Source organism: Pinus tabuliformis, chromosome 6 (assembly GCF_031772625.1).
Source record: "Pinus tabuliformis cultivar Carrire ecotype Pingquan chromosome 6, CPIR1, whole genome shotgun sequence".
Classification (NCBI taxonomy): Eukaryota; Viridiplantae; Streptophyta; class Pinopsida; order Pinales; family Pinaceae; genus Pinus; species Pinus tabuliformis.
The window spans coordinates 965,640,220-965,712,308 of NC_142292.1; the positions used below are offsets into that span (position 1 = coordinate 965,640,220).

Sequence of the window (72,089 nt, forward strand, 5' to 3'; positions counted from 1 at the left end):
AAATACATGTTGCAAACTAAAGCAAGAATTTGGCTTTTACTTCAACATGAAATATTTTATGGTTTCACAAAAGTTGATGAAAATCGATATTCCATGAAAGTCTTCTTTGAGATTAGGAAGTAGAAATATCGATAATCCATGAAAGTCTTCTTTGAGATTGGGAAGTAGAAATATCTTGAAGCTTTGGACAAGTGAGTCATGTCCTCCTCTAGAACAACTGTAAGGAATTAGTGTTTTGTTGGTTGTCATGTAAAGGTTGTTGGATAGGCTAGTTCTAATTGTTGTTTGGTTATATTGTCCAGGCGAGATTGAGAAAGAGTTGTGGAAATAACGATGAAGGATTTTAAAGTATTCTCTTCTTTCAATGAGGAACTTTACAAGGAGAACATACAACTTCTTACTCTGGACGACTTTAGGTCCATGCAACTAGTGTCTTCTCCTCTTTCATTTTATCTATTTATTTCGACTGAAAAGCATTCTTTTATTGTACATGGATCCACCTGGCAACCGATCTTCCATCAATTTTTTCTTCCTAAAACACGAGTAAAGAGGGATTTTTTGCTTCACATGTGAAAAGTCAATGCCTTGCCTTATTCCTTGTGGTGTTTTAGTTTGCATGAATTCCTGAAACCTTGATTGGTTGCACTTGAAGAGAAAATGATAGCTTTTTAAATATGGAGATACAAAGCCGGCTCAAAATATTATGTTGCTGGAACTCAAAACGTTGATTGAAGCTAGCCCTACTTTTCGAGAAAAGTTGGCATTTCCCGGTCTTAAAGCTTCACGGCTCAGAACGTTAATAAATAAAAGGTATATCCACCCCTTACAACTCCTGCCTGGAACCTTGACGATCACATCAAAGTTCTGGTCAGAATTTCTGAGGGGTAGATAATTTTCATCATCTTGTCTTGTGTGTTGCAGCATTCTCGTTTCTAACTGTATCTTCTCAGTTTCTATTTGGGGTTTTTTACTTACTTTGGATGACTTTAACTTGGATGTATAAGGTTTAAATTTTAAACTCATATGGAAGCCAAAGGCTACCATTACAGTAAAGTGAAATGAAGTCCAAATGTTATATTTTTTAAACGAACATTGATCATATCTGATACAAACTGTAAAATATTTTCTGAATTTTTTTCAGCCTCAATTGGCAGCACCAGCTTTGCAAAAACCCTCGCCCAATCCTGATATCAAGATTGTATTTGTTGACCATGCATGTGTTCCTTTGAATGAAGCTGAAACTCCTCCTGCAAATAGTTCTCTTGTTGGTGTACTTTCAAAAGGGGTTGCACTTCATGTTGTTGGTGCACATATTGTAAGTCATGACTTCATTAGTTCACAAATTAATTCCTTTAACTTGAAGGATAATTTCCTCGGTAGATAAATTTCTTTGTCGTGGAACTAACCATCAGTATGGCATGCATTTAGATTGTAGAGTTACTATGAATCTAACATGATTTATAAAAAAATTACTACAACCATTCTAACCTACAGCCACTCATCCAAGTGTCTTTGCATGATTGTCTTAGATAAACTTGACCTTATGGGGGAGTTGAGGTTATGTCAACAGTTATGGTTAACAGTTGTAGTTTTGGGCACCTAGTATTGGTGACTCATGGTATTACATGTAGTTGAAGCCCTTAAAAGGCTTGTGTATTCTCCAATGTAGGAAGCCATGGTTGAGCGGTGAAAGCTGAGGTTGTTGGCTGGCTGTGTTTTAGCCAAGGACAATAATAGATCTATTGTTGGTTGGTTTTTCCCCAATTGAGGTTTTCCAGACAATCATAGTGTATATGGTTTGAATGTGTGTTTCTTGATTGTTATATTTATTTCTCTTGAACCCTAACAAGTGGTATGAGAGCTCTGGTTGGCAAGGGCCTTGGATAGCTGTTCGAAATGTTACCATCGACGAAGTGGTGGCGCTGGTTGAAGCAATAGCTCGTTGCACAAACTAGCAATGTCTTGTTGAGTGATGGTTCCATGAGGAGCAAGAAGAAAATGAAGCCTCGAGTCTTTGCCAAGCCTTGGGGATATTTTTTTGGAAATTTAAATTAAATTTTGAAAGTTTAAATTAGATTGAGTTGAGTTAGTTTGAGTATGTGATGACCAAAGCCGCATGCTATCTGTTGCGTGTATTCTCTGCAATCCCGTGAAGAACAGAGCCGCGTGCCACCTACGTGTATACTCTGAGGTCCGGTTTGGTTTGTAAACCGTGAAGAGTGGAGGCTAGAGAAAAACCTTCTGCCCGGCGTGAAGAGGAGGCACCGGCCTGCGTAAAGAGAAAGGAGGATGCATGAACCTGCATACTCTGCGTCCAGACCATTGTTGTGTACCCATCAGAGGCGCATTGGAGAATGCTACCCTGCGTGTGAAGTATTGCCCCGGAGGGTGAAACGGAGGCACCAGCCTGCGTAAAGAGAAAGGAGGACGTAGGAACCTACATACTCTGCGTCCCTACCACTATTGCGTGCCCATCAGAGGCGCATTGGAGAATGTTGCCCTGCGTGTGAAGTGTTGCCCCTGAGGGTGAAACCCCTCCATCGTTGACCACGCTGCTACTATCGAAGAGAAAGGAGGACGTAGAGGATTACCAGAAAGCCTGTCTGATCTGCTGAAGCCAAGAGTTCAAAACAAAAGAACAGAGCATTGTTTTCAGAAAATCAAGAAAGTCTGGTAATTCTTTTTTTTTCCAGAGAAATTTGTTGAAGGGCTTTTATGGTTAAAGAAAAAATTCTATTCTGAAATAGTAACAAAAATTTTAAATAAAAATTCAGTTACAAGAGAAGGGTTAAATAGTGGGATAGGAGTCTTACAAGGTGAAATGCATGGTTAAACTTGCAACAGTTCAAGTTTTGTGTGGGTCAAGATAGAAACAAAATAAAAATAAAATGAAAATTTTCATGTAAATGGGTATACGACTATAAGACCTGGTAAGGCAAGCGTACCCCAGTAAATCATTGGTAAAGTCTGAATGTCCACTTGGGTGATATGGGGATGCATGTGGTGGTATGATGAAGCATGCTAAACTAGGATAGCTTGTGAGATTATCAAATACCCTAACATTGACTGGGTAGGGCCTGGAGGTGAGTGTTCGCTGGCTCACCTGGCAGATTTGGCTAGATTTGGCCAAGAAAAACCCAAAGTCAAGTTTAAAGGGGGGATTGTTAGATAAACTTGACCTTATGGTGGAGTTGAGGTTATGTCAACAGTTACGGTTAACAGTTGTAATTTTGGGCACCTAGTATTGGTGACTCATGGTATTGAGCTCATGGTATTACATGTAGTTTAAGCCCTTAAAAGTCTTGTGTATTCTCCAATGTAGGCAACCATGGTTGAGCGGTGAAAGCTTAGGTTGTTGGCTAGCTTGGCTATGTTTTTAGCCAAAGACAATAATAGATCTATTGTTGGTTGGTTTTTTCCCAAATTGAGGTTTTCTAGACCATCATGGTGTACATGATTTGAATGTGTGTTTCTTGATTGTTATATTTATTTTTCTTCAACCCTAACAGATGGATAGTGAATTATTTTCCTCTAACCCCACATGTTTTAGTGGCTGCTACACCATCTTCTCTGGTTTCACAACCACATCCAGGTCAATTGAGATGACTACATTTTGTGTATTAGATTAAGTTCCACATTTTGGTTTGCAAACATGTGGCAACATGCTTGATTGTAGGTTTTTCCCAGGAAGAGAACGAGAAAAGATAGCGTCTTTCTCAAAGTTGATGAGCATACCAATATTTAAATAGGATGTAAAATTTTTATTGGTTTTTTGTCAAATGAATTCAACTACTTTGCTAAAATACCCAAGGACTCCACCCAACAATAGTAATCCCGGATTGGATTATCAATCTGCAGATTCTAATACACCAAAGCTGACTGTTTTTCAACATTTCTTTAATTAACTGCCATCATGAGGTTCTTTTGCACTAAGTAGCACTAATGATAGTAGTGCACCATTTCCGACCTCTTCTTGCAGAGGAATTCCTGAATAAATATTGTCCTTGTAGATTGTAGCAGAAGTGGCCATACCTTCTAATTTGAGTCTTTCAGAATGGCCACTGTAAGGGGAAGGATTTGCACTGCATCAATTGCAATTGCCTTTGTGTGCACGCTACATTTCCTGGTGTTTGGCCACAAAGAAGCTTGATAGAGTATTGCTTGCAAACTAGTTAAGAAGGAAGAGGATTAACTTACCAGATCTTAATGGTGGAGCGGGTTGGGGAAGTAGGTTGATGTCGTCCCTGCGCAGGCAGTTTGTGTTACTAATCTTGCAGTTTCTGGATGAGGAGAAGTTCAAAGAAACAGTCCATAAGTAAGGAATCAATCATTTACCAACTCTTTGCTCTTTTCTAACAAAATTTATATGGGTTTCACAGCTTTTCTCATTTTTTTTACCATGTACCTACAATTATATGGTAAAAGAATGCAAAAATGCATGGTTTTGAAGCTAATGTCAATTAACTGAATATAAATCCATGCTTTTCTATGCTATTATCTATTTAAAAGCAGATTGAATTGATAAAGAGATATTTGCTTGCTATTACTTTGAATCCTTGGCATAAGATTAATGTCTCCAAAGTTTTGAAGGTCATACTTGTAAGATGTTGGATAGAGACATTTTTCATACCAAGTTCTAAATACATGCTGCAAACTAGAGCAAGAATTTGGCTTTTACTTCACCAGGAAATATTTTATGGTTTCACAAAAATTGATGAAAATCGATATTCCATGAAAGTCTTCTTTGAGATTAGGAAGTAGAAATATCTTGAAGCTTTGCACAAGTGAGTCATGTCCTCCTCTAGAACAACTGTAGGAATTAGTGTTTTGTTGGTTGTCATGTAAATGTTGTTGGATAGGTCAGCTCTAATTGTTGTTTGGTTATATTGTCCAGGCGAGATTCAGAAAAAGCTGTGGACATACCGATGAAGGATCGTAAAGTATTCTCTTCTTTCAATGAGGAACTTTACAAGGAGAACACACAACTTCTTACTCTGGGCGACTTTACGTCCATGCAACTAGTTTCTTCTCCTCTTTTATTTTATCTATTTATTTTGACTGAAAAGTATTCTTTTATTGTACAAGGATCCACCTGGCAACCGATCTTCCATCAATTTTTTCTTCCTAAAACACGGGTAAAGAGGGATTTTTTGCTTCACATGTGAAAAGTCAATGCGTTGCCTTATTCCTTGTGGTGTTTTAGTTTGCATGAATTCTTGAAACCTTGATTGGTTACACTTGAAGAGAAAATGATAGCTTTTTAAATATGGAGATACAAAGCCGGCTCAAAATATTATGTTGCTGGAACTCAAAACGTTGATTGAAGCTAATCCTAATTTTCGAGAAAAGTTGGCATTTCCCAGTCTTAAAGCTTCACGGCTCAGAACGTTAATAAATAAAAAGTATATCCACCCGTTACAACTTCTGCCTCGAACCTTGAAGATCACAGGAAAGTTCTGGTCAGAATTTCTGAGAGGTAGATAATTTTCATCATCTTGTCTTGTGTGTTGCAGCATTCTCGTTTCTAACTGTATCTTCTCAGTTTATATTTGGGGTTTTTTACTTACTTTGGATGACTTTAACTTGGATGTATAAGGTTTAAATTTTAAACTCATATGGAAACCAAAGGCTACCATTTCAGTAAAGTGAAATGAAGTCAAAATGTTATATTTTTAAACGAACATTGATCATATCTGATACAAAGCCTCAATTGGCAGCACCAGCTTTGCAAAAATGCTCGACCCAATCCTGATATCAAGATTGTATTTGTTGACCATGCGTGTGTTCCTTTGAATGAAGCTGAAAATCCTCCTGCAAATAGTTCTCTTGTTGGTGTACTTTCAAAAGGGGTTTTATTTCATGTTGTTGGTGCACATATTGTAAGTCATGACTTCATTAGTTCACAAATTAATCCCTATAACTTGAAAGATAATTTTCTCGGTAGATAATTTTCTTTGTCCTGGAACTAACCATCAGTTTAACATGCATTTAGATTGCAGAGTTACTGTGAATCTAGCATGCTTTATAAAAAAAAAAAATACAACCATTCTAACCTGCAGCCACTCGTCGAAGTGCCCTTGCATGATGGATAGTGAATTATTTTCCTCTAACCCCACATGTTGTAGTGGCTGCTACACCATGTTCTCTGGTTTCACAACCACAGCCAGGTTAACTGACATGACTATATTTCGTGTATTAGATTAAGTTTTTCATTTTGGTTTGCAAACATGTGGTAACATGCTTGATTGTAGGTTTTTCCCAGGAAGAGAATGAGAAAAGATAGCGTCTTTCTCAAAACTGATGAGCATACCAATATTTAAATAGGATGTAAAATTTTAATTGGTGTTTTGTTAAATGACTTCAACCACTTTGCTAAAATACCCGAGGACTCCACCCAACAATGGTAATCCTGGATTGGATTATCTATCTGCAGATTCTGAACATCTTGTGAAATGGATTCGTCCTGGTCAAAATGACGAGGTATAGACACAGGACGCAACAATTTAAGCTTTGATATAATATCCTTTCTCAAGTTTTTCAATGGGTAACGGAGGTGTTCAACAAGTATTGAAATGTTGCATAAATTGTTTTCTTTTGTAGCTTCCTTAGCTCCGGTTGTGTCTTGGCTAACATTCTAGCCTTATAAAGGCGTTCGTTTGTTACATTTTTATTGGCACCCAGTTGGCAGCCATGAAGGCCCAGGCAATCCACATCCTGGATGTCCGATGCCATTTTAATATGGTTGTTACAACTATATGTTCCACACATAATTGAAAACAAATGAAACAGACAACCACAGTATTTGACCCCGATTCACGCCGGACCAAATACGGGCCACTTGCCAATGGAAAGAGCCATTTAAGAATTGGCCTGATTTAATGGGTATATATAGCTATGTATATAAAGCTCCATAAACGATAAGCAGTATGTGTTTGTTTTAAGCATGTCTTTTATGTGGTATAGTGGTAAAGAACATTTTATGTTGTATACAGGCAAAGAATACTAAGGATGGTGTCCCCAAGGGGAGGGGTGTGTGACAATCTTGTTATTTTTTTCATGGATTTTAAATAATGGAAGGATTGAAAAAAAAAAAAAAAGGAATTAGGTCATGGGACACCTATTCAAAGACTAAGGGGATTATTGCATGGAGGATTTGTGGTTGTCATGGATCAAAAGAGGCTCACAAATGGCATGCAAAGAGAAAAGAATAAAGTGGCAAAAGATCATTAGCCAGCGACTTTAAAAAACATGAAACAAAACATTAACGAGGTAGTATATGATTGGCTGAAAAATATCTTGGGGCAGCAAGGAAAAACAAACCAATGAGCCTCCTCATGATCTGGTAGGATGAAATTTACCTCCGCAAGGGCAAAGGATTCTGCAGGAGGAAGGAGCGGTTATGCTTGATTAACAAGGGTTGTAGCTGGTATTTTTATTTCCAGGGATTCGATAACACCTATACAATCTTAACGAAAGGAATGAAATTGGGGGCTCATCAAATCACCAAGCATAGAATGTTTGCACCCACGAGGTGTTTTATAACTCAATATTGAACCTAATGAACTAACTCCAAGAGTATCATGTTCTATGACTCTTAAAATAAGTGAGGAGTGTGGACCAAGTTGTTGAGGAATATCTCACAATGTAATTAGGTTTGAATCCTCGATTTCTAGAACTTATTCTCTCAAAGGCTTTAGTTACATATGAGGCAGGTATGGTAATAGAAAGAGAGGCACCTAAAAGACATGGAAGAAATATTGTGTACATGGATCGAAGTTTATTGATGGCATTGCCTGGCCTTTTCCACATACCAAATTGTATCGTTTGTGCTCTATAATTATTGCTCTGAAATCTCAAGTTCTATATTATCAACGAAATGCATATCTTTAGGGTTATGAATGGGTGCCATTTGAGTTTGGGGAGAGTCTTTCCCAACTTGAGACTGTAACATGAAGTTGTTGAGGAAAGAAAAACACCTATGTAGAAGAACATGCTATAAATCCACACATTGGGTGTTAAGTTACGACATTTGCATTTTTGGCTAACTAAATTGGGAAATCTTTTTCTAGGTTAAAGATTCTGGGAAAGCATTTTACTGTCAGCCTTGTAGTGACTTTTAATTATATTTATAAGTGTCAATGGAAGGAAGCTTCAAGTGTATATGATGAATAGTAGTATTGAGTAAGGGAACTCTGCACCTCCTAGCTATACTAAGGCAAATTATAATATTGATTGAGCACATGTGTGACTAGTGGAATCTGAGTCTCAGGAGAGGAAGATCTTTGGATTCCCTAGTCTGAAGGGTGGATATGGTGATCTCTAGGTTCCCTTAATTATCAGGATGGAGACCAGTTCCTTGGAACCTTGGATAAGAGAATTCCTAAGGTCCCCATTCTCATATATTTTGGTTTTAGCACTAAGTTCTAAACTCCCTTAACAGGGTAGAGCTACTGTGATTTGTAGGGTGGAAGAAGTATTACTCTAGAGTCCCTGGTAGGTTTATAATCTTGGTTTCAATCTCAAAAGTAACCCTCTTCTATCTTGGAATATGGCGTGGGGATGATTGGGCTACCAGAAAGAGTCAGTGCAGCCCAATCTACAGCCGAGTGGAACATGGAAGTCTTGAACCGAGTCGCTCTACATACATTTGAGGCAAATAATTAAACCAATCATGTGGATGTAAGTCTATTGTTATGCTCGAGACAGAAATCATGATAATGAATTTTATGGATACAGTCTTACAGTAGTGCTAGAGTTATTCATACTAGGATGGTTGCTAGCTTTCATGGAAATTTGATCAGTCGTCCATACTCTGCCTTATTGTTTCCCCTATTTTTAGTTCATGCATGTATGTAAAAGGCATGTGATCAAGCACTAAACATTAATCCATGTTGTGTGTTTATATCTGACACACTCATTGAATAAATGAATTTTGGTTAAACATCATTTAATGATCATACTTGCTATAAAATTGCATGTGATGACCTTATTGATAAATCCAACACTAGAATTGCACTAATGAACAACTCAAACAATAATTTTGTTTGGAAACTTGCATTGAAAATAAGACAAGAATGGCTTTAGAAGTTACTACAAGTACTAAGATCATGTAGTATTTAAGTAAGCTAATTCAAAAGCCTAGATTTTCGGTAAAACTTCTAATATAACTTCTAGGCACTAGATTCCTACTTTGTCTAGGAATATCATGTACGTTTTGTGAGTGCTAATCTTGCCAATCCTTTATATACAAGGTCTAAAATGTTAACAAAAAACTATCTTATTTTACCTTATCTCTTGTGCTTCCTTATGTGTGTATATCTCTAAGGTCGCTAAGGCATTGTCTAGAGAAGAGATAAACCTTCAAGTTGAAAGTTGTCTATCAAATTCCAAGTTCACAAATGTTATAATAGTATTATTAAAGAAATTAGTAATCTTCCCTTACTAAACTAAGATTGAAATTTTCATAGAGGCAACTTGAGGGTTGCATTTTTGGCCTTAAGGATTGTATTCATCAAGGCAAAAAATTAAGAAGTGAAGGTATTATGAAGGTGTTATGCACATTAGAGGCTTCTTCATTGTTGTGCACTCCCTTAGGTTTTGTTTCGATCATTCATTGAATAATCAATTTTGGCTCCCAACAAATTCATGTTATTTAAATTTTCTTCCCTCTGTAGGTTCATTAGGATAATGGGTGCCTTATTTTCTACAATTTGTTCGTCCTTGTAGATAAACCACATTTATAAGACATATGTTTAGAGTCCACACCCTAGAAACTAGCTTATAATCCTTGGTGCTATGCCTATAAGGGTTTGAACCTCGGTCAAAGTGTAGCAACTCCCCATATCATCAACTTGACCATAACCCGACATATTTCTATGTTAAGTTTTGGCATCTCTTCAAACCAAGATACAATACAAAAATGAGCTCCCAAGGCTTTTACTGGGCATTGAGGACAAAAGTTCAAAAATGGTACTCGATACAAAAATTAAAATTGATGATTGAAGGAAAATGAAGCATCATAAGAACCTTTATTATTAATGGTGTTTAATTATTCAACGTTCACAAACTTAAGCACATGCATGGACATAAAGACATGAGATATTTTGTATTAAGTCTTGAATTTACAAATACTCGACCAATACCATGGAATTTAGGTTTCTCAAGATTGTACATCCTACCTAGAATATTAAAACTACAATTTTACTCATTGTCCTTTTCTGGCACACTATTTTGTTAGGAAGGTTGGTTGAATATCCAGTGGAATATAGACCAGAGAGTTGCACCATAAACAGTTGGAAATAGATGTCTTTATCTTAGTGGTTTAGGGGCTCCAAAGTTGTAATTGATCTTTGTCGATCATACACAAACAAGAGAAACCCAATTACTATCATGTTGAGCGTTATCCATGGATTAATTGCAACAGAAACATGTAAACATCACTATGGAAATACAAAATGAATTTATAATATTTATTCCTTTATTTCTCTTCATGTATATGGAATTAGCTCCATGCTAACTTTCTTGAGACATTGTAATGAACCTAGAAGCAGGAACAACTATTGAAAATCCATGTCATAGAAGTTGCCAAATATTTCCAATTGCAGCCCCCTTAAAATCTCAACAATGTTCTCCTCTATGGTCTTCAACATGCATAAAATTTATTAGTGTCTAAAAGATTATGTCTTGTTAGGGAATCCATATAAGGCTTAAAGGTAACAAACTTGCAACACCGATTAGCAAGGAGATTGGTGGTCATATGAATGTCTGCAAACAGAGCACATTCCATATTGTGACTAGCTGCAATAGCATGTTCATTGTCAATGACAGGTTTACTTTGCTAGACCAGCTTGCTTGGTTTTTCCTGCTAGATTTAACTTTGTTGTATCTTTGATGTTGTCTTTCTTTCCACTTCAAATCTAAATTCTCAAGCATTTCTACACCTTGTTTCAATACAAATTTTCAATATTGTTAATTTGTCTTGGTTGTACAATTCGAGGACTTAAATTGGACTGTTGCATGTATGAACTCCTCTAGAATTCACCCAAATTTCATTGAAGATAAACTATGTTCTAGTAGATCATATATATTTTGGTTTTCATGTGTAGATAAATACAAATAAGGATCAGAATTCAGTTATGGTTCTAGTTTTCCCAATGGATTAGTTTGATTGGATATAAAAACATTGTTTGCAATAAATAAACTTTGTGTGCACTCATTGTGTTTTCTATCATGTCATTTGTGTAACACCTTGGTATTCCAAACTACCGCTAGAGTTGTGAGAGATTACCTACTACAAAGTGCCAAAAAAAGTTGATGTTGGTAATTTTTGTTAGGACTTTGGACACCACATATCTCCACAATGGTATGATATTGTCCACTTTGGGCCTAAGCCCTCATGGATTTGTTTTTGGGTTTTACCCCAAAAGGCCTCAAACCAATGGAGATATTTGTCCATCCTTATATACCCATGATACTCCCCACTTCTAGTCAATGTGGGACTTTGGTCGTATACCCAACAATCCTCCCCTCGAACAAAGGACCATCGAGCCTCCCCTCAAATGATTATCCATCCGTCCACTCTCTACCAACCAGGATTCTCCACTCCAATGCATTGGATGCACACGCCTTACATGGAACACCACCTGCCTCGAGAACTTGCTCATCCACGGATCTCATCGTGATATATCGGGGCCCACCACCTTCGTTCGGCATTCCGAGGATTCATCCACTTGCCTAACTTTGAAACTTGGCTCTGATACCACTTGTAAGGACTCTAGACACCACATATCTCCACAATGGTATGATATTGTCTACTTTGGGCCTAAGACCTCATGGATTTGTTTTTGGGATTTACCCCAAAAGGCCTCAAACCAATGGAGATATTTGTCCATCTTTATATACCCATGATACTCCCCACTTCTAGTCAATGTGGGACTTTGGTCGTATACCCAACAATTTTGCTAGTCACATGAAGCAAACACTAATCCAAATCCATAGAAAACTTCTGGCTCATTGATTGAGTACTAAGAGTCCAATGAAGTATATGTTGTTGGGTTTATTAAACAACCTTATGATTAGGGGGCTTCCTACGAAATACCTTTCCATGGAATTTTACTTGTTGGACAATGGTTGTGTTAAATCTACTTGGTTGTCCATTCAGGAAGGTTGACGGTTAATGGGAATATCTTCACCTTCTTTCCAGTGTGCCATCAACAAAATTTACTTCTTGAGATATGTGTATATGCATTAAAAAAACAAAAAAAAAGTGTATCTCAAGAGGGGCAACGTTACAAGTTATGAAAACTCTCAGGTTTAACACTCAAACCTAATGGGATCTATTGTGAAACTAAGTATGATTGCAGTCATTAGTATTATGCTATTGTAGTATCTACAGGGTTTTGTATGAGAAAATCATATTACACTGGAGTGTGAGCTATGGAAGCTAATATTATGTAACACCCTCCTCCCACATCTACCCAAGTAACTAACCAACTCACGTAGACATGTGATGAAGAGTTACTATGATACGATTTAACTTCCTATATCACCTTAAAGAAGTGGAATCGACAGAAGAAAACCATATTGACCTTCCTAAGGAGTTATAGGACCCACAGGAGCTAAACCATCCCTCCAGGCGCCTAAACCCCGAGTCAAATTTCCTTTTTACTGAAAAACCCCCTAGTCACTCCCATGACATGGGCATGCATGTGATTGGGACCCTCTAGTATTTCCAAAAATTCTTGCAAGTGAGAGATTGTAGTATTTTTTAGCCAATTTTATGTCAGAGACTACGAGATTTAAGCCACTTTTTCAGGGCTAATCTCCAAACCACTGTCAAGAATTTGATGAGACTTTCTATGACAATAAATGAAACCAATACAAATCCTCTAACACAAAACTTGATCAAGGGATTGATCTAACCAAGCCTCACCATAAAATACATTTATTTGAACAAGTAATCTACAGGTCATAATAATAGATCAATATAGGGGTCTCATACTTATCTGAGAATCTTTAAGAAGCATTGATGCCTCATCACAATAACTACATTACCATCTATTAATCCATATATTCATTGTACATTTAGTGATTAACCAAAACATGATGAGAGCCATACATTTTCATTGTCATAAAACTCATTCATAACCAGCATATAACCAACAGAAATATCAAGGATATAACAACCATATAAGCCACATATAAACAAGTATATTTACCCATAAAATACCAGGGAGAAAGAGATATCTTATTGATAAATGCAAAGGCCAACCAGGTTCAGTACTTCCATGATCCACTTGAGCATAGATTTGCTAAAATAAATCCCTCTTCAACCAATCATCCTTGTGCCATATTATAAGCATGAATGTGGGATCTTATAGAACAAATCCATCAAAATCAAACCAGGCATTTTAGAGGTAAAACCACCTCAACCCTTAACTAGTGATTCCACCTCACGGTCGGACATCACTAACCATCACCAGATTGGAATCTACCCAAGTTGTCAAGGGCTCCAAAGTGTTTTCTCCAACCCGACTTCCATGACTAATAACTCAACCCATGGCTACTGCTAGGCTCCAGAGCGTTTTTCCACCCAAGGCTCTAGGACTAGTAACTCATCCCACAGTTGTTGTTGGCCTCTAGAGAATTTGTCCAACCAAGTCTCTAGAACTAGTAACTCAACCCACCAAGGGCTTTAGAGCATTTTTCCAACCAAGGCTCTAAGAGATAATAACTCAACCCACTAAGGGCTCCAGAGTGTTTTTCCAACCAAGGTTCCATGACTAGTAACTCAACCCAAGGTTTTACAGGGCTTCTAGATCATTTTTCCAACCAAGGCTTCAGGACTAGTAACTTAGCCCAAGTCGTTACAGGGCTTCCAAAGTTTTTGTCCAACCAAGGCTACAAGAACTAATAACTCAACCCATAGCCAAAGGAACATGAGCACCAACTAGAAAACAAAGATAAAGCCTACAACACCATGGCTAACCAAGAAATGGAAAGGCCATGCAAAACCACTTTCAATCCAGGAAAATCCTCCATGCCAATGACAAATCATGACCAAATAACCACATGTATATGCCATGCATGCCAAAAATAGCAAGGAAATCGTACATGCAACTAAGTACCGATAAGAAAAACCTATTTTAGTTGTTAATCTCGATGTCCTCTTACACTTTCTAGATTTTCCTTTTCCTTCTTGCTCCAAAACTCCAAGTATGTCACACTCTTCCAAGAGTGCTCCAAGAAAAATCTAAGTATCCAAGAGTATGAGAGAGAGAGAGAGAATAGAGCAAGGGCTCCAAAAATGAACTGGCAAAAGTCTGAGAAAAAGATTTCCATTTGATCCTCAGAAGCCTTTTTATCAATGAAGCCTATATTTTCTTCATTTTCCTCCACACATGCAACATGTGACCTTTCACCTTCCTTTTCTCCTATTTTCCATTATTTCCATAAATAAAATGCCAATTAATTCCTCATGCCTTTCCAAAACCTTTGCCAATTTCCTTAGCCATTAATAAACCGAAGTGACGCCCCACTAGGATGATTTTACCACCATTCAGCTTGGAATATGTATCCCATGAACTTGGTCTTATATATTTTTGCATGGATTTTTAACCGGGGCTATTACAGAACCCTCTCCCTTGGGGGAACACTGTCCTTGGTGTTCAATGACACCTACAAATTAGCAACCTACTGAAAACAAAACATACTATCTATGGAGCTTTATAACATAACTCTTTGCATTATTTACAATGACCATTCCTAAAACATGACAAACATACCATTTACTGGAGATTTATAAAATATCTCATTATGGTATTTACAATAAAAACCACATATACTCATGCACATTTGATTCAACCAACAAATAACCATACTGTCTATGGAGCTTTATAAATCCATCACGATACAATATTTACAGCAATATACATGTATACACATATGTACATTTTCTCAACCAGCAAATAAAAGGATATGATGTATGCATCTGCAACAAGGGAATCCATAAGCTCACATCTCCACCCTCAGAGTAATACCAGGATTCACCTCCTTCCCAGGAAGTCTAGAATCCTCTTCCAAAGTCAAGGTTGCATCCAATGTCCAATTGATCAGATATTGATCCAGGACTTTGATGATAGCTCAAATTTCAAATTGTTCGAAAGAGTGTCGAGCCTGAACGAATGGATAGATCTCATCTTCCTGATTCTGGCACTGTGAATGGTTCACAAAACTGACACCATATGAAGAAGTTATCGCCAGTTGAAAAAGTCTAGTAAACTGCAATTTCCAAATATTAAAAGATTTTTGAAAATATTAGAAAAAGAATATTCCAAGGAATATTCCCAAAAATATTCTCCAGAATATTCCCCATAATATTCTTGTTTGGTTGACCAATCAGGTGCTAACACATGGCAATCATGGAGGCACCACATGGCCCTAGATTGGCATAGTAAAATTTGTTATAGGTCCAGGGGGATCGAACTCGTGACCTCCGACAAGCTAGCCCCGCACGCTACCACCTCAACTACATTGGTTCTTAACAACCTATGGATAAATGTTTTATTTAAAGTTTTAATGGTTATGGTTTGGGGAGCAGGACTGCCAACGGTCCCGAAAAACAGTCACATGTCCGCCGATTGCAATTAACCACACGCGGTTTGCGTGATTGACTACCAACAAACCGCCAGCCTAACGGTCATATCCCCTAACCGCCGAGCATACCCATCACATGTGTGCCAAACCCCGATAGTTATGGTTAGCCCCAATGGTCAAGTTTGGTGGAGCAGAGAAATTTAGGGGAATTGCTAAATTAAACTGCAGTTAACTCCAGTTAGCCAAATTTAGTGGAGGATCTCTAGGGAAAACTGATTAAATGCACTACATAAGTGATTTTTGACCTAGGAGAGTGAACCAAGAGGCTACCTAGGCTAATTGAGGCCTTTTGAAGCCAATGGAATAGTCTAGAGAAGCTAAAGAAGCCATTTTCAAGGATTTTCATCTAGGGAGATTTTGGAGCTTAGGGCCACCAGGGGTTGGAGGCAGTTGTAGGAGCTACCAGTATCCATTCTTAGTGAAAAAACAGTCATTCCTAACTATAATGAGCCTTCTGAATCGATTGCAAGGATTTACAGAATCATCTGAAGTCTTCTAAAATTCGAGATGCTACAGGGAATTTTGAGGCCGCTCAGTGCCATCTGTGGAGTAAGGCTTAGATCGGGGATGCAGTGTTCATTTTGAGCAAATGAATAGTCTATTGTTGATGTATGATATGTGATGGAGACATTAGAAGAGGTTTTAGAGATAGTTGAAGAATTCTGAAGGAGTTTGTGCCATCAAGAATCTCATGGAAGCTTAGTGCACCGATTGAAGGAATCAAGTCTAAGGGATCTCAGATCTGTTTGCAGAATGATGATATCCATGACAGGGATATAGATGGTTTTCTAAGCCCATTGGTTCAATCAATAACCATTGGAGTTGAGTGTGGAACTTGTAAAAGAATTGAAGCCATAATCCCAAAGAGCCAAGTCAAATTGACAGAAGCTCAAGGAGACGTAGCCCACGATATTCAGGTGAACTCCTAGATTAAATTTTTTGTTATGTGTTGATGTTTATTTGCTGCATTATATGGCTGTTATGTGTGTCTAATATCAGCAGAAACAAATCAACTTAAAGCACTTAAACAGTTAAAAACAAACAAAGACATACACCTGTTTCAAGTACTTAATTCTGCAATTGTCAACATAAGCTAGATCAAATATTTGTTAAGCTTTGGAGTGAGAGGTTATTGTAAGTATGACAAGATGTTAAACCCTCATTTCAAATCACCAGTGGTACAATCCTATGCCATTTTTCCTCTCAGTGAATAATTACCAACTCATTGTTTCAGGGCACACTCCCAATGTGCAGTCAATTCCATCTGATAATGATAATGAAAAAAATAAATACATTCCCTAACCTTTCCTTCTCTGCTACACCGTCCCTCAGGAAATCCAGTCATTCCCTTCCGTTTAGTCACACACCTTCCATGTTCTGCAGGCATCCCCTTCTCTGCAAAAGATTCCCTCAAGCGTTCCCTCCCTTGGTAAGGCATCCTCGCATCGGAAGGTCAAAAAACCAAGGCATATTCCTACCTCAAAACCATCACACCGATCATATCATGCTCATGGAAATCAATGGAAACTATTGGGTACCAGTGTCCCACAATCTCCCTCCTCCTGAATTGCTTTACCAACATATTTCTACTTGTGCCAATTCCTTTCATTGACGCTGCTAATTCTTGCAGTCAATTTCAACCACCCAGTTTTGGCATTTCCATGCTTTCCTATACCAAACACATAAATTTCATTCGACTCAAAACAAATTGAAATAAATTCAAATCATACCTCATTGGTGGCTCGTCAATAAGGTACACTTGCAATCATGTTTACTTCCTGTCACAAGAAGTCAAACTAGCTATTTGATCCAATCATCATGTATAAACATATCACATCCAGTTAGCTCAAAAGGAAACCATCATAATCAAAAAAATGAATTGTATGCAATCATCATAAACCATAATCATAGATCACATGTAATCATCATAAATCATAATCATAGATCACATGCATAATTAAAACTGAAATAAAACATTGATACTTATCCTTTAATCGATCCTTATCTTCTATATTTTTTCTTTCTGTACACACACACGGAAAACACCCAGTGCCTTTGCTTCTCCTCAATCATGTACGCATACACACACGACATACAACACCACACAATACATACACTCACACCCGAAACAAAACACAACACATACACCTACGTCCAGTGTACAACACACACAGTACATGTACCTACACTTGGCATACAACACAACACAATACGCATACGTATACATAGTACAACACAATTAATACACATGTCATGATGCCACGACTACACAATGCACATACGTAGTATCGCATGTACACAACACAACATATACAACATGCACACAATACCACAATTACACTAGTACCATATGTACAACATGTACATAGTACCACCTATACACAACACCACCTGCACAACATGTGCACATCATCACATGTACATGGAACGACCTGCACAATGTGTACACAAAACCACTTGTACAACGCACCACTTGTACAACGTGTACAAAATATCACATGTACATAGCACCGCATGCACGACATGTACACGACACGACATGTACATAGTGCTACATGCACAACATGTACACTACACCACCTCCACAAACCACCACTTGTACAACATGTACACAGCACCAAATGTACAATCATTCACACAACACCATCTATACATAGCACTACATGTACAAGATGCACACAACACCACATGTACATATCACTGCATATACAACATGTACATAGGACCATATGTACACATCACCACATATCCAACATGTACATAACACCATATGCACACAACACAGCATATCTATCATGTGCACAATATACAACACCACATATCTAACATGTACATAACACCATTTATACCTAGCGGTGCATATGAAATATACACACAACACCATATATACAACAGAAACATAAAATCATATGTACAAAATACCACATATGTTACATGTACACATCATCATAGGTACAATTATTGAGTATACAACATATACACAATATTAGTACCACACATCTAGATACCACACTATCTCTACCAAGCAACCTTTCTTCTAGTGTCTTTCCACCATTCATGCTTGTCCTAGCATGCCATAGATCATACTATTTCCATTCTACAGATGTATCCTTCAACATTGCCTGTACATAACATAAACATAGTATAACCACGTAATATCAACTGATAACTCATAGATTTTTTAGGATTACTCTTCCCACTTGATTCTCCATAGCTAGGAACCTCTTCATGTCATTCACCTACATAAGTAAGCATTCCTCCACAAGAATGATCCCTAAAAACCCTGTCAGACAGTGATATACATACATACATACATATATACATATAAATATTAACACTAAACAATCATGATCCATGATGGCCCTATCAGACACGATATACATACATATATACATATATGTATACACATATAAACATCAACATAATCACAATGAGAACATAATTACCAGATAACATAAGGTCAAGGTTAAGAGAACTCCCTTTATCTATGCCTAACATGCACAACATTGAGAAAAACGATTCCCAACATAGCCAAGGCATCTGACACCTCAAATCCACTTACTTTACCTTTCCTACTACCTTTTTCATGATTGTTCCGCCATTGTCCATTTATCCCAATGGACCCATCTAATCCAATCCACTATCATACTATTTCCTTCAACTACCCTTATACCTGTATTGACTTCATCTGAGTCTTACATTGCCTGTTGGACTTCATTCAACACTCCCCAAGCTCTACTAACTTTCCTCTTTCCCAACCAATTCCCAAGACCATCAAAACACAAAAGACAAGAACTAGAAACAAAACAAGAAGAAAACCATGAAGACCAATAACAATATAAAATCACAGACAAAGTGTCAAGGCCTTGCACCTGACATAAACAAATCCACAATCAAGCGCAACAAATCACAAAATACCAAAAGAGAAAGACTAGCAATAAACACCATGACTCAATCCCCATGGTTCCCAATGCTTCCAAAGGAAAGCTCAACCTGAGCCTTATTCAGAATTTCATAGAAGTCTCCTTGCCATGAAATCCCCTGCATCATATTGCCATAAACACATAATTGTTAATGCATAAATAAACATAACAACACACTAGTTACCTTACCTTGTTGTGCCAAACGCATTTCCTTGTAACTGAACACATCCATGCCATCTCTCAAGGGACTCAAATTTCCTTGACAAATCCATCCATAATTGGAAACTAGTTGTTATACTTGTCAAATACATGTTTAGGAATATAACACATATCCACATAATGTCAAACAAAATCAAGGTTAAGAAGACTTCCTATATGCAAAGCACTCATTCATTTGGAATTGTGGTTTCCAAACATAGCCAAGGTAATTTTCATCCAATTCCTTTTTTTTACCTTTTCCTTGCTACAATTGAGCCTTACTATAGGTTTTCACATCACCCAACTATTAGGTATATATACACATCAACTATTATCTTTTCAAGCTAATACCAAGCATGTTTCCCGAAAACTTCTCACATATGTCAGTCTCACGTTCCAAACATCATGGCATCATATATATTAATTTGAAATCAACCTTTATCAAGACTAACAATCATGTCATAATCAACTCACAGTCAACAATCATAATATTACAACTAGCACCTATTTACAGTCAAGTGCATATCAACTGCCTCAACACATAATGTGCTAGTACAACCGTCTTGAAACAAGATCACTTCTTCATGAAATATTATAGACACACTCATATCATGCAAGTAATCAAACATTCAAACAATAGATGGATGACATAATAGAAGCCAAACACTCAAACACCAAATAAATGACATAATCAAACCTTGAAACACCAAGTAGATGACACAAGCAAACTCATACATTGATGTATCTTAGGAGAGGGTATCTTGTCTGCACAATCAATCTAGATTAGCACGATAGAACTTCACAACATATCAGCTCAACATAAATATGGTCATGATATCCGGAGCCATAACTAGCTAACATGTTCACATCACAACTCATAAACAATTGTCATTCATGAATAACAACCACATATGCATAGTCAGTCTAGACTAGTACAACACACTATCATAATTAGGTCGACTCATACCTGAATGTATAAACCTACTCATTTGCATGGGCCGATCCAAATTAACATGATACATATAACATCAATATCTTAAATGAAATAACCCTAATCATCAAGTTAACTAACATATAACAACAATAATTTAACATATAACATACTCATCAACAATATATAACATAATCATCAAGTTAACTATCATATAACAATCAACAAGTTAACATATAACATAATCATTAAGCTAACTAACATAAAACAACAACAACAATGCATATAACAACAACTTACTATCATTCATGACTATTCAACACATGTGCATATGACCACACTAATTCACTAGCATCTACCATGCATGTAATCACAACAATAAAATGACAAACATGTTGTTGACGGTGCTGGACCTACCAACATTCAACGGATCACCCTAGTATGAAATCCCAACTAGACCTCAGACCATTTGGTGTGGGAGTCCCATCTGGTATGATGGCTCGGTTGCCATTGTCTTAAGGATTTGCCTCAACTCTTGCTTGTTAATACAGGAGAGTGGTCTGCTTTATCTTCGGGAAGTGAGATTCGCATGCCTGGTGAGTGTAAGTGTACTCGTGTCAATGGTTCTTTCACTGTAAAAGGAGAATATGGTGAAAGTGAGTTCTAGGTTGGATGGGATATTGCAGTCCCAACTCGAGTAGGAACACACAACACAACAGGACATGCATAGCTTTCGGAGGATCAGTCCATACGGATGCGGCAGTCACAACATGCAAGGTAAGATAATGCACACAACACTCAACGAATCAATCTGAACGAGTGCAACAGTTGTTATAGTAAGCTTCATGTGAAAGGTTTGACTGATGTCTGGGAGAGTAGTCTACACGGGCGAGACAACGTTAACAACATATACAACACATTTCCATTAATATATTATGCATTACAACAAATGAAACCATTGAAATGTAGAACACAGGTTAAAGAAACATGCATTACAAGTGTTAAAGATCAATCTTACAATAGATACAACACATGTGTGAAAACGCGTTGGTCTGTAGCAGGCTTCTGAATTAAGCGAAAGTTCCAAGACACATCGTTACACCATACATCACTAACCCCAAGTGCGGGGCATTGGAGCCACTGCTTACTCCTAAAAGAAAAGATTACAGACTCTCTTGGCTATGTTTGAGGAGTTGAGGTGAAAAGTCCCTTGCATATACAAATGAGGGGGTATTTATAGCCAAGGGTGAAACTGACCCTTGTGGATGTTTGACTGCCTTCATGACTGTTTGACTTCCATGAATTTTTGACTTACATGACTCTTTGTTCAACAAGTGGGTCTTTTGGACTTCCACGTTACATCACATTGATTGAAAACATAGCCCATAGTGGATATGTGGGTGGCATGACTCATGACATGACTCGACATGACTTGACATGATAATGTTGGAACATTCGTGGTGTTGCAGGAGTGCAGGTCGAGCTGCAGTGCTGCTGGGTGATGGATGTCTTCATGGTGTATCACAGATTTACCTCTGCATGGCGAAGTGCTCAGAGTCTTCGATGGTCCTTGGTTCTCTTGATGAAGCTTTAGCATGTTGTTCCTTGCTTGCATGTTGGAAGGCTTGACAGGCTCATCTGTTTGCAAAGGTGCGTATTCGTCGCATTCATCTGTTTCGCATGCATTGTTCGTTCATGCATTGGTGAACCTGTCCTTATTCATGTGCTCCCTTCGTTCAGACCATTCGTCGCCTTGCCATGTTTGTTGGTGTATTTGTACCTGCAGTCACTCATGACAAGATGACATCAAATCCAAAACCTCCTAGTCTACTATGACACATGATCATTTTGGATGCAGGTGACCGGGAGAGGTGGCAAGGTTATGAAGTAGGATGATGGCTTCGGGCACTGCTGATGAAAACTACACAAGAGTCACTCAGTGATTGAGATGGGCAATCTGAGTCGACAGTGACTGTCTACGAGGTCTAGCTCGGCTAGGAGGAAAAATTGTGCAAATTTTGGGAGGGATAGTTCGAGCTGCAGGAAGGCAAGGCAGGAATTCTCTGTGAATTTTTCGAAACGAACAGGAAGCAGGGGTTGGATAGCCAAATTTGTGTAATTTTCCAGAGGAACGAGTCGGGCTACATGAAGGGTCAGCAGGCATAAATTGCACAGTTTTGGGAGGAACTGCCTGGGAGACTGGCAGTTGGATGCTGGGGTCACTGGCAGCCAAAACTGTACAATTCCCAGAGGAAACTAGCAATTTTCTACTCAGTCACTGGCAATAGAAACTGCACAATTCCTGGAGGGAATTGGCAGTCTACTATTAGGAGCTACTGCTGGGGAAATTGCACTGAAGATGGGAGGCCGACCTACTGATCATCTCTGTGCAATTTCTGAGCTGAGTAGACTGCTGGAGGACAGAAGGCCTGCTCATGAAAACTGCACAATTTCTTGGATGAGCAGCCGGTCAACTGTCCAGATGACTGACTGGGAAAACTGCGTAGTTTTTTGAAGGAGACAGGAACGGGCACTTGGTGTATGTCCTACATGTCTGCGCAATTTCCTCAATCAGTTGAGCGAGTGAGGTCAGTGGCCTCTGTGCAATTTTTGAAGGGAGTCAGTCGCGAGGTGACTGTCGGGTCTGATTGTCTAGCTGGTTAGCATGGAAGTTGATTTGATTTCTTGCGAGAAGCGCATCTTGAAAAGAATAGTTTGGTGCTTCTGTGTTGTTCTAGTTAACAGTTGATCGAGTCGAAAGTGGGGTGATGGTCCAAGTGTCAGAGGGGAGCCTGGTTGTCAAAAATTCAGCAAAAATAACTAAGTGTGCGAATGGTTGAAATATGCATAGGTGATCATACGAACACACACTCACATGACTTTTGACGACGAAATGACCCAAACCATCCAGAAACACATGTTCAACATGATTGACCAATGGTGTAAGTGACAAGTGCGACACTCGTGATTGACCGTTCATTGATCAAGATGACACTTGCGCGACAGTGAATGTGACTCCATGTGTGAGTGCGATAGACGCTTTCATAGCGAACACAACAAGAACATACAAAGCGAAGACTTTGATCATAACCATAACATGGTCGCAAGCATGACTTAGACACCAACATGCAGAAAGATGAATGAAATGGACAAGCAAGGTGGATGCAAAGACTCACACAAGCTCATGGAGTGAACCCAAGTGTGTGTAGTCATCAAGTGAAACTCTCAAGGGAGGCTTTGAAATTGGTGCAGGCCAAAATTTTGGAGGGTGGTTGTAGCTGCTACAACACATGTATATAAGCCTAATTCATATAACAATTCATTAACTAACATACATGCATTCCAAACATACAATACTTGTATGACGATCTTCTCTTACACCAAAGTCTAGTGCTGCAACTTCACTCTGATGGTCTGCATCTCCTGCTTTATCTCAGTCAACACATTAGCATCATAGCATAGCAACAACATCATGATGACATAACTACATACAATGACCTCACAACGCATATATAACTTATTATGCATGCATAACCATAACCTATTATGCATGAATAACAACATATAGACATCGACATGCATAACAAATGCATATACAACAGACATGCATTCATGGTAAACACATCCCAACAACAACATCATCAACTCCTACATGGAAACACAACTATAAAAATGACCACTACCATGCATACATAACAAGAACATATACAACCTACATGCATGCATGACAAAAACATTCCGCCCATCTAGTCCAAGTGGTGAACCACACTCTGATACCACTTTGTGGTATCAGATATCACCCAAAGAGAATGGAAACTAGACATCAGCCAAGGAGAGGGCAACCATGCTCTTATACCACTCTGATACACCCTCCTCCCACATCTACCCAAGTAACCGACCGACCGGGGTAAACATGTGATGAAGAGTTACTATATGATATGATTCAACTTCCTAGATCACCTTAAGCAAATGGACTTAACACAAGAAAACCCTACTTACCTTCCTCAGGAATTATAGGACCCAAAAGAGCTAAACCACCCCTCCAAGTACCCAAGCCCTGAGTCAAATTTCCTTTTCACTGAAGAACCCCCATTCACTCCCATTACATGGGAATGCATGTAACTGGGACCCTCCAGTCATTCCCACAATGCTTGTAAGGGAGAGACTACAGTGTTTTTCAACCAGTTCTATACCCGAGACTGCGAGATCTAAGCCACTTTTTTAGGGCTAGACCCAAATCATTTTCCTTAACTTGATGATACTTTCAAAGACAATAAATGAAACCAAGACAAAGACTTTAACACAAAAATTAATCAAGTACTTGACCTAACCAAGCTTCACCATGGCAGACATTTTGTCGAACACATCATGAACAAGTAATCTACAAGTCATAGTAATAGATCGAAGCATAAGGGTCTCATACTGATCTGATAATCTCTAAGAAGCATTGATCCCTCATCATAATAACTTCACTACCATCTATTAATCCATATATTCATTGTACATTCAGTGATTAACCAAAAAATGATGAGAGCCATACATTTTCATTGTCATAAACCTCATTCATAACCAACATATAACCAACAGAAATATCAAGCATATAACATCCATATAAGCCACATATAAACAAGTATATTTACCCATAAAATACAAGGGAGAAATAGAGATATTATTGATGAATACAAAGGCCCACCAGTTTTGGGACTTCCACATTCCACCCGACTATAGACTAGTTGAACCAAATCTCTCTTCAGTAAATCACCCTCGTGCCATATTCCAAGCATGAATGTGGGATCTCATAGAACAAATCCATCAAAATCAAACTAGGGCTTCCAGAGGCCAAACAACCTCAAACCTCAACCAGTGATTCCACCTCAGTCGGACATCACTAACCATCACCAAATTGGTCTCTACCCAAGTTACCCAACACTCCAAAGCATTTGTTCCAACTTAACGTCCACGACTAATAACTCAACCCATGGTTGTTGTCGGGCTCCAGAGCATTTGTCCAACCAAGGTTCCATGACTAGTAACTCAACCCACAGCTACAGTCGGGCTCCAAATAATTTGTTCAAGCAAGGATCAAGTACTTAAACTCAAACCACCAAGGGCTCCAAAGTGTTTGTCAAACGAAGGCTCTAGGAACTAATAACTCAACCCACCAAAGGCTACAGAGTGTTTGTCTAACCAAGGCTCTGGGAGTAGTAACTCAACCCAAGCTATTACAGGGCTTCCAGAGCATTTGTCCAACCAAAGCTCCAAGGCTAGTAACTTAGTCCAAGCTGTTATAGGGCTTCCAGAGCATTTGTCCAACCAAGACTCCAAGAACCAATAACTCAACCCATAGCAAAAGGAACATGAGCACCAACTAGGAAACAAAGATAAAATCCACAAGACCATGGATATCCAGGAAAAGGAAAGGCTAGGAAAAACCACTGTCCATCCGTGAAAATCCTCCATGCCAATGAAAAATCATGACCAAATAACCACATGCATATGCCATGCATGCCAAAACTAGCAAGGAAATCATACATGTAACTCGATACCAACAAGAAAAACTTGTTGTAGCGGCTGATCTCGATGTCCTCTTGCGCTTTCTAGCTCTTCCTTTGACTTCTTGCTCCAAAAATCCAAGTACGCCACACTCCTCCAAGAGTGCTCCGAGAAAACTCTAAATATACAAGAGTATGCGAGAGAGAGAGAGAGAGAGAGAGAGAGAGAGAGAGAGAGAATATAATGAGAGCTCAAAAAAAAAAAAAAAAAAAAAAAAAAAAAACAAAAACAAAAAAAACAAAAAAGCAAAAAAAAAAAAAACAAACAAACAAACAAAAAGGAAAAAAAAAAAAAAACAAAACAAAACAAAAAAATAAAATAAATAAAAACAAAAACAAAACAAAACAAAAAACCAAAAAACAAAAAAAAACTTGAGAAAAATCCAAGTACGCCACACTCCTTCAAGAGTGCTCCAAGAAAACTCTAAATATACACGAGTATGAGAGAGAGAGAGAGAGAGAGAGAATAGAATGAGAGCTCCAAAAAAAAAACAAAAACAAAAATATAAAACGACAAAAAAAAAACAAACAAAACAAAACAAAACAAAACAAAAACAAAAAAACAAAAAAATAAAAAAAATAAAAACAAAAGCAAAGCAAAACAAAAAACAAAAAACAAAACAAAACAAAAACAAAACAGAACAAAAAAATAACAAAAAAAACAGAAAACAAAAAAAGCTTGAGAAAAAGATTTCCAACTGATCATCATAAATCATTTTATCAATGAGGTCTCTATTTTCTTCATTTCCATTATTTTCCTTCATTTTCCTCCTCACATACAACCTGTGACCTTTCACCTTCACTTTCTCCTATTCTCCATTATTTTCATAAATAAAATGCAATTAATGTCTCATGCCTTTCCAAAGGCTTTTCCATTAAATTTTCCAATTTCCTTGGCCATTAATAAATCAAAGTGACACCCCACTAGGATGTTTTCCCCACAGTTTAAATTGGAATACATGTCCCATGACCTTCATCTTATATATTTTTACATGGATTTTTAATTGGAGTTGTTACATATTAGACCAACCGGGAGATGTCAAGGCAGATCTCCTCTCGGCTTGCAAAGGCACCCTGATAATATTCAAGGGTAGATCCCAATTTCAAGGATCAATCTGGCTGGTATACAAACTTACATATATAAACTTCTTAATAAGATTGAATGTGTATGTTTATCTTAGTGACCAAGTTGTGGTTTTGGGATATCGTTTTATGCTTACATTTCCAGAACCATGAGATCTGGTGTTTAAGCATGTATCTTGTAACGAATATGATCAATATCACTCTATGATGGCCTATAAACATGCCCAAATATGAGGTAGCATTATGTATTTGGGGGAAACAATGTTATTTGTTTTACAAATAGTGTCTATGAATACCCTTGTTTTGAGAATTAATGCACTTGTATTGGAAGATGTAGTTAAAAGTACAATGACTTGTTATTCATTCAGTGTATCATTTATTAAAATAAACTGAAAACCCTGCCTCTATCGAATCTAGCTATGAAAGGGATTTGAATAAAGAAACTTGGGATTGCCCTGGTAAATATTTCTATTTGTTCACTATGATTATATATGTTTGAATAATTGATGAAGTTGAAGCTCTTACATCAAATTGGGAAACGTTTTCTATGTATTTATGGTGATGGCCTCCACATGAATGATTATTGAAGGGTTTGTTGACTCTAGTTATGGGAAAATCCAGAATAACTAAAACTGATGTTGCCATCAAAACCCCAAATATTATATCTCCTAACTGTAAGTTAGTACTGGATTTTTTCTACATTACATTGTTAGATCTAATTTTATGTAAAACCTTATTAGAGGAATTTGCTGGGAAATAAAGGATACATAGTGTCCATGGCTTGATTTTTATTTTTGGTTTTAGTGGGTTTCATTTATTTTCAAATGTGAATTTATGTAGATGATAGGAAGGGAGACTATTGAAGGATCCATTGAATAATTTACTATATTGACTATATGATTGGGATGTAGTTCTTTTTTCTCTTCCTAAAATATGAACAAGAGTTTTCTTCATACTCTTGTCTGAACTTTATCTTTTGAAGAAGAGGTTTTCTGAAACCCTGGTCGCAAGTTTGTCATTTGTCTTGCGTTGGAGATGAATGTGATATCTGTAAATTTTATTTGTGTAGTGTAAATTGTTCAAACATATGAAATATGTCTTAGATTCGACATGTCTTATAGGTGAGGCATGTGTACTTTTCGAGGCATGTAGAGGCAGAGTGATGAGTTATTCTTGTTCACACCTCTTTTTGAACAAGTTTATGTATTGATGGTGGGTGGTATGAGAGAAATAAAAAGTGGATACACAATAATAAATAAATAAATAAATTACCATGGCCATACTCTCAATTATGTGAAATTGAGTGACTAATAAGCATGGAATTAGGTTTAACCCCCCAAAAAAGTAGATTAAATATAGTTCAATAGATATCTACGTGACCCTGACTTTATTTGATTTTTTAAATTAGTTACAACAATGATTATACTTCTCAAATTACAGAGCATGAATTAGTGTCAGTGATTTGTAGTGGAATTAGGTGATGTACATGTCCTAGAAGCCAACATTCCTCAATGGTTCATTTTCTCCTCGACCAAGAGGATTGTAAACTTGTGCAACAAGACTCCATGGGGTTTGGAACCTAGATACATGGTAAAAGTTATTCCTCCTTGATGGTTCAGTTGATCTTAAATTTTTGGAAATGTGTTGAACCTAGGTTGTGATGTAGGTAGTCACTTGCATTTTCTATTCATTCCAATTCTCTCACTCACACATGTATAATTTTATAGCAACTTCCTTTATAAGTTAATTTGGTGACCTAACAAAGTTTGTTGCTGAAGTCTTTCATGATTTGCATGCATAAGTGTTCATTTACATGAGGTTGAAGTTTTTTAAAGGAAAACAACAACTTAATAGAACCTTTACTAAGGAAATCCTAGAGCTTCCTTCATGCCTGGAGAGTGTTATATATATGAATAACAATATTAGAAAACTAAGAAACATTCCGATAATAGGAGAATCACTCACCATTAGAAAGAAATTGATCAAGTTTTATGTTGGTAAAGTCAGTGTTCATGGACATGAGGCTTAACCGTCTTAAAGGAAATTAACAGCTCAATAGAACCTTTACTAATGCAATCCTAGAGATTCCTTCATGCCGGGAGAGTGTTATATATAAGAATAACAATATTGGAAAACTAACAACCATTCCCACAAATTGTAGGAGAATCACTAACTATTACTAAGGTAATCCTAAAGCTTATATTGAGTTGCTAAAGTTGCTAATTTTCTTTGGCAAGGCAAGCCTAGAGCTTCCTTCATGCTTGGAGAGTGTTTTTTATAGGAATAAAAATATTGGAAAACTAAGAACCATTCCCACAATAGGAGAATAACTAACCATTAGAAATAAATTAATCGAGTTTTATGTTGGTAAAGTCAGTGTTCATGGACATGAGGTTGAACCTTTTTAAAGGTAATTAATAGCTCAATATAACCTTTACTAAGGAAATCCTAGAGCTTCCTTCATGCAAGGAGAGTGTTATCTATAAGAATAATAATATTGGAAAACTAACCATATATTTTGGGCCTTAAAACAGAGTACATCATTTTATTTTAAGTCATAAAACAATTTATCAAAAAGAACTAGACCAGATCAACATCTTAACGAGAAAAGGAACTAGGTGTCACTTGTTTTATTTGAAATTCCTCCAATGTCTACATCATTTTATTATAACTCAAAAACATTTTATCAAAAACATTTATTGATATAATTGAAGAAATACAACCAATTCTAGGTCAATTTCAACACATTGGCCGTAATTTTCCAAGTGCAAATACAACATAATATTTTAAGTGGAAAAAAATGTTATGGAAAAGGAATTACTGATATATTTGAAGACATACAACAAATTCCTTTTGTAGATTTGATTTTTCAAGGATACTATGAAAAAGGCATATGTATGAAAATTTGTTAAGCTGCTACTATTTTTAATTGTGAATTTTGTCTCTATTATAATCCATGTTATTACAAATTCTTTATTGAAATATCCTAGAAATTAAGAATAAACTATCATGTTGTTAATTGGATGTAAGAAAGAAGAAACAATAATAGCCTATAGGAAAGCATAATTTCAATTATTGTTAATTGAATGCATGCAAAAATTATATAGGTAATTACATCTATGGCAAGAGTTATTTATGTTTCTCATACAAGGAGAAGTGGCAAGCGAGTGACTAGGGGCGCCCAACTGTGATACCCTAAATTAGATGAGGAAAAGGCAGATCATGTGAATGTCAACAATGCTCCTAGCAATGTTGTTGAGGATGACCATACAAAAAAAGTTGATTGTGTCCCACCATGAACCACTGAGCCACCATCAACCAAGTGCAAGGTGCAAGTTCAACTAAGAAGATCAATGCTATAAGAGGTTGGAGAAAACAGGACATGTTATCTGCAATTGATGATATAGATTTTAATGGATATTTAGTTCTGGAATCTACAAAAAAACATGGTATTTATCCCTCATCAATACATTATTGGATAAATGGGCTCACTGATACAAAATGTAGAGGGCATATTATAGTTATTACTGAAGAGGAGGAGGCCGAAGTGGTGGAGTGGTGTAAGGAGATGGCCCAATTGGGACATGGACTAGATTTGATACAATTCAAATCCATAGTTTCTTAAATTTGTCAGGGGAGGCCAAACTCATTCAAAGACGGGTTTCCTATTCAATCATGGTGTTTTGAGTTTAAAGAAAGGCATCCATACCTTGGATCACGTAAAACCGAGGGCCTTGACAGAGAAAAATATTTAAATATACACCTTGCAATTGTGTCTAAGTTCTATGCACTTTTTCTAGTGCATACGATAAGCATTCTTATGTTGCAGACCATATGTGGAATTGTGATGAAAATAGTTTACAGGAAGGAATGAATTGTGGCTTGTGCGTAATTGCCGAGAGAGGGAGCCAAAATGTGCCAAATATTTTTCCTAAGAGCAGGGAGTGGATAAATATTCTATGTTGTGTCAATGCAATTGGTGCTTCAATCCTAAGATTTTATCTATTCAAAGTTAAAAATCAACTAAAAATTATATACAAAATTGTGAACTAGGTGCATGCATGGTTGCACATCCCCATGCATGGATGACTAAAGAAACTTTTTTTAATTGGATTTATCACTTTGTTGCATCTATACCAGGTGGTGTCTCACCTAAGAATAAACACCTATTGATTTTAGATGGCCATGGAAGCCACATTGATGTGTAAACAATTTAGGAGGAAAACAATTTGGGCATCAACCTGTTAAATTTCATGCTCATACCACTCACAGATTGCAACCCCTTGATGTCAGTTTGTTTGTCATGTCAGAGTGAGCTTCATGGATGGCAAATAATCCAGCAGTCGAGGTGAAAAGGTTTGAGCTAGCAGAGCTTGTAAGTAAAGCCTTTAAAAGGGCTCTCACACCATAAAATATGAAGGCTAGATTTAGGAGGATTAGAATCCATCCATTGAATTATGATGCTCTTATGCATGTATACTGGTTGTATCCAAGTGTTTCATATGGATGGTCAAGAAGAATGGCATGTCCCAAGAAGATGTTGAAGCATAAGAAGAAGTGGATGAATAAGAATATGCAGTTGCAACTGATAATATGACTTCCCTCTCTCAAGGACACTTCTATGGTGATGATGATGAACATGTAAGTGAAACACAGTATAACCATGAACCATTTGATAGTAACATGGGGACTGTTCTACCAACTAAAGCACATGGAACTTCTATTATTTCTATTCTTAATTACTTTCTTGATCATGCAAATGACAATGAGAATGTGGTTGAAAATGACATTGTTGATATTGCATCTGGAAGAAACAATGACCAATTAACATTTCCACGCCAAGTAGCTCCACCGTCATGGATGCAAGAATCCATGATGAATATGAACAAACATCGTGTCTCAAGAACCAATGAAGAAAGCATGAACCTGCCTTCACAACCCACAAAATTGAACAATGAAATTGTTCATTTTTTAGTGGACAATAGATCAATGGAAGAAGATAATGCACATAATGAGGAATCATATGAAGAGAAAAATATAGTTCAAGAAGTTGTCTCGGATATTGAAAGGAAAGTGTCAAGCAATGACATGTAGGTGGCAGGGAAGGAGAAGTTACTTGGTCAGTTCATAAAGCTACCAATAGATAGAGTGCCAATGGAAAAAAAAAAGGAACACCGGGTAGTCTTTGTTTGGGCCGAAGTTCACAGTTACTCACATTAGCAGAATATATAAACCTATTATTTGAGTTTAAACAAAAGAAACTTGAAATTCAGGAATTAAAATAGAAAAAGAAGAATTTAGCCAGGTAAAATAAGGTAGCAAGGATTGTTGTAGCACAACGTTGAGCAGAGGAAAGGCTTGAAAGAGAGAAAGTAAGGAAAGAGAAGGACCATAAAAAAATGGCAAGGTAGGAAGAGGAATCAAGAAAGGATCAGCAAATGCTTAAAAAAGAACAATGGATGACAAATATGGCTGATAATGATGCAAGATAGTTAATGAAACTATGATGATGTCAAATGCATTGGACCATATTTCAGATAATACACCATTATTACAAGAACGCATAAACATCCAATGTAACACCCTCCTCCCACCTATACCCAAGCAACCGTCTAGTTGGGGTAAACATACGAAGAGAGGCCACTATGATATGATTCAACCTCCTAAGTCACATTAAGGAAGTGGAATCGACAGAAACACACCATACAAACATCCAACATCATCAACAGAACCCTTAGAAGACAAGTCATCCACTCAGACAACCTGTCCATGGGCCCCACATTTGTTTTAGGTGTCTTGGGCCATAGTCTCTCTCATGCTATGGGCAAGGGAGCGACCATCAACATAAATTCGCTCTCACAGGCTTGCCTGCCAGCAATTGTGGACCAAAATTGTCAATGTTGTGCTAGTGACCCAGAGAGTTAAGCCATTTTTCAGGCTCAAAGCCCAGGACACTACCCAGAACTAATCCTTCTCCTCAAATCAATAAAGTAACATGGAAATGAAAGTACTAAAGAAAATACTTGTTCAAGACCTTGACTGGATCCCTACTAGCCATGACATGCATTTCGTCAAATATATCATTGACATGTAACCTACAAGTGTAAATAACGGAGTTAAGTGTAGGGATCTCATACTTATCTGAGAATTGTTATGAACCATTGTTCCCTTATTCCATTTGCGGCATTATCACATATTAGGTCATAGGCACATTATCCTTTCACATATAAGTAAAAACATGTTGAGAGTCATACGTAGTTGTTGTCATAAAATGTGCATATAACCAGCATAATAGGAAAAAAAATACAATAAACATATCAGCCATCAAATGCATAAATACATCTGTAACTTTACACATGAAAGCCAAGGGAATGGATTTCTCATTAATGAATGTAATGAACCAACTGGGGATGGGATACCATGTTCCACCCAACCGTAGAATGGGTGAGCGAAATCTCTCTTCATCCATTCAACCCCGTGTCATATTCCAAGCATGAATGTGGGATATCATAGAACACATCAATTAACGCTCATCCAGGGCTTCCAGAGGCCATCCACCTCAACCCATCAAAAGATGATTTCACCTCACAGTCAAACATCACCAAAAAACATCACCAGATCAGTCTCCATCCTAGCCATCCAGGGCTCTAGAGCATGTGTTCCAACCAAGGTTCTAGGACTAGTAACTCAACCCATAGTTGCCTCCGAGCTCTAGAGTGTTTGTCCAACCAAGGCTCCAGGACTAGTAACTCAACCCATCAAGGGCTCCAGAGCGTTTGTCCAACCAAGGCTCCAGGACTAGTCACTCAACCTAGGCTGTTATAGGGTTCCAAGAATCCAAGTATGCCACACCCTCCAAGAGTGCTCCAAGAAAACTCTAAGCATCCAATAACATGAGAGAGAGAGAGAGAGTAATGAGAGAGCTCCAAACTAAACTAACAAAAGGTTACCTACTGATCCTCATAAGCCTTTTTTATGAATGAGGCCTCTATTTTCTTCATTTCCCATTATTTTCCTTCAATTTTCAATTCACATGCAACCTGTGACCTTTCACCTTCCTTTTCTCCTAATTTCAATTATTTCCATAAATAAATGTGCCAAAATACCTTTTTGCCTCTTTAATGCCTTAGCCATTGCCTTTTCCAATTTCCTTAGCTATAAACAACCAAATGAACACCCCCTAGGATGTCTTGCCCAACACTCATCTTGGAATATGTGTCCCATTCATCCATGGTATTTATATATTTTTACATGGAATTTTCACCAGGGTTGTTACAAAACCCTCCCCCTTGGGGGAACACCGTCCTCAGTGTTCAATGACACCTATAACCAACAATACCACTGGAAAAATAAAAATAAATAAATAAATAAATATTTCCCATGGAGCTTTATAACACAACTCGTTGTAGTATTTACAATGACCATCTGCTAAAATATGACAAACATATCGTTTACTGGAGCTTTATAACACAACTCATTATGGTATTTACAATAATCACATATACACATATACACATCTATTAAACCAGCAAATAAGATAATATGATGCCTGTATCAATCAACAAGGGAATCTAGAGGCTCACACCTACACCCTCAAAGTAGTACCAGGATACACCTCCTTCCCAGGAATTCCAGAATCTACTACCACAGTCAAAGTTGCATCCAATGTCTAGTGCTGCAATCCCGTGCCACTTGTCCTCTCAGTTAACAGTTATCGAATTATTTTTCCATGGCGCACTCCCAATGTGCATCTGATTCCATCTCGAAATTCTCATGAAGAAAACAAATCCATCCCTGACCTTCCCTTCTCTGCTACATATTCCATCGGGTAATCCAATCAACCCTTTCGTGCAGTCACTCACCTTCCAAGTTCTGCTGGCACCACCATCTCGAGCAGTCCATCCCTTGGCAAGGCCTCTTCGCATCAGAAGATACAAAAACCAAGGCATATACCTACCTCAAAACCATCATACCATTCATAGCATGCTCATGGAAATAAATTCCTTTTACTGACACTACTAATTCTTGCAGTTGATTTCAACCATCCAACCAAGCATGTTCAGGCATTCTTGTTCCAAGCACATACTTCCATTAGATTTAAAATAAATTGAAAAAAATCGCATCATACCTCATTAGTAGCTCGTCAATAAGTTACATTTGCAATCATGTTTGCTTCTTGTCACAATAATCAAACTAGAATATTTGACCAAATCAACATGTATAACCATATCAAATCCTCCTATCTTAAACATAACCATCAAAATCATAAATCACATGTAACCATCATAACCCAAAATCATAAATCACACATAATCATCATATGCATAATAAACTAAATAAAATATTGATACTTATCTCTCATCGATCCTTACTTATACCTTTGTTCTTATTTTGTACGCACATCGGGTCAGTTTCCATACCCGACAAGAACCAAGTTTATACAATACAATACATACACCTACACCTGATGTACAACATAAAACAAATACGTGTCGAGAGTGAAACACAATGAATGCATATGTCACGATACCATGACTACACAATGCACATACATAGTACCACATGCCTGCAACATAGCATGTATGACACGTACACTAGTACCATATGTACCAAGTACCAGCTACACAACATGTGCACAACATCACATGTACACGACACCACCTGTACAACGTGTACACAACGCCATATGTACACTACAACACTATACAACGTGTACACAATACCACATGTACACAGTACCACACGCACAACATGTATGCGACACCACATGTACACAACACCACATGAAATGCATGTACACAACACCACCTGCACACAGTGCCACTTGTACAACATGTACACACCACCAATTGTACAATCATGCACACCACACCATATGTACATAGCACCACATGTACAACATGCACGCAAGACCACTTGTACATAGCACTGCATATCCAACATGTACATAGCATCATCTATACACAACTCTGCATATCCAACACTCGTAGAGCACCATATGCATACAACATTGCATATCCATCATGCACATATATGTACACAACACTGTATATCTAACTTGTACACACACTACATATCTACAATATTGCATGCACACAATCATCACAGATGCAACATGTATGACATATGCACAACAATAATACCACACATTTGAAACCACACTACCTCTAGCAAGCAACCTTGATTCTAGCGTCTTATCCATGCTTGTCCTAGCATGGCGCAAACCATATTGCTTTCATTTCGTTGATGTATCCCTTGGTATAACCTGTCCATAACATAAGCATAGGAAAAATATAAGCATACAATATAAATTCATATTCACATGATACTAACCTCATGTTTGTCATGAATACTCTTCTCACTTGATTCCTCATAGACCATGAACCTCTTCATATCATTTGCATGCATAAGCAATCATTCCTCCACAAGAATGATTCTTGATGACCCTGTCATAGAGTGACATAGATACATGCACACATACATACATCATAAAATAATAATGATCTCATCAGTCAATGTCATACATAAATACATACATATGTACACATAAACATTAGCATAAAATAATCATGATTCATGATCACCCTGTCAGACATGACATACATACATGGCTACCTGTATATACATATATAAACATCAACATAATCATGATCACAAAAAAATTGTCAGATATTATAAGGTCTAGGTTAAGAGAACTTCCTTATTCATGCAACACATGTGCAATATTGAGAACAACGATCCCAACATAGCCAAGGCATCTGACACCTCGGATCCATTTACTTTAAATTTTCTTGATTACCTTTCCCACGACTATTCTATCATCGTCCATTTACCACAATGGACCTAACCAGTCCAACCAATTATCATAGTCTTACCTTCCGCTGCGCTTACTCATACGCTCAGCTACATCCATGTCTGACATTACTTGTTGGCTACCACATAGCTCTCCCTGAACTCCATCAATTTTTCCCCTTTCCCAATGAATTCCCCATACTCTAAACATAAAAGAGATTCCAAGAAATAAACAAGAAGTAAGACCATGAAAACCAATAACAACAATACAACACCACAACCAAAGTGGCATGGCCATGCACAAGACGCAAACAAAACCACAATCAAGCACAACAAAGTACCAAAAGACCAAAAGCACAAGACTAGAAACAAACAACATGACTTAATCCCCATGGTTCCCAAGGAAAGCTCAACCCAAGCCTTGTTCAAGATTTCGTGGCAATCTCTTCGCCATGCAATCCCCTGCATCATACTACCATCTACACATAACTGTCAATGCATGAATAAATATAAATACACTGGTTACCATATCTTGTCATGCCAAGCACATTGTTTGTAAGTGAACCATCCATGCCATCTCTCAAGGGACTCCAATTCCCTTGACAGATCCACCTGCAACTAGAGACTGGCTAATATACCTGTCAAGTACATGTTCATGGCTATAACACATATCCACATAATGTTAAACAAAATCAAGGTTAGGAAGACTTCTTGTATGCAAAGCACTCATTCATTCGGAATTAGGGTTTCCAAACATAGCCAAAGGAATTTTTTTCCAATTCCTTTCTTTTACCCTTTTTACTTTGCTGCAATTGAGTCTTACTATGTGTTATCACATCACCCAACTATTAGTTATATAAACACATCAACTATTACCTCGTCACGCTAATACCAATCATGTTTCCTGCAACTGCTCACACATGTCAACTACATGTTTCAAATATCAAGACAATCATATCTATCAATTTGAGATCAAATTTTACAAACAATCATGTCATAATCCATAGTCAACTCATAGTCATTAGACATAAAGCTACAACTATCACCTACTGCACTCAAGTACATATCAACTGCCTCAGCACACATATGTTAGTACAGTCATCTCAAAACAAGATCATTTATGCAAGAAACCTTATAAACATGTTACTCATATTATGTAATCCATCAACTAGACGACATAATAGACACCAAATGCCCAACATAAAATATACTACATAAGCAAGATCGTACCTTAATGTACCTCGGGGGAGGTTATCTTGTATGCACCATCAATCTAGTTAGCAAGATATAACATTACAACGTGCCAACAAAAACATAAATAGGATCACAATATCCATAACACTAACTAACTAACATGTTCATCATAAACTCATAAGAATTTATCATTTATGCATAGCAGTCACATATGTATGACACCATATCACAAATATGTTGGCTCATACCTGAATATCGCAACCATAACCATATACATAGGTCAAGCTAGGTTAACACAATTCTTATAACATCAATATCTTTAGTGCAATGAACATAACCATCACATATATGACCAATCCAAATTACAACATCAAGATCTCAATGAAATAACCCTAATCATCAAGTTATCTAACATGAAACAACAATATCAATGCATACAACCACAAGTTACTATCATCCTTGACTATCTAACACATGTGCATGTCACTATACTAATCAACTATCATCTATCATGTATGTAACCATAACAACAAAAACATGTACATAAACCTAATGTATATAAGCCTAATGCATATGAAAATCCTTAACTTATATACCTGCATTCCAAACGTGCAATACCTGTATAACAATATTCTCTTATCCCAAAGTCTAATGCTACAACCTCATTATGATGATGTGCATCTCCTAATCTATCTTATCCAACACATTAGCATCATGACAACCAATAACACCATGATGACTTGAATCACATACCATAACTTCACAAGGAATATTTCACCTAATATTCATGCATAACAACTGCATATATACATATAACACATGAGTAAAAAACCATATACACACGATTCTAGCTAGAGTATAGTCATCAATGCATGGCAATATCAACTACACAACCATGACCTCATGCATGACAACAACAACCATATCACGTGCATTTGATAACATGTGAACTCTTATGTGCGTAACAATGCATAATCAACCATACACATGAAGACATACTCCATGACAACACCTTCAACCTTCACATGGCGACATCACTAAAACCATGATGGACTACATGCATACGCAACACATATGTAACGAACATGAATGCATGACCAACACACATCCCTAGGAGAGCGCAACCACGCTCTGATACTACTACATTACACCCTCCTCCCACATCTACCTAAACAACCGGCCAGCCGGGGTAAGCATGTCACGAGAGGCCACTATGATATGATTTGACCTCCTAAGTCACATTAAGGAAGTGGAACCGATGGAAACACACCATACAGACATCCAACATCATCAACAGAACCCTCAGAAGACAATTCAACCACTCAGACAGTATGCCCCTGGGTCACACTGTTGTTTAGGTCTCTTGGGCCATAGTCACTCTCATGTTATGGGAAAGGGAGCGATCAACAAACTAAAGTCACTCTCACAGGCCTGCCTGCAAGCTATTATGGACCAAAATTTGAGTGTTGTGCTAGTGACCCTGGGATTTAAGCCACATTTTAGACTCAAAGCCCAGGACACTGCCTAGAATTGATCCATCTCTTCAAATCAGTAAAGTAACATGGAAATGAAAGTACTAAAGAAATTTCTTTTTCAAGACCTTGATTGGATCCCTACTAGCCATGAAAGTCATTTCGTCAAGCATATCAACGACATGTAAGCTACAGGTGTAAATAACAGAGTTAAGTGTAGGGATCTCAAACTTATCTGAGAATCACTATGAACCATTGTTCCCATATGCCATTTGTTGCATTATCATCTATTAGGTCATAGGCACATTATCCATTCACATACAAGTAAAAACATGCTGAGAGCCATACATATTTGTTGTCATAAATTGTGCATATAACCAACATAATGGGAACATAAATACAACAAACATATCACCCGTCAAATCCATAAATACATCAGTACCTTTACACATGAATATCAAGGGAATGGATTTCTCATTAATGAATCCAATGAACAAACCGTAGATGGGACTAGCATGTTCCACTTGACCGTAGAATGTTTGAGCCAAATCTCTCTTCAACCATTCACCCTTGTGCCATATTCCAAGAATAAATGTGGGATCTCATAGAACACATCAATCAACACTCATCCAAGGCTTCCAAAGGCCATCCACCTCAACCCATCAAACAATGATTCCACCTCACAGTCAGACATCACCAAAACCATCACTAGATCGATCTCCATCCTAACCATCTAGAGTGTTTGTTCCAACCAAGGCTCCAAGACTAATAACTCAACCCACAGTTGTTGTCGGGCTACAAATCGTTTGTCCAACCAAGGCTCCAAGACTAGTAACTTGACCCACCAAGGGTTGCAGAGCATTTTTCCAACCAAGGCTCCAAGACTAGTAACTCAACCAAAGTTGTTACAGGGCTCCAAGAATCCATGTATGCCACACCCTCCAAGAGTGCTCCAAGAAAACTCCAAGTATTCAAGAGCATGAGAGAGAGAGAGAGAGTAATGAGAGAGCTCCAAAACTGAACTGACAAAATGTTACCAACTGATCCTCAAAATCCTTTTTATGAATGATTTCTCTATTTTCTTCATTTTCCATTATTTTCCTTCAAATTCCTCCTCACATGCAACATGTGACCTTTCACCTTCCTTTTCTCCTAATTTCCATTATTTTCATAGATAAATTTGCCAAAATACCTTTTTGCCTCTCTAATGCCTTGGCCATTGCCTTTTCCAATTTCCTTAGCCATAAACAACCAAATGAACACCCCCTAGGATCTCTTTCCCAACATTCAACTTGGAATATGTGTCCCATTCATCCATGGTATTTATATATTTTTACATGGAATTTTCACCAGGGTTGTTACATCCAAGTCCCTCGCTACGAAAATGGGGGTTTACCCACTTGCTATATTCCTACCATTGCAAGTTTCAATCCTATGTATGCTTATCAGATACCTCCACTTAATGCAGGGGTTAGTAGCGCAAGTGTGAGGTATGGGTACTCAATTCCTCCATGGCTACAAGGGGAAAATTTGAATAAATAATATGGCAGCAATCCAACACATCCTAATCAGCCATTATTAGGTAGGCCAACCTACTTGTCTCACGCAAGCAACTCAACAAGTTTGGGCATTGAAGATTATGAAGGCCATCATGAATAGGGGTGTCATATGTTTTTTGTTATAAACCCATTATGATGTGTATTTTGGATCGATTGCCTCTTTTTCTTGTCACATGGGGATTTTGGCTTATAACCTAGGTCATTTTATTCCATAATTTTTGTAGCATTGTAATCAAAAGCCATTTTAGAAGCAACATTCATAGTCTATTAGAATGGATAAATCCTAGTTGAGAATGCAAATGGAATTTTTGTTATGCCTTTACATATTACCAAATGAGTTACAACATCACATTTTTATCTGAGTTGTTAAATAAATGACAAATGAGGGAAAAATGAAATCTTGAACAAGTCACTTTTTATAGTATGAAAAATCCATAAAATAATGAACAATAAAAGTAAACAATTTTGGTTGATGCAAACTTCATGACTCCATTTATTTTGGTACTCATTTTCAACCTGCTAATTTCTCCCACATTATTACAAATTGAAAATGCATTCAGTTCCAATTAACTATGCTTACAGGGGATATATTTGCTTCCATTTCAATTGAATTAATTAGAAATTATTCTGTGCACATATATATTCCAAGCTCAAGCCCTCATTTCTGCACACAAACACAAAAAACAAGTGGCTCTGCAAACAAAAACAACATTGCAACAGCTCAAACAAAAAGATGAAATAGACTAAATTTTACATGTATTTGGTCGATGCAAACATCATGGATAAGTTCATTTAATTTGGATTCCTATCCTATGATTAGGGTCTGTGGAATTCACTACACTTATTTATTTATTTATTTAAAGTATATGGATCGAAGATTATGGTTGATAATAAATTGACAAAAAAAAAATTTAATGTAGGATGGAAACCATGTAGTTTATCCAAAATTGAATTTCTCTACCCCAATCACCATTCAAGTTTACTGCATTTCAGGTAAATGGCCTAACCATGACATTTAATCTTCTGAAAATACACCTCTGGCAATAACTTGAAATCAATAAGGTGTATGTTTGGCTTGCAGGCGAGACCTCACATGTGCAAGATCACTTTTAGAAACCTAACCACACTAGTTTTAGCCTTGTGGTTACCTATTCCAAGCACATATTCTAAGCACAAACCCTCATTTCTGAAAAAAAAAAAAAAAAAAAAAAAAAAAAAAAAAAAACAAACAAACAAACAAACAAACAAACAAACAAATGGTTTTGCGAACAAACATAACATTTCAATCGTGCCAAAAGAAACATGAAATAGGCTAGAATTTACATGAATTTAGTTGATGCAAACATCATGACTCCATTGAATCAAACAAATTCACAATTTTCTTATTATGACTAAAGAAGAAAATGGGAGGAAAACACAGTGGATGACAAGAAAGAATACCACACAATCAATTAAAAAGGTTGATATGTCAGTGTGGTAGAATTATAGAAAATGAAAAATATATTTTTGTCATAGAAATGATAAGATTTGTCCACTTTTTAAAAACCAAGTTCATGTATGAGGAAAACCGTGATGAAATTTAAGAATCCAACAATGTCAAAATATCTCAAACTCTTACCTCCCACTGTGATCACCATAATGTTTTCTTTAAACATATTCTAAAAAAAAAAAAAAAACTTTAAAGATAAAGAAGGATGTGGATTACCCTGATGTATTTGATGTATTTTGTTAAACCTAATCATATCAAAATTTTCAAATATAAAAGAATATGTGCAATTTACACCTTCCTCCTATCCCAAGTAGCAGTTCACAAACATAAATATTGGCAAGCTCCTACCACCAATTGAGATAAAATATATTCCTCCATTAGATGTCTTTCACAGACCTCAAAAGAAGGTCATTATGAGGAAAATAGAAAAGAGGAGAACAAATGAAAATGAAAGAGAAGAAACAAAAGTTTCTTTACAAACATTTTGGAATACCTCCCAACTTCTAGAGGATCTAACAACTGAGGAGTTAACTTATTTCATTAGAGCTTATGAAAATGTCAACATTGATCATGTTACCAGATTAAAGAAATTTTTGAATTAGAAAGATGATAAAATCCTACCATTGGAACAACAGTTGTCTCAACAAGGAAATCAACTCCAAGCTCAATTAAAAATTCAAGAAAATGTAGTTGACAAATGGAAGCATGAAATGCAAGTCATAGATTTATACAAATATGCTCAGTTGATTGCAATCTACTTTAAGCTTCATGAAGCAACAAGTAATTTAGTGGACAAGTTAAGTCTTGCTCAATACAAACATAACCTAGCTGAAACATACTTCAATAATATGAAATAGACATAGTACGAAAAGAAAACAAGGGTTAACATGGCATTTTTTCATAGTGATAGATTAAATTTATGTTTTCCACACACAGGTGTACACATAAAGGTATGAGGCTATGTTCACTGCTCCGGTGGTTGTGAAAATGCCAACTATATACAACTAGGTAGGGTTATGCTCGAGAAATAACCCTAGGAAAACGTTTATTGTGCTTCAAAAATAACCCTATGAAAATTCTTCTCAAAATTTACAAAAACCATAAGAATTTTAACATCTAACCATAAATGTAAGAAAATTTACAGAAAAACCCTAATTTACAAGAAAACCCTAGTTTACAAGAAAACCCTAATTTACAAGCAAACCCTACTTTCTAAGAAAACCGTAATTTACATAAAACTTGTAAGCAAATAGCAAACATTTCTCCAAATTTACAAAAACCATAGTCATAAGCAAATTTACAGAAAAACCCATAATCTAATTTACTGTAATCACAAGAAAATTCTCATAAAACCACCGAATGGACTACAATTCATGGCATATGCATGGAATGCGTTAACAAACTCATAGTTCTTTCGCTGGTAGGATTAAAAATCCTACCGGACAGCCATTGATGAAACCATTGAGCTGCACAAATGTTGTTGCATCACTGTTGAATACCCCAACGTCTCACCATACCTGACCTCCAACAAAATTTGAGCATACTTGCAAGAAAAAACACAAAGGTGTCAAAAAAAACTTCGAAAAACATTGAAAACCAAGTGAAATTGCATGAAAAATTGTTGGGCTCACGAACTTACCCTCATGAAAATCCACTAGAGCATGAAACCTCCATATCCATCATTGAACTGACTAAAATCTTGTAGAGGTTCGATAGTAGACAAATTTACCAAGCGTTAGTACAACATGGGCATGGAGAAGCAATCCATAAAAGGCTAAATCCTAAACCACAACAGGCTAAACCATAAACCCTCCACAAAGCATTGCTCACCACAACGGATACAATGCAGTGCAATGATCGAACAACGAGTGAATGCCAATTGGAGGTCAGACGAACAACAGTCGGGGTAGCGAAATTCCCACACACTAGCCCCAAACAAAATAAGATTGCCTTACAAAAAATAAATGGCATAAACCCTAAACCACAGAGGAAATCACTCAAATCAAGGTGACAATTGATTTCCCACCTACCACGACAAGTGGGAGGCCCAGTCAACCATGTGTCGTATCGATGATGTGGTGAGTAGGTGGTCCTAGGCGGACGTGGCAGGAAGGGCATGCAACAACTCGCGTCCCTCCGCTATCACTTATTCTCCACCATTCATATAATAGATAAGCTAGTGTGTATGGTTACACTTTCTTCGTTATAATTCTTAGTTTCTTACAACATTACTTAGAAAATTGTGGTCAATTATTATTATAGCTTCTTAAGGTTAAATTTTATTATAATTTTTTTTAATATTTAATATTAATATAAATATTTTTAGTTTTTATATTAAAATTAGTGTACTATGGTAATGGTAAATTACTACATTAAATTAAATTAAATATTGGTGTAATATAGATTAAATTTCATATTGTAATAATAATAATAGTAATATTTTAATTACATATTCTTTGCACTGAGAGGTGCTCTCGAGCCCGGTATGGAAGAGATGTTGTAAGGTTATGTTATGTTATGTTATGTAAACATTTTGACGTATTCAAATTATATAACAATAAAAATAAACGTAAAACACAATTAAAAAATAAATAAAATATAAAAATAAAATTAATAATTGTAATTATTAATTAAAACATTTTGACTATGTAAAATTACAGAAAAATAAAAATAAATTAAGTTAATAAAAATAATAATTAAAAGGATCAATTATTAATAATTAACTAGCCTAGATCAATGTTAACTCCATATCTACCAAGGGCCTAGAGGGATCAAATGTCTTGAGGTGCAAACTTATTTTAGAGTGAAAAGATATTTCATCCCTCTCAATGCTTAATAGATCGGAGTTAAAATGGATCTAAGATGGTTTTATAATAAACAAAACATGATATAATTCAATAATATTTTGAAACAATTTTAATCTATATTATTTTATATATTATAGTTAATATAATTGGGTTTAATATTAATATGATTTAATTTAATAACATTAATTTGATTTTTTTCTTATATATATTTAATAATTTAATTCTACATAACTAATAATTAGTAATATATTTTCTCTCGATCAGGATGCGGGACATTGTCAGAGGAGGCAGGCTGGGATGTGATATGGGTTGTACAAAGGTCATAACAACCATCGTCCCCCACATGCTCAAGGCAGGGGGTGCGGTGTCCTTCAATATGAATGCATGGACGGTGGGTTGGCAAGGTGGGGAAGGAAGGAATAAGGAAGGGTGGTAGAGAAGGTTAAGGCATTCGACATGCAGGGCAAGAGATAAGTTGTGGAGACAGGAGGCGACTCAGAGCTGGGGAGGGGCGAAGGCAAGCAAGGAACCTAGGCTGCGGACAAGGAACAGATTCCCGGTATGTAATTTGGTCTCGCTCCTGTATCAATTCCATCTTCTAGTTGGGCTCCTGAATAAATTCCATGATTTGGTTGGGGTTCTGCTGGGGGAAGGGAGGGGCAAGAGGCCGTCTCAATGGGGAGTAACTCTGTATGGGAGGAACTTGGGGAGGAAAGGGAGTGCCATGGCCTGGTTCTTGTTTCTGTTTTTATCCCATTTGAACCAGAACCTTAGCAGCGACATTGGCAATTGCGGGCTGAGGAAATACATGGACCTATCTCTAGTTGTTTAGACCAGGGGAATAGGGGATAGTGGGTTTTCCATTCCTGGGGGGCTAGGTGCTGAAAGGAGAGGCACGAAAGCGCTGAGGGCAAGGGGCAGGGATTTCATCCATGGCAGTAGGACACTGCAAAAACCTTAGGAAACTGGGCACCTACATGGTATTGAGGGCAAAGCTAGGGATCCTAGGCGGCATTTTGGACAGAGGGGCAAGCAAAACCATGGCAAGCATTTGTTGGCTGAGGGTGTTGAAAGCGGGTATAAATGCAAGCATCGTGCTAAGCTACAGACGGACCTGAGGGCTTGGTTCCAGATGCAACGAGGCAACCAACATTTGAACCATAGTAAGGGGGAGGGTTACTATGAGGAGCCTCGGGAGATGAGTTAGACATGAGATTGAGACTTATCTAGCTTGGCTAGAAAGACTGGAACAATTTTTGTTTTGGATGGTGTATAACACTCACTGGTGGCCAACAGACTTGGTTTCCCCTCGGGGCAAGTTGAGGCTACCTAGTCAATCTGTGTGGTGTAAGTTTGCCTAATATATAATAGAAAATGGATGGACCTGCCAAGATTAACAAAAAAAAGAATTAATAATATATTTTATCTTTTAAGGTGTAGATTAGTTGGTAATAAGGTATATTATTAAGATACATTTTAAGTAAAGATAATAGGTTCTCATGTCTGTTGTAATGGTAATAGTGATAATTATAGACCTTTCCACTCATTCATATATATATATATATAATATAATATATATATATATATATATATATATATATATATATATATATATATATATATCTATATATATATCTATATATATATATATATATATATATATATATATATATATATATATATATATATATATATATATAATATATATATATATATATATATAGCATTGGATTTATCGAGCACCGAGTGATAAAATTTCTTGAGGTGTAAAACTTCTTTTAGAGTGCAAAACTTGGAGAAAGGTTTGCACTTGGAGAAATTTGATCTCTTTTGGTGCTTGATAGATTTGGGGTTAAGATAGATCTATGTTGGTTTTTTAATATATATGTTCATATTGAGCATAAAAAAATTACACATCTCCTTCACTTTTAAGCAACCTACCAATAAAATGCTTTAACCATAAGAATTTTTCTGTTGTTTATATATTTTTAAAATGCTACATGTCAAGTTCATATTAAACATGGAAAAAATTATACATCTCTCTCATACCCTCTATTGGAAATCACCTATCAATGGAACAAGAAATATCTCTTTTTCATATATATAAATAGACACACATTTGATATTGAAGCATTTTACTTAATGTGCGTATCAAGTTTTGTTATTAATATCTTTAAATGCCTTATCTAAACTCCATACATATATATATATATATATATATATATATATATATATATATATATATATATATATATATATATATATATATATATATATAAGGTGAACATTGCAATAATTTTAATTTTTTAAATAGTAAAGGAATTACACATCTACTTCATATTAAAAAGTGAAGATATAATAAATGTTTAACTTTCAATTACTTTATATCTTCATGAATAAAGTTGATATAAAATTATGTTGATGACGTTGAAATATTTAATTTTTAGCTAATATTATTTTGTTATTAATCTTTTTTTGTTGAAATACCATATCAATTCTATGCCAATCATGAAATGAATTACATATATTCTTTATATGAGAGTGTAATATCTAAACTATTTTAGCCTAAACATGTCAACTCCATATTGAGTAGCAGTGTCAACTCCATATTGAGTAGTCAAGGAATTACACAATTTCCTTATACTAAAATATGAAAAGCAATTATACACAAAATTAGAGATTCCTTATTGTCAATTTCTTTACTTTTCTATATAAAAATAATGTAAAATTAAAGTGTACATTGATTTTATTTTATTTTTTATTTTTTTGTTTCAAAGAAACAAGTAGCAATTTATGTTAAAAGAAACTTTATTAATACACCAAAACCTTTACATATTCCAATCATATTTGAAGGTTTGAAATTGAGCATAAGACTCAATCCAAACACAGTTTCCCATTACACACAAATTTCAGACCCTTCCAACTAAAATTTATGTCGAAAAAATCCTAACATCCATATACATTTACATTCCATTATTCACTACTTTTGTTTTGACTTAGTCTGACTTCTTTTTTCCTTGGAGAAATACCTTTTACTTTCTTCCCAACTTGAGGCCAGCCAGTGTTTTCATTTATTTTCGACATATCATTCTTCGCCAAGTGAAATTTGATTCTCCCTCATATGCCTGATCTACCCAAGAAGATGCTTTTCTAGCATGAATCTTTGTCGATTCGAGAGGGGATCTATTATCCACAATGGTTTGCTTCTTTGCTATTTTTGCTAATTCTCGAGGAACCTCATTGGCATTTTTTATTTCATGCTTGGATTTTGTTGCCATTGATGCAATTTATTTGGTCATATCTAATTCATTCTTGTCTTCTGGATTTTTCTTATCCTGAAGTACATCCTCTTTAAATATCATATAGTGAATACCCTTAGCTCCTTCTCACTATTTGGGCCTTCGGGTGCTTTTTTGGTTGTTGTTGTTCTGTGCTTGGGGAAGTTTTTAATTACTTGCCATGTTTCATAGCATGCTCTACACCGGAAAGAAAAATTCTCGTAGTCAAGCTTTTGGACCCAAACATAGCTTGGAGTCGTCAGATTAATCTCCATGGGAAAACCCTTATTGAAATCCATCTACACACATATTCAGACATAAGTAGCCTTGAGAATTTTTCCAGCTTCAAGACAATAGTGATAAAACTTTCCCAATGCATTCCCAATAGTGGAAAGCGATTGAAGATTCCAAAATTGCAAGGGAGTGTTTGGAAGCCTTACCGAAACTAAGTCATGGAGATTGATGTTGTTACCATATCAAAAGTGGGAGTCCAGAGCTGCATAAAGAGACCAACACTACCTCAAAACCATGACCCAACTTTGAAAATGGCCTTCTTGTCCTCTATGTTATTAAAAACCACAATGAAAAACCCTGAGGCAAAGGTTAAATATTTAATTCATCCACCAAAAGGGGCTTCTATGACTTGGGGATCCATTTGTGCAGATCTACCAGTCACGCCCAAAACTCATTAAACCTGCAAATCAAACCTTGTTCCCAAAAAAAAAAAATCACAACCAATAGCTTCCTCATCCACATGAACATTGAGGGAAGGAATTTCTTGAACCATCAAAACACTAGAACCAAGTTTCAACATGGCATTGTATGAAACCAAAGAAGAAAATACTAGACTGGCAACCATCCCTGCAAAAAAAATTGACTTTTTCGTTAAATCACTAGAATTCTCCATTACAAAAGAGATCTATAAAATATTCATACAAACTATGCAAAGAATGGCCAGCGAAAGAAAAATGCTAGTCACAGTGAAGGTTTGCAAAGCTCTGTCCATTCTTTAATGATAATGTTTTTGCTAAAAAAAAATATCTAAAATATTTCAATTATGATTAACATTAAAATATTATTAATTAATACTTACCATTAATATTAAAATATTATATAATTATTTTTTAAATTTATTAACATAAATATTATTTTTAAATATAATCTCATAAGATAATGGTTTCCATCCTAAATTGTTAAGCACACCTCATAATATAATAGTTATATTGAATACAATTGTTTATTTACGCTTTAATAGCCATATGTATCTCAATGACATCCAAATAAGTTTGAAGATCTATCATATCTCAATAATGACTTACGAAGTTATATATAACAATTAGTTTATATAGTTATGCAACAATTCTTTTATATAGTTATATAATTATGAGTAGTTTATTTAATTATAATTTATCGAATATTTATATAGTGAAATAATTTATTATATAGTTATAAGTGTGAATAAATATATTTAAATACATCTGATTTTATAAATAATTTTAAGTTATAGAATTGAGATGTGTTATTGAATAATTTTTAAATATCTAAATTGTAAAGTTATATCAAATTTTAATAATTAATTATGTTTAAATTATTTAATTATTTTTTAATCAGTATAGTTTTATGTTAATGTTTAATTAAATTTGCAAACTTTTTTTAAAGTGTAAAATTTAGAGAAATTTGAATTCACACTTTAAGAGATTTGAGTCTTCTTAACATTTATTTAGGATGGATGTTGACGCATACCTTGAAGTAAAAAAGGGCCTATCAATAAAATACTCTGTCTCTCTCTCTCTCTATATATATGGTTTGGTGGAATGGTTGTTGTCTTCCTCACCTAGGTTCACATCCCTACTACTAAAAAGTTGAACTAGCATTAACCCCTTGGGTTAATTTCTTTCCTTCATATGTGTGTATATATATAGTCAATATATCATAGACCAATACCATATTGAGTACTAAAAGAATCATACATCTTCTTCATGTTAACAAGTATAAAGTAATAATAACAAAAAATATATTTCTTTTTACTATAGACCAATGTCATATTGAGTTCTAAGGAAATCATACATCTTCTTCATGTCAAAAAGTATAAAGTAATAATAACAAAAAATAGATTTCCTTTTATTAGTGTCTGCCAAGTTAGGACTCTAGCGTAACAATTGAATTCTTGTTGACCAATACCATATTGAGTACTAAAGGAATCATACATCTTCTTCATGTCAAAAAGTATAAAGTAATAATAAAATTAGTTTTTTTTTTATTAGTCTTTCTTAAGGTAGGACTCTAGCATAGCATTGATTTCTTGTCGATTATTAGTCTCTTCCAAGGCAGGACTCTAGCATAGGATTCGATTTCTTGTTGACCACTATTAGCTTAACATTGACCAATGAAACTTATAATGTTTAACCTAAGATTTTTGTACCATAATTTTTGGATTATAGATTTTCCTGTAGATTCACAAGCTCATGTAATCTACTAAAACAAGAGACAAGAATCTACTTCTACTTTCAACTAACGGAAGCCAATAGATTGATGAAAACAATATGAACAAGAAGAAGACAAATCAATGACACATAACACAATATGTATCCGGGGAAAGCCGCAACTCAACTCCTACTATCTATATTGCATTAATACAAGAATGCAAGATGAGAATACAATGTTTGTTCTCACAAAAACAATCCCTACACAAGTATAATCAACTCTCAGCTCACAAGCTAGCTTAAGCCAAATCTTTAGCCTATTTTCCTGCTCTCTTAGCCCCTATTTCCTTGCGCTCTTGGTCAAATAATTTGGATGAATACAATATGCTCTGCTCAACCTTGAGCTTAACCTGCACAAGTATTTCCTATCCCCTATTTGATCACCTCCTTTGGCCAATACTTAGCCAAATTTCCAAGGTTCTAATTCTTTGCACAATTCCTGAGAGAATGAGCTCGTATGTAAAGGGAAATTCCTCATCCATAACTACACAATCCAAAGTTAGGTCCTTCCCTAATTGCATGCATGATATTTGCAACTCAGTCAATCAGGTAATTGATAGTACAATATCCCTGCACTCTAGTCTCAACTGGTTCTTTCTCTGAACTAACATGCATGAGTTTATGATGAGGGAATCTTCAGTTAACTGGAGTAACACTTGTGGGTGCACCAGTGCACCAAATGACTGCTAATCCTCTATTAGTTCCACAAACAGTTAGAACTAATTTAACTAACCATAACTCAGTAAACTGAGTTATCTAATTACAACTCATAAATAAACTCATCTTGCACCCCTAAAACATAGGGATCACACTTACATGACTTTAGATAGACTTCCAACTTGAAATTCCTAAGTTAGCTAAGCATATTAACTTAGTTAACTATTACAAGTTGCTATGAGAAAAGAATTACAATTTTAATTCACAATTTAATTCAAGGACAAATTAAATTGGAATTATTGCATACCATTATTTATGTGTTCATTAGCACTTTAATAAGTAGGAGTAAACATGTAAATGTGCAGACTTAGTGGTGATTATTATCCACCAAAATTTATGCAACTCCTTACCCCTTAGTTGGTAATTGATTTTTCCATTTAATATATCAATTTTCATTTTTTATGAAAACACTTAAGTGGTAGGGATTAAGTTGCCTTGCAACCCTTTTTTCAATAAATATGAAAATGACAACAAATCAAATTAAGTCTATTTTTTCTCTTCTTTTATTGGGCTAACAACGGGAATTGAACCAGTTCGTGGATCTCTCTCTCTCTCTCTCTCTCTCTCTCTCTCTCTCTCTCTCTCTATATATATATATATATATCTATATATATATATATATATATATATATATATATATATATATATATATATATATATATATATATATAACATTAAAAAAATTTTGTCATTAATATATATGTTTTTACATATTGTGCATGTTATCAATATTTTTCATGCCAATACCATATTGAGTACTAAATAAATTATACATCTCCCTCATGTTAAAACATATGAAGTAATTATTGTAAAAAATAGAATTTCTTACAATTACATTATCACTTGTTTGTGGGACAAGGGACCCACTTCTGTGTAGCGCTTTGACTGCTAAGTCTATGAAGACATGCATACTCTACCCCCGTCTGGTTTTGAACCTATGACCTCTTAGGAGCAAACACATGCTCTTAACCATTAGGCCCACTCAAGCTGTATGCTATGAGTAGTTATTAGCTGGATGGTAGAGATTTAATCTCCATGGAATATTTTAGAATATTCTTGGTAGGATACATAAATCAAGGGTTGAAATCTTCAAGGTAGTTATGCATTTTTTCACTTCTAGTTAAATTGATTATTTAAAAATATTTCATATGAACAATTGTCATATGAAGTGATGTTAGGTCCCTATAATACTAGTGATTACCCCATTACTATTGTAGTTGTATCCCTTATTAATATTGTTGTGCCCCTATTGTCCCCATATTGTTATTATTGTGCCCTATAGAATCCCTCTATTGTTATTTTGTGTCTTTATATTATTATTGTTAGGTCGGCTCGGTTATATTGTGACTCCTTAGACTCCTATATATAGAAAGGAGGTTTTGTCATTTGAATCATCCAAGAATTGTTCATTTATGTAATGTAAAGGAGGTTTCCCCCTCGAAGAGGCTGAATTCTAAGGCGTTAATCTATCTTTTTGTGAGCTGGTTTCATGACATTTGGTATTAGAGCTTTGAATTCTAGGGTTTCGCTGTTCCAAACAGGTCATCGTGGAATTTGCACTATAAATTTTTTCTGTGACGTTTCAGATGTTACAAAAAAAACCCATTTGAGAAGAAATCGCGTTGAATCTTGGGTCCGAATTTTAGAGCTTTTTGCACAATATTTGCGGAGATATGATCTGAGGAAGTCGGTCTTCTTGCAAACTCCTGAATTACATTCCAAACAAGTGACCTAGGGAAAATAGTCATAACTTTTTTTTTGAGCATCAGATTGAAATTTCGTAAGAAGTTACAAAAAGACGACGATCTATAGTTTCCTGTTTATATTTTTCAGATCTAAGGTAGAAACAGTGACACATGGCACTTCATACAAGTTCGCTCTTTCGAAAAGGTATATAATCAAGTCATCTTGGGAGATTGTGCATAACTCTTTCTTGGAGAATCTAAATTTGATTAGACTTGTGGCTTTGGAAAGAGGACGCAGAGGGTTACCGCAGGTCACAATTTTAGAACTGGAAGATCTGAAATTATAGAGATACATCATAGGCAATATCAAGCTCCTACAAAGTGAAAAAAGGTGCGTAGATTTTTTTAAATTTTTGGTTAAGCTTGGTTTGAAAAATTATTTTGAAGGAATTCAAAGGGTATAGTATAGCATTATCATCGATAACTAATGCCCCAAGGAAAGAAAATGCAAACACCTAGTAAGCAACCTGAAAGCTCTAGCATGAATTATGAAGAAGAGGAAGAAATGCAACATGATATATCAAAATTACGAGACCAATTGCAACAAATGTCACTCGCACAAAAAGTAACAGAATCTAAGATGGATGGTTTAAAGAAAGATGTAGAAGCTAATATGAATGACGTGGAAGCTAAGATGGATGATATGAAGATAGATTTGAAGACAAATTTGAAGACAAGCATGGAAGAATTGAAGACAGATTTGACAAATTTTCTACAAGAAATACTTACTAATGGTGAAAGGGTAGTAAAGGAAACTAGTGATGAAAAAAAATAAATGTTAATCAAGATTTCATAGACTCTAACGTTAGATCTAAGAACCACCATATTCCAAAAATCGATATGAGGAAGTTTGATGGCAAGGATCCCCCAACATGCATACTACAGATGGAGCAATTTTTCGATCTCAATAATGTGCAAAACACACAAAAGGTACGTATTGCCACTTTATATTTGCAAACAAATTAGTTTGTATGGTATCAATGGCTTTGATCTCGTAAACAAATTGTCACTTGGGAAATTTTTCCGGAAGAATTGACAGCACATTATGAGGATACAAAAAGCAACACATTTTTTAGCCAACTGATAAGTCTCAAACAAAAGGGTTCAATGATGGATCACATTGAGGACTTCCAAAAATTGAACATAAGGGTAAAAGATATTCTAGAAGAGCATAGGATTGATGTGTTCATAGGGACTTTAAAGGATAATATCCAACATGAGGTTCGCCTTTGGGAACCTGATTCATTGGAGAAGGCATTCAGGTTAGCAAGAAAAATGGAAAGCAAAATTATGGCAACCAAGAAGCCTACCACTCACAACTATAAAGATGGAAGTGTTGTTGCCCCTAGCCTTCCACAACCTATAAGGTTGACACCACAACAATTGGAAGAAAAAAGAGCAAAAGGGCTTTGTTACAGTTGTGATAACAAATACACTAAAGGTCATAAGTGTGCTGAGAAGAAATTATTCTACATAGATTGTGAAGAGGAGGAAGAAAAGGAACAAGAAATGTCAAAAGAAGAGGATATACTCCAGGAACAAACCCTAGATAAAGAAGTAATGAATCCAACCATATCTTGTAATGCATTGGCTGGAATTACCACTCCTCAAACTATCAAGATAGAAGGACATATCAAGAAGAAAAAGGTAATAGTGTTGATTGATTCAGGAAGTACCCACAATTTTATTCATTATAAGATATCAAAAGAATTGAATTGCTTCCTATATCCAGCATCAGAGTGTCAAGTAATGGTTGCAAGTGGAGGAATGATAAATTGCTCTGGAAAGTGCCATAATATCAAGCTATCCATGGGAGAATATGTATTGAGTAGCCCAATTCTTTCCATTCCAATAGGAGGTGCTGATGTTGTACTAGGAGTCCAATGGCTACAATCCTTGGGTACAATAGCTTTTAATTTTCAAGAAATTTTCATGAAATTTTCTGCGGAAGGAAAGGAAGTTGAATTAAGGGGTATTGCAGGGAAACCGAGAAAGATAATCAGTTCTAACAGTATGACAAAGCTTCTAAAAAAGGAACAAAGAGGTGAAATTGCACAATTATGTTCGCTAGATCTTTTCCACATCGAAATCATCTATTTCTCCAGATCTCCAAAAAGTCTTGGACAATCATTCCAAGGTATTTGAGACTCCCAAAGGTCTCCCACCTATTCGTGATCATGATCATGCTATTCATCTGATTCCAGGAAGTGTTCCTCCAAACATCAAGCGGTACACATATCCCTATGCCCAAAAGAGTGAAATTGAACGTATGGTTGCAGAAATGCTAGAGGCTAGTATAATTCAACCTAGTCAAAGTTCTTTCTCTGCTCCAGTAGTATTGGTGCACAAGAAGGATGGATTATGGCGCATGTGTCCGGATTATAGGGAGCTCAACAAGCTCGCTATTAAAGATAAGTTTCCCATTCCTGTCATTGATGAATTACTGGATGAATTGCATGGATCAATTTACTTCACCAAGTTGGATCTTCATTCAGGATATCATGAAATCAGAATGAACACTGAAAACATTCCGAAAACAACATTTAGAACTCATGAAGGGTCATTATGAATTTTTGGTCATGCCTTTTGGCCTTACCAATGCACCTTCTACATTTCAAGGTTTGATGAATTCCATTTTCAAACCCTTCCTTAGAAAATTTGTGTTAGTACTTTTTGATGATATACTAATCTACAACAAGTCTTGGAAGGATCATGTTGAACATGTTGATAGGGTGCTACAACTATTAGAGGAGAAACAATTATATGCAAAAATATCCAAATGTTTCTTTGGAGTACAATAGGTGGAATATCTAGGTCATATTGTATCTCATGAAGGAGTTAAGGTAGACCCTAGCAAAATTAAAGCCATTAAGGAATGGAAAATCCCCACATCCATAAAGCATCTGCAAGGATTTCTTAGGTTGACATCGCAAGTTTGTTAAGAATTATGGGAGAATAGCAGCACCTCTAACAACATTATTGAAGAAAGATGCATTTCCATGGACTCCAGAAGCAACAAAGGCCTTCGAACATCTTAAAGAGGCAATGTGCCAAGCACTGGTCTTAGCTACACCGGACTTCACAAAAGCCTTTATTGTGGAATGTGATGCTTCAGGAAATGGAATTGGTGTTGTTTCAATGTAAGATGAAAGACCCATTGTTTTTGAAAGTTATCCAATCAAGGAAAAGTTTTTACACAAAGTTATTTATGAGAAAGAAATGTTGGCAATACTACATGCACTTAAGAAATGGCGACCCTACCTAATGGGAAAACACTTCAAGGTAAAAACAGATAATGATAGCCTTAAATACTTTTTAGAACAAATATTATCCTCTAAAGAGAAACAAAAGTGGGTCACAAAGATGTTGGGTTATGACTTTGAAATCATCTACAAAAAAGGGAAGTAAAATGTGGTGGCAAATGCACTCGCAAGAAAGGATGAGGATGTGGAAGCATTGTTGTGCGCCATTTCTATTATCCAACCAGATTGGATAAACGAAGCAAGGGAGGAATGGAAGAATGATGAAGAAATGTGGGCACTTATTCGAAAGTTACAACAAGATTCTAGTACATCTGATACATTTAGCTGGAAAAATGATTCGTTATGGTACAAAGATCGCTTATACCTCTGTAAGAATTCCCAACTCAAACAAAAGATTCTTATGGAATTGCACACTTCTCCCTTAGGAGGGCACTCAAGATTTTTAAAAACTTACCACAGGGTTAAGAAGGAATTTTTTTGGGATGGCCTTAAATCGGATATTTAAAATTTTGTGGCGGAATGTTTGGTTTGCCAACAAAATAAAGTTGAAACAATTATGACCCCGGGTCTACTACAACCTTTATCCATTCCAAGCCAACGTTGGGAGGAGGTTTCAATGGATTTTATCATAGGTTTACCCAAGTCTGAGGAAAAGAGTGTCATCATGGTGGTAGTTGATAGACTTACCAAGTATGCACACTTTTTTGCATTATCACATCCATTTAAAGCCAGTACAATTTCTATTGCATTTATGGAAACAATTCAAAAGCTACATGGAAACCTAAAGGTTATTGTAAGTGACAGAGATCCCATTTTCACTTGAAATTTTTGGACAAAATTATTTTCTTGTCTTGGTACTCAGTTAGCTCATAGCTCATCTTATCATCCTCAATCTGATGGGCAAACTGAGATAGTAAACAAATGTTTGGAACGATATCTTTGTTTCTTTGTATCTGATAAACAGACACAATGGGTTAAATGGTTTCCTTTGGCTGAATGGTGGTATAACACTTCCTTCCATACAGCAACAAAAATGACCCCATTTATGGCACTTTATGGATATAAGCCACCATCCATCACATCATATTTAAGAAAAAATTATAAGGTTAAAGCAATGGAACATCACATCGAGCATCAACAACAAGTCCTCCAACTCTTAAAGGATAACCTCGTGTTGGCGAAGAATAGAATGAAACAACATGCAAATCAACATCGCAGCGAAAGAAGTTTTGATGTAGGTGATTGGGTATTCCTACAGCTACAACCATATAAACAAATGTCCCTCAAGAAAGCCAAGAAGGATAATAAATTATCACCAAAGTATCATGGTCCATACAAGGTGTTGCAAAAGATTGGTACTATGGCATACAAATTGGAGCTTCCTGTAGCTTCTCGAGTGCACCCAGTTTTCCATGTTCCATGTTTAAAGAAGGTGATAGGCGAAAAGCTCCCAGTTCAAACAATATTGCTAGAACTTGACGAAGAAGGACAAATTATATTGGAACTGGAAGCAGCCACAGAAACAAGAACTTGACAGCTACGAAATTGATCAATTTTGGAGTATCTCATCAAGTGGAAGAGCTTATCCATTGAAGATTCGACATGGGAGGATGAGAATTTTATACAGAAGCATCCAGAACTACTCAAGCATTGAGAACAACACTTTTTTTGAAGGAGAGGGGCATGTTAGGTCCCTATAATACTATTGATTACCCCATTACTATTGTAGTTTTATCCCTTATTAATATTGTTGTGCCCCTATTCTCCCCATATTGTTATTACTGTGCCCCATAGAATCCCTCTATTGTTATTTTTGTGCCTTTATATTATTATTGTTAGGTCGGCTTGGTTATATTGTGACTCCTTAGACTCCTATATATAGAAAGGAGGTTTTTTCATTTGAATCATCCAAGAATTGTTCATTTATGTAATGTAAAGGAGGTTGCCCCCTCGAAGAGGCTGAATTCTAAGGCGTTAATCTATCTTTTCTATCTTTTTGTGAGCTGGTTTCATAACAAGTGAGTTATGATTTCTAGGCTTGTGGTATTGATAAGCCATGGTATTGTATCAAAGCCTATTTACAAATTAAGAGTCTCCATGGTAAAGTCAGGCTAAATCTCCATGGTTAAGAATGTTGTTATGTGCTTTTTTGAAATGTGTAGATGTTTTAACTTATATATTAATTCTTCTTATAATTATTAATAATAATAATTTAATATAAAGTTATAATTTAATTAGTTTTTATGATTTTGTTATTTTTAGCAATACAAGAGGTATAAAATAAATGTTTTGATGTTTATTATAACAATACTTTATATTAAGAAAATTATTATTATTATTTTATAATTTATCATATAATTTTATTTTATTTATTGACGATGATTATGATGATGATGATTAATGTCCATTGAGACCAATGAGGTCTATCGGACCTTAATAAAAGAGACTAATTGAGACTTTTTAATATTTTAATTCTATGATAAAAAAAATAAGTGACAAAAGTGTTCCTAGATCATTATAGTTTTGTTGATTGAACAAGTAAAGAAGGTTGATAGTGTAGCAGATGTTTTGGAAATGAGAAAGGAAGTGAGTAAGAGTTGGGTTATCCAAGAGAAAGTGATTTTCATCTAAATCATCTTACTATTGCATATTTATAGATTCTTTCGTCCCAATGTGTTTTGGGAATAGACCAACGCCTGGTTTCACTTTGAATCTCATGGGAGTTAGTTCTTACCTTTCCAATGTTCATTTTCTTCTTAGCACTAGTCAAGGAAGAGAGATAATTTTGGTTAGTGAGAGTGAGGTTGATCACTTCCTTCTAATACCTTAGCTTCATTTTCCCCTCTAGCTCCTTATCATCCCACAATTTGTCCTTAAATTTTGAAGTAGTGGTATTTTTAATATTATCTTTACTCTCTAAGATGATCTCCTCCTTTAACACCCAATAGTCGAGTCAAGATTGGGCATCCTTGTGCCGACCCTAGTTGAACGAGAGGTGGGGGTTTTGGCCAAAGTTAGAAGTAATTTTTGGGAACCTCTTGGTTTCCATGTTGTAAAGCTTCTTCTTATACACGAGATAGTGAAACATAGTTATGTTTTCAATGGGGAAAGACTAGCTCCAGTCAAGAAGATAGGCTAGGGAGTATTCCCTTTAATCTTGAGGTTGTAGGTTATAAATTGTTTTTGGATCAACTCAATCTTCCTCCAAGATTCTCTAGATATACTGAAACCCCAAACCTCACATCCATATAAAATAACAGGGGTGACAAGAGTCTCAAAGAGGAATTTTTTTTTTAACTTCAAACCTAGAGATCATTCATCTTGAAATTATTTTCAAGCTCATAATAATCTTTCCAACAGCTAATAATTTTTTTATAATCCTATAATTTGAGTTGAGCTGATGATGAATATCAATACCTAAATATGTGTATGAAGAAACCTTCTCCAAGTAATTGTTATCATAGATGAAATTGTCATGGTTGATCTTTTTGGATTGAATTATCATGACTTTAGTCTTGTCAGTATTAACAGTCACACCCATCTTGGAGCAGTAATCATGGGATATTTTAAGTTTTTTTTCAAGATCCTCATTGTTTTTGGCAAGAAGAACAATATTGTGAGCATAGAGGAGAAGAGTAATGGTCATACCAGTGAGCTTGGGGCCAGCACATCTCGCAAATCCCTAATACACTTCTAGCTTATCAATGTAAATGCCAAAAATGGTAGGGGATAGGGGACACCATCTCTAAACAATGATATTGCATTTAATTTCTTTAGACCAACCCTCAATGGTATTAAGCCTAGTGACAACGTTCTTTATAGTCGAATAACAAAAACCCTCAACTTGAAAGAGGAACCATTATCCCTTCAAGTCTTTTCCATAACTTGCCCCGAGGAATTATGTCAAAAGCTTTTCTAAAGTCAATAAAAAAACACACAAATTTAGTTTTACTATTGCAACATTCCTCAACAATGATATTAAGAGTGACAAAATGGTCAATAGTTGAGTGATGTCTTCTAAAATAAACTTACCTTTTAACTCTTTAACCATGACTGTCAAGTCATATACTAATTTTCTTGTTAGCCTCACTCTCTTAAAAATCAATAATATATCCAATTATTAAATTAAATAAATAAAATCATGAGAATTCCTCAAACTAAGGATTCTAGTTTGGATGAGAGATTCTCCCCAACTAGCTCTCCTAAATTAGTGTGTAAGTTGAGAAATTGTCTCAACCAAGTGAGTCTAAGATAGACACACTATCTCAAGCCCACTTGCTCATGTATTTAAATGTATTATTAAATTATTTGAATAAGGGAGAATTACATGAGCATGAGAGACCACGTGATGGCTCTCTGCCTTTTCCGCCAGTTTAATTTTTGTGTGTTAATTTACTGTGCATATGTTTATATCACTTTGTGATTCTTCTTCATGTGGTATCATAGTTGTATCCTGTTGAGGAATCGATTGTGCATTCAAACACTATGTATTCTCTTTTGATGGAGCAGTCTAATTGTCTTGTGCGTTCAACCACAGAACTGTGGAAAGATCCGAACCACTTGACCAGTGTGTGATGTCAGATGCTAAGTCGACCTTTTGAGGGAGATCGTGGATTATTTTGGAGTCGCGTGAGGGCAGGTAGGAGTGCCTATGGATCTACGGAGTCACAACGTCCTTTTGGAGTGTGGATAAGTGAACTGGTGGACGCGATTGCACAACAGTTTTGGCTGGCGTTCTGATTTTTCGAGGTTAGCTTTTATTGTAATTTTTTTTTTGAGATACTGCATACATTTCGAGCCCTTTTTCCATAAGCCAACCAAAATTCCTCCGTTGGCACAAAAGGGTTTATGGCTTGACATTTGCAAACAATGAAAACTTTTTAGATTTTAGGGCCTAGAAAATCAATGGAAATAAATCATAAATTCTAGACCATTTTTCTGCCTGGTCGTGAGCCCTTTAAGATCGGTTTTTCTTTGATCTAATATAAAGAGAAAGGATCAAGAAGCTATGTGAGTTGTTCTTGGCGATATGAAGGAAGGAATCAGCAATGGCTTGATTTCGGTGAAAATTTGTACATTTGCGTAACGTCGAGCTAGTTCTGCAGCTTCTACCACTGGCATATCTCAACAGTACCCACTATCCAGGACACCATAAGCATGCGGTGAACCAAATCCAACAGAAAAATGTGTCCCCTTTTTGGAGTTTTTCGTGAAAATCTGCCAAATGTTTGCAAAAAATTCTAACAGAGAATCCATCAAATTTATAGGATTCCCTACAACAAGACTTGAGCGCCACAGAAGAATTATAGCGAAGTGAGCATCTAAATCTATGGATTGCCTCTTATTATACTTCTTTAGCTTCGATGCTCGTCAGATACACATTGACATTAAAACTCCTTTTTTCGTCTAGTATTTGTATCGATGTTGAACAGCCAGCCTCGTAGACACAATTTTCTATCTCTTATTGAACAATGTAGTATTTGGATTGATGAGTCGCAAGGGTAGTTTTGGGAAGGATTTAGGGTTTCTCCATAGGAAATTTGTGGGCTTTTCGGTGTGAATTGTTGTCAGGATGAACTGGATTTTAGTCAAGACTGACTTCTCTAGGATTTTTTGGGTTCTATTTGGACTGTTTTCCTATGAAAACCACGAAGGGAAACCATGGATATAGTTTTTTCAGTTGTGTATTATTAAAACCTAGCTCTCTGCAGCCTGTTTGTGGAAAAGCTTTGGAATTTTTTTAGGTGAAATTTCGGTTCGTAAACATGCTGGAGTACAGAAAGTATGTTGGGCATAGCCATGTCGATTGTTCATTTATGGAGAAGGATCTGATGCATTGAAAACACATTCAATGTGAAAAGACTTGCGTTGGAAGACTTGCCCATGGAAGACCTCCTTGAGTTGATAAATTAAATGGTGCGTAAATCAAATGATGTTTACATGGATGAACATCGATAAAAGTAAAGTTTATAGGATTCCAACTAAAAAGGATTGATGCACTTCCTTCAAGGTATGCTTAAAGTGATACTTAATGCACATTTTTTTAAAGACATAAGCTTTTGAAAATATATTTTATTACTTTTCATAAAAGTAATAAAATATCTTATATTTTTTGGTGACTTGTAAAAGTTCTTTTGGAAATTCCTATTTCAAACATAAAAGGCTATAATTTTTTGTATTTGGAGTAATAAGGTGAAAATATTTTTTGTATTTGGAGTGATAAGTGATTTTTTTGGAGAAAGTTATTGTTGTAATCAAAGTAATCTTTTACTTTGAGAGTGATTGAGTCACTACAGGTAGTTTTTTGAAGACAATTTGATGCCAAGGAGTTCTCAGTTTGTGCTTGAGATGCCTCCCTAAAGACATTGTTCTGATGATGTATCTTGAAGGTTAATTAAAAAATATCTTTTGTGGTGATCGTGACCTAGATCCACTCGAAATTGAATAAGAGGATCATAGGTACACTCTATGTCGTGAATGTGCTTGCATGATTTGAGTCGAATTTGTAAAACAGTCTTTTTATTATGCTTAAACAAAAAAACTACATGCACATAAGAAATTTTACCTATACAAGTCATCGATCAAGCTCCTGAAATCAAAGCTCCCATAAGCAATTAAGTTCATAAGCACAAAGCATCACATCATTGACTTGATAAAAGTAATATTCTGCAACAACATTTCACAACAGCTACTTCACGCCATCAAGTTAAGTACACTACAAATCAAGCATTTCAAGCCAGGAAGACATCAACATCATCAACACTTTTTGTATCACTTGTAGATAAACATTTTTTAACAGAATTGTACGGGTGCATTCTTAGTTGTAACCGACACCCTAATTTGAATTGTTAAGGTGAATACATTAAGTCAAGTAAGTCTTTAACTGAGTCATTCAAATCATTGTAAGAATTTCTCTTGGGTGCATTTTCGATAGTATTCAACACCCTTCTTTTGATCAATCAAGAGTGTAAGTTCAAGCAAGTGCAAATCTCTCAACATCAAGCGAGCCTAAAACTGATTGAAGCAAGCATCAAGCGAGCATGAAAGAAAGAATGTGTGAAGTTCAAACAATCAATTGTCAAAACAAGTTCAAGCGAGTGTGCAACAATCAACCAAGCATCAAGCGAGCGAGTTCTGAAAATCCAACAAGTATTAAAAGCAAGCAAGCGTGAATTCCAACAAGTTCACATGGCGACAAGTATTCAGTTGTTAAAGATTCTTCACAATTTAATCCTCTCAACTAATGAAGGTATGGTACAAATCAGCAAAGCAATTCTTGTCAATATTCAAGTACATATTCAACATGCACATGAAACGATTGAGTTCCTTCAACTGGAGTCGCAACTGCAGAGACATGAGTTGCAAGAGAAGCGTGTTGCTTCCAAGTCTTTGACCAATCCAGATACAGTTGATCATTCAACTTCATTCATCCAACCAGCTTCAAGTGTTGAAGTTGTTCCAGTTCAACTTTCTTCCAAACCCATCATCAAGCCATGGGAAGAAATTCAAAGTAATCGAAATCGACACGGCTTAGGATATGTCAAAGATAACGACAACTTACATATCTCTGATTATTCAAAGCCCATTCAGTTTGTTAGTGTCGGATTACTTGAACAAATCACCTCAGCAAGTTCTCAGCAACTTGTAGATCGACGTCAATACACACAAACTCAAGTTGTAGACAAACAAAAATGCACACAAACTCAAGTTGTAGTCAAACCAAAATGCCTTCATTGTCAAAGAATCAGTCATTTGGAAGATCAGTGTTTTGATCTCCATCCTTGTCACCATTGTGGCAAGTCTAATCATTCATCAAAGAAATGATCCAAACATGACCAACCTACCAGATTGAAGATTGATTATTCATGGATGGATCCATGGGAATGGTCATCCATAGCCAGAAGATTGTACAAGTTTTACAATCGGCTTCACTCACACATATTGCAGCCAACAGTCAAATGAAGATGGTACTCTCGTGCAGTTGAACAGGGGAGTACACCAGTGACACACTCCTACACCTACAGGGGGGAGTTTAGATATATTTTGGAGAAGATTGCCTCTCCTTTCAGCTGACAAAGGGGGGAAAATGTCATTGAAATTGACAAGTGGTTGTCAGACTGAAAGTCTCAACAACATCAGCAAAGCACCCAATGGGCATCTTCATCAGCCAGTGGGCGATCATCATTAGCAAATACGCCAGTGGGCGTTCATCAACTGTGTCAGTGGACACCGGATGTTGTTTTCAAGCAAAAAACAGTTGGATCCTTTTGCAGCTTGGCACGTGATGGAGTTGTCAAGCGACATTCAGAGATGAATCAAACATGCAGTTGATTCATGTTCTCTTCAGATTTGAATTTTTTTCCAGCATCCAGCTTTGGTGGTTTTTCAGGCAATTGTTTTTTGAGGATCAACTTGAGAACTTAGAAGATGGTTCCTTGTTCATTTTGGATTTATCATTGGGGGAATGTTAACCTCACTCTCTTAAAAATCAATAATAAATCCAATTATTAAATTAAATAAATAAAATCATGAGAATTCCTCAAACTAAGGATTCTAGTTTGGATGAGAGATTCTCTTCAACTAGCTCTCTTAAATTAGTGTGTAAGTTGAGAAATTGTCTCAACGAAGTGAATCTAAGATAGACGCACTATCTTAAGGCCACTTGCTCATGTATTTAAATGTATTGTTAAATTATTTGAATAAGAGTGAATTACATAAGCATGAGAGACCACATGATAGCTCTCTACCTTTTCCACCAGTGTAATTTTTGTATGTTAATTTATTGTACATATGGTTATATAGCTTTGTGATTCTTCTTCATTTCTTATCTAAAATAAACCCATACAATTTTAATGAGATATAACTAATCTTAATAATGCTATAATTAAAAACAAAAAAAAACAGACATTTTTATATTACTTTTAAAAATAAACCCAATCAAACTTTATATTTCATAATATTATTTTTAAATATAATATTATGAAAAAACGATCATCACATACTAAACTAGCAAATATAAAACAGATATAAACCAAATAAAAAGGTATATACGTATGGGTATTCAATACTACTCTGCTATATACGATAAAACCCGATGCTCCATCAATAAACAAGGGTGGTGCCCCCTCAACATTTATTTCATGTTCAACATTCATTTCATGTCGCGGCCGAGTGAAAGATGAACACCATCAGTAAACAAGGGTGGTGCCCACTCAACATTTATTTCATGTCGTGGCCGAGTGAGAGATGAACACCACCTTTCTGGAATGAATGAGAACCCAAAGCGAGCCCACATGAGAACAAACCGAAGTTAGAGCCCGGTCGGCCGACGACTCACGACTATACCCATGAAAGTACTCACCACGCTGCTTTTTTAATATGATATCTCTCCTACTAAACAATTTCAACCCAATTATACGTTATGAAAGGGGACCTTTGGTACAAATGTTTCGTTCAATGTATGCATCCTTGAATTTTCAAGGATGGGACAAGTACACATGCGACCAAACCCCCAGAAAAACACACACCTTCCTTATGTTTAAAGCAAAATCTGAGTGTTGACGCATTTGCTTTAGGGACGCCTCCACCGCCTACCAATTTCGTTACGGTCAAATTCCATCACTTTCTTCCTTGGTAAGCGAAGCTTTCGGAGACTTCCACGCTGCATAACAATTTACTTGGCCTACATGCAAAAACTGGTCCTCTGAGCTTATCTCTATATTTGAAATTAGATTGATATGGGCGTGGTTAATTATTTAATATATATTTTTAATAATTTATATATAAAATTAATTTTTGATCTTTAAATTTATTTAAAATATTGATTCACTAAATATTTGATAATCACATAAATATATCAACCATCAATTATTTAACTCCACCCATATTCATCTAATTACCAAATATTCAAAAAATCAACCATCTAAAAAAACGAACAATCTAAAAAGATGCCCTCAACAACCTCTCACATTCGAGATAAGCATGTCCGTCCTCCACCTCTCACATTCGTCCTTTTTGTCAAATTCCAGGTGAAAATGTGACCATTCGAATGTTCAGCTCCTGCAGAGTCGGTCACCGTTTCAGATCATCGGGCAGCGGCTGACGTGGCATCAATTCCCTCCTCTAATTTTTTTTTTTACGCTTTATAAGTCCCGCGGCAGCCTCTCCAAAACCCATAATCGAACTGTTCCTTCTTCTTAGAGCTAGAAATTAGGTCTTTGAGTACTGTCGGGAGCTCTGTGCAGAAGCAGAGAAAATGGCAGTTGGAAGATTAATCACTTATTTTCTCTCCTCCTCTACTTTTTTGCTTCTGCTTCTGCTTCTTCTTCCTCACACTCACTGCTCGCAATTAGTGAGCGATGCTGTTCATGATGTTAATGTCCATTTCAGAAATGCAAAAGCGATGGGAATGACTCCATTTATCTGCAAAACTTCATGCAGTGTTAGTAGAAGACCATTCACGATATCTCGAAAGCCTTTCATTAATCCGCTTGTCGTTACAGCGGTGACTTTAGCTCTTTGTGGGTGTGTGATTATAGCGATATTCTGGATATTGTTTGCGTTTCTCCATTTGAAGTCCCTCAGTAATCAAAATGCTTCCACTGCAGCCGCCTCCGAGGAGGACGACGACTTTAATGACGCATACGGCATCATGTCACGACGCAGGATTCGAACTCAGAACGAGCAGGCCGAGTCCAGCGTCAGCTGTGTGGACTCGAGGCAGTTAAGTGAGTGATATAGAAGGAAGGAATCCAGCAGGCTTTGCATGTATATGTATATGCATTTGCACATTTCATTTTTCTGCAGTTTTTGTTTCAATTGTGACGATTCCATTTTATATGTAGCATTTTTGCGTAATATTGCTGTCAAATATATATGTGGTGGGAGGGAGGCCGTTAATTTTGTAAGAACTGATTTGAAATAACAAATGTTTGAAATAAAATATGCTTCAATATTTTACCCAACTTTAACACGCTTGATTGATGTTTTCATTTGAAGCTATTACACTTTCCTTGTGAGGTATACATGCATTTCAAAAATGACAATAATTATCATAATTTTTAAAATTAAATGGTCAATAAATATGGGTAGGATGTGTGCAATATAAGAATGGATGTTTCAATAGTTAAATTGGGAATAAGATTAAAAATATTTTTACATTATTAAATTTATATCATATTTAATTTTTTATTTATTTGAATGAAGATTGAATTATTTAGATATATGGTTTTTGATATATCACATAAAAGTAATGATTGTTGATGCTTTTAGAAAAATGTGATTTATTCATCATGATGTTAGCAATATTTTATGTGATGGATCTAGAAGAGATATCTAAACTTTTTATTTTTCAAAACATGGAAATTCTAGAAGGCCTATTCCAAAATAGACAATACCTAACCATATAAATTAAATAAAAATGAATATACATATTTAATAATTAAATATAGATTATTTATTTTACATTTTTTGGGGGTAAAGAGACCTTTTCATTAATAAGATAAAGTTACATATAGCTTGGATTTCTAAAAGAGGATAAAATTCAAGAGATTCTTGGCACTAGCAAGTTGTTTATCAATAACAAGCAATCATAAACTAACTACAATAATCATGACTAAGTAGAAATCTCCTTGGAGATTCAAGATTTCAAGGGGGGAAATGCCTATGACATTGCCGTGATTTTCCCTAAGCTGTCAAATTATTCATTGTCTTCTTGGATAAGTTCCTTATTGCTCTTGTGGCCTCATTTTTTGGCTTCTTTGTCTTGCCTTGAGACCACCTTGAAATCCTCTGTTTGAACTCGAAGACTAGACTATGAAGAACACAAGCTCAATAGGTTTATTTCCTTATTTTAAAAATAGACATTGTACAAAATCCTAGCATGATGATCTAGTATGTCCATATCTTTTACATGCCATTCTTCTGCAAGGGCAATCAGTCGTCGTTCATCCAGGTTCATATCTTCTAGCCTTCTGCTTCAAGCTCTTCCATAGGCAAGCTAACCATTTCCTATTGTGATGGATTTTGTTTATGCTCTTCAAGAAACTTTTTCACTAGCTCTATAACATTCAATAGAGGGTTATGCGATTGTTTTTCTACTAATTGCATGCTTGATTGAATGTTATATTTCTTTGGAGAATCATTCAAAGAGGAGAGAGGCTCAAACCTATTTCCAAATCTAAGGATCTAGCCAAGATTTTTGGTACCTTGAGGACTCAAAATTCTTCTTCTTGGGTGAATTTTCCGAAATTATCTTGCACTTTTTTAGAAAGGTGTTCTTCATGCTATTCTTTGGTATTCATTAGACAAACCCTAATAAGATGCTCATATTCATGACAATGCCTGAATCTAAAGGAGACATGTTCATTATTTAAATAATGCTACCAAACACTATACTCATAAAAAATATCTATGGAGGCTAGAGGAGGTTGGGAAATAATCTTGTAAACATAGATCCAAGCATATGATGTGTATCTACCTCTCTTAGTATCATCCAATACTTTGAAAAAGTTGTTGATGGAATTACCAATGCCTTCAAGGGTTTCCTCCTCCCAATATTCCTCATGAAGAGAAAAAGACAAACCCACATCAGGGTAGTAAGGAAATTTCCCTTTTCTAGATTATACTTCCCTTTCAAAAATAACATGAAGAGACCTACATTGTTAAAAAAATGCGACCCTCCAAAAATCCTCAATCTATTTTTCAAGATGGAGAAGATGATATGAATCATACTTTTTCCCCTAACTCCAATTCTATTTAACCTTGGAGGTTTCATTTATTTTGGATCCACTAAATCAGTGTCTTTTCAAAGGGTCATAGTCGAATGAATTTGGAGCGTGATCCTACATATATTGGATATACTCTTCAATCTTACTAAATGTAGCCATGTATCTTGCCATGATGCACTAGTGGAGGTTTTGCTATGAAACCAAAAACCATAATTCACCCATCTACTCTATGAAAAGGATTTCGAAGATGATAAGATTGAAAGGGAGTTTCAATAGATCCAGAATAATTATGAACCCCTGAAGCAATTTGACTAAAGGAGAGGTCATAGCCCCCTCTTGCGGAACTAAGGATAGATGACTATGTAGAAGAAACTATAGAATTTTTAGGACAAAGATAGCAATAATAATAATTATTTTTTATTAAAACTATAAATATGTATATATATATATTTTAAACTAAAGAAAATTATTTAAAGTATAATATTGAAATTGAGAGATGTAACTCTAAATTTTTAAATTGAAAATTAAAATAAAATCATATTTACATATTAAAATATTTCATCCTTTCATTTTAAATATTTTTTTTCATAAGATAGAATATTTTTATTAATTAGTAAATGAGATTCTTATTTGATTTAACCTATTAGTTGACTTCATTGACAATACTATTCCTATTTGACTTAATAACTCTCAAATTAGCTCTCTTAAAGGTATAGCTAAGTTAGATGGACCTAACATGATACTTGCCCATAAGGAAACCACTTATCATCAAAGTTTGACACAATCATCAATACAAAGTTTCTAAAGTTTGAGTACATATATTTCCATTTATGAAAACCAAGAATTTTTTGAGCTGAGTAGACCCCAATAAAACATAAACCATAGAAAAGATTCCATACAATGAAATTAAATCTGGTTGTAAGTTACAGTTATAAGAGCATCCTTAGGGATATCAATAAGGTTTTCCTTAAAATCCAAATTAGTCTCAAAGATAAGGACTCCTACCTTCTTTTTTCCCATCCACTTGCAAAGAGCTAGAAGAAGGCACTCTTTCTTCACCACTTTATCTAGTCAAGCTCATAAGTCCTTGCACTCTACTTCATGTCCAAGGAGGGCATGATCAATCATCATTTTGGTATGCCAATATAACTCCAAAGTAACATGGTACTTTATGTGGTGATTGTGATTGGTTCCCAAATTTGTGCTAAATCTGGGAGAATGTTCGTAGTGTGGTCCATTACTTTTTCATCCTCCATGACATATCACTTAATTTTAACCTCATTTTCTAGTCACCTTGTCACATTTCTTGACATATTGTTGGCATTATGACATAGGTTTAGCGTTATGAGACAAGTGTTGTCCTTGATGGCAACTCACTGAGATGATAGATCACAGTTCAAACTCACAAAATGAAGGAGAAAGAGATATACGTAGGTTCCCCTTAACCAAGCCGTGTATACAAGCGGGTTCAATGACCAAAAGGCACGTATGTGTATACACGCACTTTCATGCAAGGAAAGGCGCGTACATGTTGGAGAATTTGGTTTTTGGTCCGTGGTATTTGGACCATGGTATTGTGATCCATGGTATTGGTCCAAGGTATCTTGTCTGACGTGTTAACCCCAGGTATTTGGTCCAAGGTATTGCCTCTAAGTGGTTTTGGACCATGGTATTGAGTAAGGCCTAAGACTATAAAAGGAGGAGGAGATCATTAGGCAAAGGAACTCAAGTATTGAATATCTAATGAAGAGAAAGGTCTAGAATACTGGTAACCGGGTTATGGTACATAGCTGGATCTGAATCAAGGAGGAACCTTAGCACTTGAAGAATGATAAGCTCTATTGAAGGGTCAAGATCTTAAGGCTTGAAGAGAAGTATCTTTGTGTGGTTTTTGATCTTTTATAATTGGCACATGTCTTGATCTATAAATCTGATGATCTGGGTATAAACTGATGTCTGAATAATTGAAAAGGGTAAATCATCTTTTACAGATTTGTACGCAGGTTCAGTATAGCAAAGGCGCGTATACACGCTAGTTCGGCAATTCAAAACAGTGTATACGCAGGTTTGCCTTCATATAGCAGCGTATGCACGCAGGTTTGACACATCGAAGTAGCGTACGTCTCATAAAATATGTTTTAGCTACTTTTGTTTACTGATTGCAGTGTTCTGGGTTCTGGTACTATTACTATATTCTGGTTATAGCATTCAGAGAAGTGAT

General features: G+C 36.0%; 1 pseudogene; it reads left to right on the forward strand.

The window, feature by feature from the left end:
• The first annotated feature begins 4,235 nt into the window (after positions 1 to 4,235).
• Positions 4,236 to 23,221, forward strand: LOC149262199 (protein TPR1-like; annotated as a pseudogene).
• The last annotated feature ends 48,868 nt before the right edge of the window (positions 23,222 to 72,089 follow it).